Here is a 72,089-nt window from a genome sequence, read left to right on the forward strand (position 1 = left end):
CAGCCGTGCCAATATTCAGTTTAACTGCACTCGAGGACGAACTCACTTAAATATTGACTGGGAATTATTCAGTTAATACAATGAAGCGAGGGCGGCACGGTGGTGTAGTGGTTAGCGCTGTCGCCTCACAGCAAGAAGGTCCGGGTTCGAGCCCCGTGGCCGGCGAGGGCCTTTCTGTGCGGAGTTTGCATGTTCTCCCCGTGTCCGCGTGGGTTTCCTCCGGGTGCTCCGGTTTCCCCCACAGTCCAAAGACATGCAGGTTAGGTTAACTGGTGACTCTAAATTGAGCGTAGGTGTGAATGTGAGTGTGAATGGTTGTCTGTGTCTATGTGTCAGCGCTGTGATGGCCTGGCGACTTGTCCAGGGTGAACCCCGCCTTTCGCCCGTAGTCAGCTGGGATAGGCTCCAGCTCGCCTGTGACCCTGTAGAACAGGATAAAGCAGCTAGAGGAGATGAGGTGAGAGACAATGAAGCGAATAACAGAATGTCAGTATAAAAGTGAAGAAGAAAATAAATCTGGACCTGAGAGCTCCTGTGAACTGAAGAAAAACACTCATCAATTTAATGAAACTTCAGTTCATTCCATACAACCTGCTTCAATTGTTCTTCCGTAAAGTAGCTGCTACATCTACAGAAGCCTTATATAACCATCATCCAGTGAAAGGGTCTACTGGGGAAAAAAAAAAAAACTCATACACACTCTCAGCATGAGCTCACAGCAGTTTAAAACTGTAAGCTTCCAATTCAGCCACATCTCCTGCTCTTTCACAGAGATAAGCCCACACACACGTCTGGTTTTAGCCTTTGAGTTTTTCCTGAGAACGAGCTTTACTGATTCATAGAAAACAGACCTTTTGTCTTTTTTTTTCCAGTTTGAATTTCTGCTTAATTTGGAATGAGCGTTCTTTGTCTGTAAGTTAAAGAGACTGGTCTCCTTAAAGCTAGACGGCCTTTCAGATTTTTCACGTTAAGGTTATAAAAAGAATTTTCCCTGAGATCCAATTTTTTTTTTTTAGTGGACTGAAAGCAACTGAATTTGAATCACAGACTTACAATTTTATTGTTTTTTTTTTAAATAGAACAATTAATGAATTTAGAGCCATGTGGCCCTGAATTCTCCACCATTTTTTCCTGCTTCACCATCATCTCATTCAAGATACTACATCATGCATCACGTGGTGGGCTTTCCCCGTTTGCACAAGGCATTGTGGGATACAAATTTGAAACAGGAGAGAAAAATGGAGGACGTGAGTGTGCGAATGAAACGTGAAAGAGTGACTACAGTAACGGAAAGAAAGCGAGAAGAAAAGACGTTATGTTCTATACGAAGGAAAGGAAACGCAGGACCAAACTAATAAATATGGGCGCTCAGCGAGCACCTCGGTGTGATCAGCTGTTCGTTTAGCGACAGAATGATGGAACTGTCAGTGCACGCTCAAAGGGAAACCTGTAGATGGCAGTACTGCGACACTGTGGATGCCAGCTGCTGTAAAACCCAAAAGAAGAAGAAGAAGGTAAACCTGCGCATGCGCACACGGACTTCCTCTGTCTGCTTGACTGCGCCAAGCGAGCGATTTCATGCACATTATTTGCTTTAATCCCCTCAAATTAAATAACTTCCCAGCCACAGAATGGCCTGATATTTTGTGAGATATTACAGAAATAAACAGATATCACAATCACCACATTTCAGACGGAACTAAATTTCACCGATTTTATGAAATCAAAAGACTGTCTAGCATTTAAAAAAACCTGCACAGTAAGTACACTGAGCATTGCTTTATCCTGGGCTGAATAAATGACAAATGTCTAAAATCCTCAGTTGAAAAAAAGATATTTAAGTATGTTTATTATAAAAAAAAAAGAACTGAATAAATTCCAGGTAGCTAGACAGCAAGCAACAAAGCAGTATAGTTATAGTTCACATACTTAAGTCGTTTTTTCCCATCAGTTACTTGACTTAACTTGAGTTGTTTATTTTTTCCTTTCATTGGACACTTCTTAGTTTATGAAGACGGAAGTTACACCGTCGAAACATGTCAGGTAAAGGAAAAAAACTTTTACATGTCTGTAACAAAAGAAAACTAATGACTTCTTAGTTTAGTTTGGTTTATTGAGTTTGCCACATTTACACAGAATACACACATATAATAATAATAATAATAATAATAATGATGATGATGATGATGATGATAATAATAATAATAATAATAATAATAATAATAATAACTAGATCAATCCTGTGACTAAAGTCACAGTGATTTGCACTAGCTCTTACAAACCGGGACGTCTGGTCACCGTACCCTATAGATCCGGAACGGTAAGAGATAGAGAACGACGCTTAGTTTGGAAAAAAGCCATTTTTTCCTGGATCATTCTGGTTCAGTGATCCGGGTCAGCACCAAAAGTCATAGCAACTTATTTCAGCCCAGAGGTATTCTTCATGTGAAATTTGGTGTTGATTGGCTGAAAACTGATGGAGAAATAGCATCCTAAAAAACGTTAGGCAAATAATAATAATAAAGTGGAAGGATCCTGAGTGAAAACAATAATTTGCACTACCACTGCTAGCGCAAATTAATAATAATAATATGAAGATAACTAATTACGAACAAATTAAATGTGGCAGAGGAAAGGAACATGACTCGCGTCCCAATTGCCACTGAATCCGTACATGCTAAAACATGGTAAAACAAAGACTACACTATAAAAAATTCCACTACAATACTGTATAATTATAATAAACAAGAAACTAATTTGTGCTGATGTGAATTAATGTATGTGTTGATGAATAACTATAAGACATATAAAAATTAAGTCAGACACAGAAACTGTACAATATGAGCACTGGATGACATTTACTGATATTTTCTGACATTTACTCATTAAATTTCAAAAGAAAAGTCTCTACTTCCTACTCACTGCATTCCCAAACATCACTACATTTCTCCATAATCATATACTTACAAAGTCAGAATGTGACACTAAAGCATTAGACAGCATGGAATCAATCGAAATTCCAAACAAGAATAAACTTAAACTGATGTGACGGCTAGAATAATAGTTTACAGTCACAATATCCATCACTGTAATTGTATTTTGCTTCATACACTGTTTATCAAGGCCTTAATCCAGATATTAGGAGTAAAGATGTTGTTACAGTAATTAGCCGAAGCCAACTCCTAATACTGCACGTTAGACAGCACGATAATAACTCTGACAATAAACCAACTGAATGCTAATAGCTAGCTACCACTTCAGAGATTAGGAATAAGGCTGTTGATAGTTAGCCCTAGCTAATCAAACGTTTTGACAAAGGTTTGCCAAAGCAATCCCAAGCCCATGTGGTTCGATCAACTGTGGGTGAATGACGGTTCTTGACACAGTGCCTTCTGAGGGATCGGCAATCACGGGTCATCAACTTAGGCTTGTGCCCTTGCCCTTTATGCACCAAAATTCCTCCAGATTCCTTTGAATCATTTCATATGATATTATGCACCGTAGAGGGTCAAATATCCAAATCCCTTCACATATTTCTTTAAAGAACATTGTTTTTAAACATTTAAATAATTTTCTCATACATTTGCTGAGATCCTCGGCCCAGCTTTGCTTCTCAAAGACTAGTCCTTTCCTGGATACTGCTTCTGTACCAAATCATGACTGCAATCACCTGTTGACGTCACCTGTTTTAAATCACATCGTTATTTTTTATGTACATTTTCCATACCATCCCAACTTTTTCTGATTTGGGGTTGCATTTTTCTGCATGAAATTGAGTCAAGAATTTGAATTCTGAGATCCAAGGCCTGGTGCATACATCTTAACTATACAGTATGTGCAGCAGGCTTGTAGTACTCGAATCTGACTCGTGCCCTAATTTTAAGAATTCATGACTTGACTTGGACTTGAGCACTGATGACTCGTACATTAACTGCATTCGGACTTGTAAATTGGAGACGAGGACTCTGATTTTTTTTTTTTTTGAACATGCCATAATAATTTGGAATAAGATATTTACATCTCCATTCATTTTTATACTAATTTGTGCAAGAGAATGCACATTCACCTGTTCATACGTCATGTTCAGTAACAGACTAACGTTAATGGTGCTAAAATGCCTGGAGAGACACCCCTAGGATTGTCAAGTTTATTTTTATAGCGCTTTTAACAATAGACATTGTCGCAAAGCAGCTTTACAGAATTTACATGACTTTAAACATGAGCTAATTTTATCCCTGATCTTTCCCCGATGAGCAAGCCTGTGGCAACGAAAAACTCCCTCAGACGACACGAGGAAAAAACCTCGAGAGGAACCAGACACCAGATTGTTCGCTTTACTTATGCAAACTTCTCGTGCAGTGGGAAAAATGCACTGCTATGTGTTCCATATGTAGAAGAACTATCGAGGAGACGACGGGGACAACTTCGAACTTCAATCGTCATTTGGCAAGACTCCACCCTGAGAAGGAAGTGACACGCTATGTTCATTGCTCTGTTGATAGTGGGCGTGGCTTGCTTGCTGAGCGATGAACTAGCTAGTGTTAACCCTCTCTCATGTTATTTGCCCTGTTGATAGTGGGCGGGGCTTGCTGAGTGATGAACAAGCTTTTTATCTGTAGCCTGTTAACTAAAATGGGGCAGTCAAGCAGGAACGTTAGTCCAACACAGTAGCAGAGACGCTTTCACATAAAGGCAGCAACAGCCACCGTCAGATGGTGCAGTTGGAATCTTGCTCTCCGACTCAACTCGACTCGAATCAATAGCGGACTCGACTCGAAATGTTCTTTAATGACTCAGACTTGACCACTGGGGACTGGAGACTGCACTCGGACTCGAGGTTTAGTGACTCGACTACAACACTGATGTTCACTGTGAACCTGTGGGAGGGAAAAAAGGAAACGTGTGCCTCCTATTTGCATCTGTATTTGCCGTATTTGTATGCGTTATCTGTTCCGTGTATTAGTATTCGGCTACATCTCTAATATCGGTACATTAAAACCTAATCCATCAACCTTACCCACGGCATTTTTGTAGTTTGTATTTCCTCACATAGTTGAAGATAAGCTCATCGGAATCACACCTGAATCATTTCCCCATTGTCCCATAGTTCTTTGCTGATAACAAATCCCTTATTTGTTCCAAGATGTTCAGTTGGATGCTGTATTTATATCTCATTAACGAACTCTCTTAATGACAGCCGTTGCTCCAGGAAAAAACAAGTTGTTCTTGGCTCTGTGGCATGTCTGTTTGTCAATTACAAACCACTGGACAATACATCCTTCAGGATGAAAAGAAATTGCCTGTGGCAAAATATGCATAGTTTTGTGGTGCATTCTCGGACTAAAACGCAGGATGATGGTTTGGAAAACTCATAACAAAGGCAATCAAAGTCTCTCTTAACTGTGGAAGTAGCAGATGGACTTGTAAGACCCTGCTACCTCCCGTTTCTCATTTCCTCCATTTTCATTAGATTCAGTATGACCTTAATGAAGAAAACATCTGGTGGCTGAAGAACACAAAGCTCACTGAATGTGATGCTAATTTCTTACTAAGGTCCTTCTGTGTCTCATAAACGAAGTGAGAGCAGTAAATATGTTTACACCTATACCATACATCTGGACAGAAATGTAAGACTTAATAAAAGAGATTCTGCTATGTGTGTTAGAGCAGACGGTAGGGGAGGAAATTCTGCATCATTGGAATTCTTATTGCATTGGCGCCTCAGACATAAACCCAAATTTGCAACAGGCAATAGGACACATTAAGAATACAAAACAATAAGAAATAAATATTCAAGGAGATAGAGTCAGTCTAGTTTGCTGTTTTGCAGCAAGGGGAAAAAAAAAAAAAACTACTGTTTAAAGGTCCCATGGCATGAAATTTTCACTTTCTGAGGTTTTTTAACGTTAAAATGAGTTCCTCTGACCTTCTTAAGTCACCCCAGTGGCTAGAAATTTCATAATGTGTAAACCAAACTATGCCCAACATTTGAGAATGGCGTGTCAAAACGGCGCGTTGATAAACTCTTCCCTTTACTACGTCAGCAAAGGAGATGATCCCCACGCCCCCCCTCTGGATTCCCACCCACTGTATGGATTGCCCCGCCCAGTTGTAGTGAGGAGACCATAGAGGACACAACATGGCATCACCTAAGCGAGCGAAACATGGAAATTGCGCTGTACATGGATGTGACAACACAGAAAAGAGTCTGATTTTACTGCCGACGGGAGAGCCCCTGAAGACGCAGTGGCTTAATTTTATTTACTTCAATAATATGCCGTCGAGTCTACCTAAGACGGTGTATGTTTGTCGGAAGCATTTTCCTGATGAATGTTTCCACAACTTGGGACAGTACAGGGCAGGTTTTGCACATCAACTGTCACTGAAGCCTGGGTCCGTACCAAGCATCCCTGCCGCATCAGCAACAAACACCGAACAAGTAAGTGTATAACTGTTAAGTCGTTTTGCCGTGTTTTAAAATCGGTGCCACGTTAGCCTTGCAATGGCTACATTAGCTGTGCAGCTAACCGCTTCCTGCAGTTAGCCAGGTACTCTGCGCTACAAAACCAAAAAGCATGCAGCATGCTCTGTTATAATAGCCAATCAAAACAGTTTTTACAAAGACACCCACATTCTTTTTTTTAAGTCACTCGCTCATTTTATTTGTTTGTTTGTTCAGTAAAAACCCAAACATTTGTTGAATTTATTTTATTTCCTCACGTCGCACCTTAATGATGTCAGCGCGCGGTATTTTTCCCTTCGCGGTTTGTTCCTTCTCTCTCGCCGTAGTAAGACACCCACATCCGCTTGTTCTGACCCACTGGAGGTAGCGTCACAGTGCTGTTAGCCAATCAGAGGTAACACATTTACATGTTATAATAGCCAATCAAAACAGTTTTTACAAAGACACCCACATTCTTTTTTTTAAGTCACTCATTCATTTTATTTGTTTGTTTGTTCAGTAAAAACCCAAACATTTGTTGAATTTATATTATTTCCTCGCGTCGCACCTTAATGACGTCAGCGCGCGGTATTTTTCCCTTCGCGGTTTGTTCCTTCTCTCTTGCCGTAGTAAGACACCCACATCCGCTTGTTCTGACCCACTGGAGGTAGCGGCACAGTGCTGTTAGCCAATCAGAGGTAACACGTTTACATGTCATGAATATCAATGATAAGACCCGCCCCCACCCTCTACCCTTCCCCGCCTCCTGCTTCTCATTAGCAAAACGACGCACTGGGAAAAGCGCTGAAATGGGGCTTTCTCCCAGGAGGCTATATCTACGTGCCGAGGGTTCATTTCGAGAAAGGCTGCGGATATAACATCCGGAAACCTCCACGAGCCCGTTTAAAGCATCAACAAACCACCATGCCATGGGACCTTTAAAGAAGAAGAAGAAGAAAGACGAAAGCCTTTATTTGTTGCAGATATATTACAGTATACTGAAATATTTTCTTCATACGGTATATCCCAGGCTGTTAGAAAGTTGGGGTCAGAGCCCAGGGGCAGTCATGGTGCAGCACTGCTGGGGCAGAGTGGCTTAAGTTTATTCCCTCTGTTAATCTGTGCATTAAGTAAGAAATAAAAGATGATGCTGTTCTTGGAAAATAATCAATGACCAGGCTTGGCAATGTGGCCTGAAGTCAACCTGAAGTTCATTATTTTCAAAAACAGCATGTCATGAAGCACTTTATTTCTCTTATATCACAGCAATTTGGCAAAAAAAAAATTACAATTAAGTAATTTACAAATTATTTATGAAAGAATTATCAATATGTCATAATTTTGTATATTATATGGACACGAGTGTTTTACTGTGAAATACACCACTCGTATTTTTTATACGAGCTCCATCCGGGACATGGAGAACCAAAACCGTGATATAAATCTCTTTATGTCACTTATGAGGAAATCGATGAATTGTTTTGATAAATTTGGGGACTACAGCCTTCCAAGTAGTGTTCGGGAATCAGACACAGTCTCAGTGTTTAAGTCTCGGCTGAAAACATATCTGTTTAGTCAAGCCTTGTGTTAATGGTGTTTATGAGGTAAAGGTGTAGATCTGGAGGGTCCTCAGACAGAGTGTTTTGGTAAACTGGGATGTTTGGATGCTGTCAGTCCCCACTCGCTTGCTCACTCGAGTTTGTTGACGGTGTAGTGGCTGCTGCTTTATGTCCCGGGGCTCCCTCATGCCTGTGTTCCCTTCTGGCTCTCCCCTTTTAGTTATGCTGTCATACAGTAGTTAGTTGCCGGAGTCCCTGCTTGTACTCAGTGCAATATGTATACTGTTCCTACTTATTCAGGTGACATTGGGCATACCTAACAACCTGTGTCCCCCCCCCAATCTGTCCCTCTGAGTTACATGTCGGTCCTGGGATGGAGGTGCTGAACCTCTTCTGCTCCTCGGACCTGCCTGATCCATCCTGGTGCCCTGTGTCTGGTTGGAGTCTCATTGCATCGCTCCTGTGGAGGGCGGCCCCATGTGGACAGTTGGGGGTCGCGCCTGGAGGACGCTCTGGACTCTTGCAGTGGCGCTTTTGTGGCTGGGGACTGCAGTTGACTTGCTGACTTTGGGACTGTGGTTGACTTGCTGACTTTGGGACTGCGGTTGTCATGAGCGGTTTTGCGCTCGAGTTTCCATCGGTGGGGGGTTTATAGCATCAACAAAGCTGACTTTGTTAGGACTGTTAATGTTATATGGCCCTTTTCCACTACCCTTTTTCAGCTCACTTCAGCTCGCTTCAGCCCGACACGGCTCGCGTTTCGACTACCAAAAACCAGCACGACTCAGCTCGCTTCAGCCCTGCTTAGCCCCTAAAACTCGCACGGTTTTGGAGTGGGGCTGAAGCGAGCCAAAGCGAGCCGAGTGGGGCTAGGGGCGTGAGCAGACACTCCCCTGTGCACTGATTGGTGAGGAGGAGTGTCCTCACATGCCCACACACGCCCCGCGAGCACGCTGGGATCTGTCAACACCGCAAACCCGGAAGAAGAAGAATTACGAATTACGAGAATTTCTGAAGCCTTATGCGCCTCGCCTCATCTATACGCTCTTGCCAGTATCTGTTGGCGTTGTCGGTGACAACAAGCCACAGAACCAAGACCAGCAACACTAACGACTCCATGTCCTCCATGTTTATTGTTTACTATCCAGGTTGTAAGACTACCGCTTAAAAGCTCACTGATGTCACTGTTTGCGCCGCCTAACGACATCCCCTGACGTCCACCCACTTTCACTAACTCCACCCAATGTGTCCACCCACTTCCAGCCAGCACGGTTCAGCGCGGTTGTAGTCGAAATGCAACTCCAACAGCCCCGCTCAGCCCGACTCAGCACGGCACGGCTCAGCCCGACTCAGCCGCGTTTGTAGTGGAAAAGCGGCAATAGTCATGTTGTCTGTTGTTGCCCAAATGAGGATGAATTCCCTTTTGAGTCTGGTTCCTCTCGAGGTTTCTTCCTCATGTCGTCTGAGGGAGTTTTTCCTTGCCACCGTCGCCACAGGCTTGCTCATTGGGGATAGATTAGGGATAAAATTAGCTCATATTTTAAGTTGTTCAAATTCTGTAAAGCTGCTTTGCGACAATGTTTATTGTTAAAAGCGCTATACAAACAAACCTGACTTGACTTTTTGTTTGTGAATGTGTCAATATAATAAAGAAACTCACATGTTGGCTTGAAGATATGAAGTTTATCTTCTCATGTTAAAAAACTCACATTTTTCATGTATTTTCACGAAATACATCATGGCTCTGAGCGACATATTTAAATAATATTGACTGGCACTGAGTGGTCTATCAGATATATTCAATTCAGCTACCATGATATTGAACAAGTTGAAGACGAGTAGCTGAATGGAATATATCTAATATACCATGAAAAAAAGCCAGACAATATTATTATTATTATTATTATTATTATTATTATTATTATTATTATCCATACACATTCCTTTTGGGTGTTCAACGCGTCTTTCTCTTTCAAAATTCTCTCAAAATCTTCTGTATTTAACAAAGCAAACCTGGCGGCCATGTTTGTTTACAAATTGTCCCAGTCACTCACTAGCGCGGAAGTTTTACATCTCCGACATGTGACGTCATGTTGTCTTGACAACCATGCAATATCGTAAACCATATTCAACGCTCATTCTCCATTGGGTAGAGTGATGTAATACACATAGGATAAGTGATATGCTAACAATATCACATGCTAACAAACCAAATGAATGAAACTCACTAGAAGGGAATAGAACACGTGTTTTTATTCCAAGGAAAAAATGTCCTGTTTGGAGAATAATTCCTGATATTTCACTCTGATGACGTCACTCCTAGTGTTTTCCCAGTGGTGCAAAGGTTCAAAATTAAAATTCTGTTGATGAACTTGTATTTTTTTGTGTGTGGATGTGTCCATATAATATAAAGAACATTACATGGTGGTGTGAAGATATGAAATTGATCTTCTCGTGTTGAAAATATTGACACTCATTCACTTCACTCACTCGTGAATATGTTCACCACTCGAAGAGAAACGTCATATCTTCACGCAACCATGGAATATCCTCTATATAGTTATCCATTTATACTTATCAGTAATGCTGTATAACGTCCACAAGACATGTAACAGAGAAACAACAAAACCTTCTGTCTTTAAGACTTTCCTGACAATGGAGACTCCTTCCAACAAGAATGCTCTGAGAGCACAATATCCCCCCTGGCAACTGTGCCATAACTCTGGTAAAATGCAACTGAATTGAACGAAATTGCAATATGCGTATTACCGACATATAACAAAGAATTCTGTCAAGTTTTGTGAAATTCCTCCAAAACTTGTGAGAGAAGTTGATTTCAGAATGTGAGTACCCTTCCCGGGATGGAAGGACAGACATTGCCACGACATAATCCCCCTTTGGGCTTTTCAGCCAGCGGGGAATAAAAATTGTGAGGGAAATTGATTTCAGAAAGCAAGCACACCTTGATGAAATTGCCAAAGTACAAGTTTGTTAATAATCAAGGTCATAACTCTGGCAAAATTTGCCCAAATTAAATGAAATTTCAACATGCGTATTACTGTCATATAACAAAGCCTTCTGCCAAGTTTGGTGAAATTCCTCCACAAATTGTGAGAGGAGTCGATTTCAGAAGGCGAGCACACCTTCATGAAATTGTCAAAGTACAAGGTTGTTAATCAAAGGGCAAAACTCTGGTAAAATGTGACCAAATTGAACAAAATAACAATATGTGTACGACCGACATATAACCATGAACAGTGGTGCTTGAAAGTTTGTGAATCCTTTAGAATTTTTGATATTTCTGCATAAACATGACCTAAAACATCATCAGATTTTCACACAAGTCCTAAAAGTAGATAAAGAGAACCCAGTTAAACAAATGAGACAAAAATATTATACTTGATCATTTATTTATTGGGGGGCACGGTGGTGTAGTGGTTAGCGCTGTCGCCTCACAGCAAGAAGGTCTGGGTTTGAGCCCCGTGGCCGGCGAGGGCCTTTCTGTGCGGAGTTTGCATGTTCTCCCCGTGTCCGTGTGGGTTTCCTCCGGGTGCTCCGGTTTCCCCCACAGTCCAAAGACATGCAGGTTAGGTTAACTGGTGACTCTAAATTGAGCGTAGGTGTGAATGTGAGTGTGAATGGTTGTTTGTGTCTATGTGTCAGCCCTGTGATGACCTGGCGACTTGTCCAGGGTGTACCCCGCCTTTCGCCCGTAGTCAGCTGGGATAGGCTCCAGCTCGCCTGTGACCCTGTAGAAGGATAAAGCGGCTAGAGATAATGAGATGAGATTTATTTATTGAGGAAAATGATCCAATATTACATATCTGTGAGTGGCAAAAGTATGTGAACCTCTAGGATTAGCAGTTAATTTGAAGGTGAAATTAGAGTCAGGTGTTTTCATTCAATGGGACGACAATCAGGTGTGAGTGGGCACCCTGTTTTATTTAAAGAACAGGGATCTATCAAAGTCTGATCTTCACATAACGTTTGTGGAAGTGTATCATGGCACGAACAAAGAAGATTTCTGAGGACCTCAGAAAAAGCGTTGTTGATGCTCATCAGGCTGGAAAAGGTTACAAAACCATCTCTAAAGAGTTTGGACTCCACCAATCCACAGTCAGACAGATTGTGTACAAATGGAGGAAATTCAAGACCATTGTTACCCTCCCCAGGAGTGGTCGACCAACAAAGATCACTCCAAGAGCAAGGCGTGTAATAGTCGGCGAGGTCACAAAGGACCCCAGGGTAACTTCTAAGCAACTGAAGGCCTCTCTCACATTGGCTAATGTTAATGTTCATGAGTCCACCATCAGGAGAACACTGAACAACAATGGTGTGCATGGCAGGGTTGCAAGGAGAAAGCCACTGCTCTCCAAAACGAACATTGCTGCTCATCTGCAATTTGCTAAAAATCATATGGACAGCCAGAAGGCTGTTGGAAAAATGTTTTGTGGACAGATGAGACCAAAATAGAACTTTTTGGTTTAAATGAGAAGCGTTATGTTTGGAGAAAGGAAAACACTGCATTCCAGCATAAGAACCTTATCCCATCTGTGAAACATGGTGGTGGTAGTATCATGGTTTGGGCCTGTTTTGCTGCATCTGCGCCAGGACAGCTTGCCATCATTGATCTAACAATGAATTCTGAATTATACCAGCAAATTCTAAAGGAAAATGTCAGGACATCTGTCCATGAACTGAATCTCAAGAGAAGGTGGGTCATGCAGCAAGACAACGACCCTAAGCATACAAGTCGTTCTACCAAAGAATGGTTAAAGAAGAATAAAGTTAATGTTTTGGAATGGCCAAGTCAAAGTCCTGACCTTAATCCAATCGAAATGTTATAGAAGGACCTGAAGCGAGCAGTTCATGTGAGGAAACCCACCAACATCCCAGAGTTGAAGCTGCTCTGTACGGAGGAACGGGCTAAAATTCCTCCAAGCCGGTGTGCAGGACTGATCAACAGTTACCGCAAACGTTTTGTTGCAGTTACTGCTGCACAAGGGGGTCACACCAGATACTGAAAGCAAAGGTTCACATACTTTTGCCACTCACAGATATGTAATATTGGATCATTTTCCTCAATAAATAAATGACCAAGTATAATATTTTTGTCTCATTTGTTTAACTGGGTTCTCTTTATCTACTTTTAGGACTTGTGTGAAAATCTGATGATGTTTTAGGTCATATTTATGCAGAAATATAGAACATTCTAAAGGGTTCACAAACTTTCAAGCACCACTGTATTTTACCAAGTTTGGTGAAATTCCTCCATAAATTGTGAGAGGAGTTGATTTCAGAAGGAAAACATACTCTCATAAAATTTTCAAAGTATAATTTTGTTAATCAAGGGCTGTAACTCTGGTAAAATGTGACCCAATTTAATGAAATTGCAATATGCATATTACCAGCATATAACAAAGAATCCTGCCAAGTTTTGTGAAATTCCTCCAAAAATTGTGAGAGGAGTTGATTTCAGAATGTGAGTACCCTTCCCGGGATGGACGGACGGACGGTAATCGCCACAAAATAATCCTCCTTTGGGCCTTTTGGATAAATCAATGTTAATCCAACATTTCCCAACAGAAACCTTCACTGTATTAAAAGTACATGTTTTCATGATCTCTTTATGTGGAGCATCTGCCATACAAAGCTCTGTCTCAGTTGTCCCGATAGAAGCAACAACAAAAAAATGAATTAATATAAACTCGTGATCCTGGCGACTTGTCCAGGGTGTACCCCGCCTTTCGCCCGTCGTCAGCTGGGATAGGCTCCAGCTTGCCTGCGACCCTGCAGAACAGGATAAAGCGGCTACAGATAATGAGATGAGATGAGATAAACTCGTGATTTGCCTAGATAGATAGATAGATGGATGGATGGATAGATACGGTAGATAGATAGATAGATAGATAGATAGATAGATAGATAGATAGATAGATAGATAGATAGATAGATAGATAGATAGATAGATAGATAGATCGATCGATCGATCGATCACCTTCTGACCAGTCAGGATCTCAAATTTAACAGCACTGTGCTACAATACTGTGGTATATCTCACAGGGCACAACCAGGAGACCACTTTGGGGTTGCCAAAGAAGAATCTGGAATAATAAACTGGGCTTAATATTTGAATTGCATGTAAAATATCACACACTCTAGTCAGTTTGATATTTTAAGGCCCCAAAGGGAAATGGAAGTCAAATATATTCATAATTCATAACAAACAGCAGTGACATTTTATTTTTACCTTTAAGCCTCTTTGATAAAATGTCATTGTAATCATTCACTAGACCCAGGGGGTATTTAATTATTTGCATTGTCAGTTTGAAACTGTTATCTTAAATAACACTGCTATCAGAGGTTCTTGAGTGATTTTCAAACAGGGATTCAACCCCCAGAAAAGCTCTCAGCCATTCAGTATCAGTAAGGGGTACATGGTTTTCTTCAATTACTTCCTAAAGATTCTCCATCCCTGCAACCCTGTAGAACAGGATAAAGCAGCTAGAGATAATGAGATGAGATGAGGTTATTGTGAATATTACATGATTCTATTTCAATTCATTATTCATGCACTTTGAATGTTCATTACATTAGCACATGTTCTGTTCCTTTTATGATCAACAAACTCGTCAAAGCAATTATTTCTTTGAAACGGCTCTAAGTATGACAAACATGACAAAAATGTAAAAGATTATGACTTATTAGGATTTGATCTGCATGTAATCGACAACTGCCATGATAACCTGAGGACTGCATGTTGTCATGAACAGTTTTGCACTGAAGTCTCCATCAATAAACGGTTGATAACTTCAACAAACTAGAATGAATATTGTGGTTACACAGCTGCACTTTGACTATGTCGGACACACTTATAGAAGAGAGATATTTATAATCACAATATCTATTACCATTACAGGCATTTAACAGACGCTCTTATCTAGAGTGACATACAACTGGCTGCACGGGGATCAGTTGTCTTGCTTAAGGGCAGTCCAGCCATTCCTGCTGGTCCAGGGAACCAAACCAGCAACCTTTTATTCCCAAAGCTGCTTCTCTAACCATTAGGCCATGGCTTCCCCTCATTAGCACCCAGATGAGGATGGGTTCCTTTTTGAGTCTGGTTCCTCTCACGGTTTCTTCCTCATGATGTCTCAGGGAGTTTTTCCTTGCCACCGTCACCTCAGGCTTGCTCTTTAGGGATGCATTCATTTATTCTATCGACATTCACTGGATATGAGCAATCGTGTGATCTGATTAGCTACTCAACTACTAGGATATCAGCTCATATACTGTGAGTAGAGAAAAACAAAATGGTGGAGCACATCAAGTCAGATATATCACTTTGTTATCAAGTATTTAAAAGAAACAGAAATAGCTAAAAGAATATAGAGGCGCTAGCCACTATGTCATCGTGCTGTAAGAATGTAGGAGTGTAACAATCGCGCACTGCGCATGCACATACACATGTTCCAATTAAAATGGCCAGTCAGTGTATACAATTCGGTTCACCATTCGAAAAAAATGGACTAGACATGTTTATGCTTATTACCAAGGGAAAGTGTGTTCCCATTTTAAAATATACTCCAGGTTGTCCCCCTTTCCTCGCCTTCTTCAGCCAGTGGTCCCATGTGTGATGTAGATGTGACGCACTTCCGAGTTGTTACAGGAAGTTGTCAAAAAGAGTATTGAGACCACTGAGCTCTAGCGCCGGGCCATTTCCGGGAAATAAGAGTTTCAGTCATGGCGACAGCGTGTGTATGTCAGCGTCAGTTCGGAAGTTTCAGTTTCGAAAACTGTAGAATAAGTACAGATAAGTACAGATACTTGGGATATTTTACTTCTGTGATTTTTAAATTGTTCATTTTTTTGGCTACTGCCTCATAGAGTAAATATATATGCGATATTTACTGTCTGGACATGGTATCAGAAAACAATTTTATTTATAAGCAGCAGCCACATGGACTCATAAGGTACCTATTTTTCCCCAATATCTCCTGTTCTACACTCCAGCCCAGTCAGTGGCAGTAATGCACCTTTACGTTGGTTTGCCAACCACCAAAAAAACCCTAAAGAAGAAAAGAAAATAGCGGAGCGTGTTACTGAACCAACCAAGGACTAAATAAAAACTCTACTTGAAAACAAAACCACAAAAAAGCAACAAAATATGGAATTTTTGGAAGAACATATCTTTTTTATTTTTCAAGAATTATTATTCCAGCATTTTTCACAAATTGCTTCTCTCATTTCGCCGGTTTATTTACATTCTAAGTGGAAATGATTTGGTCAGATGTTTTGTATAAAGTTTTCATTTCTTGAATTTGCAAAAAAACAAAAAATAAAAATACTACGTTTCTCAAAATCCAATGAATGTGGATAGAATCAAACATTTACTTTTAACAATGCCTATTGTTAAGAGTACGACACAAATAAAATTGACTTGACTTGGCATAGGAGCTGTTTGTTGTTTGTTTATTTTCTTTAATCTAAGATTATCATTCTAAATATTTAAGGTTTTTATTTTAGGTTAATATTTTAAGGCTAGTATTTTACTTTTGTCAAGCTGTCAGAGTACTTATTTATTTATATCCATTAAACCTCATTTGGGGTGGCACGGTGGTGTAGTGGTTAGCGCTGTCGCCTCACAGCAAGAAGGTCCGGGTTCGAGCCCTGGGGCCAGCGAGGGCCTTTCTGTGCGGAGTTTGCATGTTCTCCCCGTGTCCGCGTGGGTTTCCTCCGGGTGCTCCGGTTTCCCCCACAGTCCAAAGACATGCAGGTTAGGTTAACTGGTGACTCTAAATTGACCGTAGGTGTGAATGTGAGTGTGAATGGTTGTCTGTGTCTATGTGTCAGCCCTGTGATGACCTGGCGACTTGTCCAGGGTGTACCCCGCCTTTCGCCCGTAGTCAGCTGGGATAGGCTCCAGCTCGCCTGCGACCCTGTAGAACAGGATAAAGCGGCTACAGATAATGAGATGAGAAACCTCATTTGTTAAAGAAGGTCACAGGAGAAAAGAAAATGCTTCGTACTGCTTGTATCGTGGGCGGCATGGTGGTGTAAGTGGTTAGCACAGTCGCCTCACAGCAAGAAGGTTCTGGGTTCGAACCCAGCAGCTGGCAAGGGTCTTTCTGTGTGGAGTTTGCATGTTCTGCATGGGTTTCCTCCGGGTGCTCCGGTTTCCCCCCACAGTTCAAAGACATGCGTTAGGTTAATATGGGACAGCCTTGGGCGAGGCACCTGACTCCTGATTGCTGCCCACGGCTCTGGGTGTGTGTGCTCATTGTGCATGTGTGTGTTCACTGCTTCAGATGGGTTAAATACAGAGAGGAAACTTCACAAGTGTGTGATGAATAAAGTTGTGCTTTCTTTCTTTTCTTTTTCAAAACTTGACAATTTTTGTCATAGTCTTAAGGGACACCTGTAATAAAGTGCAAGCCATTCACTTTGCTAATATCTTTATTTAGTAAAAAGAATCATAGACTATCAGCCCCACCACTGAAACAGCTAAAATATGGAATAAGAGCCCTTCTAGGCATGCTGCCCTGCTACAGTTCACAGACAAAGCACTTCATGCAACAATGATACGCAATAAAAGAATCATGTTTTAAATGGATGAAATGGTTTGAAATAATTCTTCTCTCTGTTCGACGCCAGGGTTTCTCCACCCATGAACAGCGCATGGCTGGAGGCTAATTAACCCTGGGCACACTGCGGTGAGACGTGTCAGATCCCGTCAACTAAAATGGTCAACTGGAATAGGGACAGGAAAAAGCATTTAAAGCAGCACGAAGACCAAGGATATGAAAAATAGGCATTTTTAACACTCCTGATGTATTTTCATTCTTTAAACAAAATCAAATTCTTCACAAGGCACATCAGGTGGTGCCGATCTCTGTTTCAGTATCCCTCGGCCTCTTGCCTGTGACACAGCTCGGGTTACAGTCGGGAGCTGGTCCTCTGGTAACCGCAAGAGTTTGAATCCCAAGTCACATGTGTATTGCAGCATGTCTCACCAGATAGCACCGTTTTTATGATGATTTTTGGTACAACCCCGATTCCAAAAAAGTTGGGACAAAGTACAAATTGTAAATAAAAACGGAATGCAATGGTGTGGAAGTTTCAAAATTCCATATTTTATTCAGAATAGAACATAGATGACATATCAAATGTTTAGACTGAGAAAATGTATCATTTAAAGAGAAAAATTAGGTGATTTTAAATTTCATGACAACAACACATCTCAAAAAAGTTGGGACAAGACCATGTTTCCCACTGTGAGACATCCCCTTTTCTCTTTACAACAGTCTGTAAACGTCTGGGGACTGAGGAGACAAGTTGCTCAAGTTTAGGGATAGGAATGTTAACCCATTCTTGTCTAATGTAGGATTCTAGTTGCTCAACTGTCTTAGGTCTTTTTTGTCGTATCTTCTGTTTTATGATGCGCCAAATGTTTTCTATGGGTGAAAGATCTGGACTGCAGGCTGGCCAGTTCAGTACCCGGACCCTTCTTCTACGCAGCCATGATGCTGTAATTGATGCAGTATGTGGTTTGGCATTGTCATGTTGGAAAATGCAAGGTCTTCCCTGAAAGAGACGTCGTCTGGATGGGAGCATATGTTGCTCTAGAACCTGGATATACCTTTCAGCATTGATGGTGTCTTTCCAGATGTGTAAGCTGCCCATGCCACACGCACTAATGCAACCCCATACCATCAGAGATGCAGGCTTCTGAACTGAGCGCCGATAACAACTTGGGTCGTCCTTCTCCTCTTTAGTCCGAATGACACGGCGTCCCTGATTTCCATAAAGAACTTCAAATTTTGATTCGTCTGACCACAGAACAGTTTTCCACTTTGCCACAGTCCATTTTAAATGAGCCTTGGCCCAGAGAAGACGTCTGCGCTTCTGCATCATGTTTAGATACGGCTTCTTCTTTGAACTATAGAGTTTTAGCTGGCAACAGCAGATGGCACGGTGAATTGTGTTCACAGATAATGTTCTCTGGAAATATTCCTGAGCCCATTTTGTGATTTCCAATACAGAAGCATGCCTGTATGTGATGCAGTGCCGTCTAAGGGCCCGAAGATCACGGGCACCCAGTATGGTTTTCTGGCCTTGACCCTTACGCACAGAGATTCTTCCAGATTCTCTGAATCTTTTGATGATATTATGCACTGTAGATGATGATGTGTTCAAACTCTTTGCAATTTTACACTGTCGAACTCCTTTCTGATATTGCTCCACTATTTGTCGGCGCAGAATTAGGGGGATTGGTGATCCTCTTCCCATCTTTACTTCTGAGAGCCGCTGCCACTCCAAGATGCTCTTTTTATACCCAGTCATGTTAATGACCTATTGCCAATTGACCTAATGAGTTGCAATTTGGTCCTCCAGCTGTTCCTTTTTTGTACCTTTAACTTTTCCAGCCTCTTATTGCCCCTGTCCCAACTTTTTTGAGATGTGTTGCTGTCATGAAATTTCAAATGAGCCAATATTTGGCATGAAATTTCAAAATGTCTCACTTTCGACATTTGATATGTTGTCTATGTTCTATTGTGAATACAATATCAGTTTTTGAGATTTGTAAATTATTGCATTCTATTTTTACTTACAATTTGTACTTTGTCCCAACTTTTCTGCAATCGGGGTTGTATGCCCATTATACCGCAAGTAGAACTCATGAGCTTCCAGTCAAGAGACGGACACACAAACCACTAGGCCAGCTCATGGTTATTCTTTAAGCAGTGATCAATTATTGTTGCAGCTCTGAAAGCTGAAGGCTGCAGTCCAATTACCCATAGGTATAGAAAGTGAAATGGTCAAGACTGCAAGCAGGGTGAGGAATTTAGTTTGTCAGTAAAGTAAGTAGTGATGCAATTGTGCAATGTATTTGCTATCTGTTTGCAGTCTATTTGCACTGACTCTCCTGTTTTTGCAGAAGTCAGAGCAAATGAAAGTAGAATATGTTGGACACCAGCAGTGGTGAACCGTTACTATTAGAGCTGGGATTTGAGCTCAGCCAAAATTTAGCAAGACACCAAAAAAGCAACAGGGCAAAGGATTTTGTTCGGGATTTGCGGCAGCATGCCAGGTAGCTCAGTTGTGTTTGTTTTAAAAGTAACTCAGTAAATTACACAGTGAAATGAATACTCAAGTCTGAGTGAAAAATACTGTGGCGAGCGTGCAGCGTGGAAGAAGAGTCTGGAAACAGAAATCTTAGTTTCTCGGTCGTTAGTCTGTGCTACTTGCTCTCGATAGATAGCACTGGCTTGACCGCTTTATTAGCATTCACTAACACTACTGATGAACGCTACACAGGCTGGAAGGTGACTTCACTGTGTCACTGATGGTGCCGACTCACGGTTAAGCTTGCTCTGGCCTTCGAGTAGGCCTAGGCCGATACATTTTTGGTCCCTCCCACTATCAATCAAAATCTGATTGATTAATCTGTCTTCATCTGTCACTTCCTACATAAACAGACACTGCCATGGCCTTCTGTCCTGGCAATGAAGTCCTAACCAATGAGTGAGCAGCTCTAAACTCTTCTCAGCCTAGAGACAGCAAACAAAACAATCTCATTAGATAACTCGATTTTAATGTTTTCAGGACATTTCATTTCTGAAACACATTTGATAGATAGAAAATGAGGCCGAATTAGAATTAGAAGAGAATAATGATAATGAAATTATGAAAGAATAAAATAAATTAAAGATAACATTTGAAATGCTGATATGTTTGGGCTTCTCTGAAGACCGAGAAGGCCCTGAAGGTTCCTCTCTGGAGGCCGGCCGGGTATGTCTTGGCTGATTGGCGACATCAGGCTTGTGGAAAAATTAAGTAATTATTAGCACAAAGCACAACTTTATTCATCACACACTTGTGAAATTCCTCTCTGCATTTAACCCATCTGAAGCAGTGAACACACACATGCACACACGTGAGCAATGAGCACACCCAGAGCAGTGGGCAGCGATGCTAACAGCGCCTGGGGAGCAGTTGGGAGTTCGGTGCCTCACTCAAGGGCACCTCAGCCAAAGGCCGTCCCATATTAACCTAACCGCATGTCTTTGGACTGTGGGGGAAACCGGAGCACCCGGAGGAAACCCACGCAGACACGGGGAGAACATGCAAACTCTACACAGAAAGGCCCTCGCCGGCTGCTGGGCTCAAACCCAGAACCTTCTTGCTGTGAGGCAACCATGCTAAATTAATTAATTCAGGGGTTTTCAAAGTGTGGGAGAGTGAGCCCCCCCTCAGAGAGCAAATAAACAGCAGCCCCCCCCCCCCCCCCCCCCCCCCCCCCCCAATTTTTGTTGTTGCTATACTTAATGTTCCATTCGTATTTAAAAAAATGGTTGTTGTACACATTTTTATTTTTTTTCTTTTACACATTTTAAACATCTGTGCTTTTTGAAAACATCTTTTTACACATTTAAAACATCTTTTTTTTTTTTACACATTTTAAACATCTGTGCTTTTTTTTTTTAAATCTTGTTTTGCACATTTTAAACATCTCATAGCATCGTTAGCTAGCACCTCTTGGCAGACAACACACTGTGGCAGTGGAGCATCTTCAGATCCAGTCCATGAAAATCCAAACTTTAAATAATCGTGGTTATACTTCCTTCTTTTTCTGCTTGGCCCAGACTCTGTCTCCTCACTCACTGTAGCTTTAGGTACTAAAAATCCATCCATTTTGTCTCTGGCAAAGGCTAGCTGAAGTTCACTAAATGTCCGCAATAGTAACTTATTCTGGTTTATTTTTCCTCACGTTGCGCCCCCCCTGAAGAACTCTGGCGCCCCCTAGGGGAGGCGCGCCCCACACTTTGAAAAGCCCTGAATTAATTCATTCATCTTTCGTAACTGCTTCATGCTGCTCAAGGTCATGGTGGATCCAGAGCCTATCTGGGGAACAGTGGGAGTGAGACGGGAAAATACCCTGAATGGAAAAGTAGTAAACACACATGTCCACATAATCATCCACAATGAGAGCCAATTTAGATCAGACAATTCACCTCTGGGCATGTTCTTTTACAGGTGGGAGGAAACCAGAGAACCCAGAGGAAACCCACATGGACACGAGGAGAACATCAGCAATTTATCCTCAAGATCAAATCAGAGAGCTGTGAGATTTTTCATTTAACTGCGTTTGATTTGATTTCATCTTATTTCAGTGCTTTACCCCAAACCAGTGTCTCGTTTGAGACATTTCTGCAGAATGTAATTTAACGCACATGTTTCTCTCTTTTCAGGAAGTCACGAGGGAGTGAAGAAAAAAAATTTAAACGCGTGCCCAAAATCAACTCCTCTGTGATATCTGATGGGTTTTGACCTCATTTCAGTCCCACATGAGAAACAGTATTTCTGTGACAAATTGCATTTCTCGTCAAAGCCAAAGGAATCTGAGTTATCTGTATTCATACCATAAATAACTGTCTCGCTCATGTAAATTTCCTTAAATGTGAACTGATAAATGGAAGTAGTGTGTTTTATTTCAGTTAAGCTGGCAGATTTTCTGCAGACTCCACATTACAGATAAGCAGCAGTCATAGAGACACCTCATGATGAAGACGTACCGAACAAGCTGAGCCAAGCAAAGAATTTGAAAATCATTTTGGTAATAGCCTATTTGTTTTGCACAATGCAATATTATACAGCAGACAGGTTTGAGCTCATTCCAAGTGTAACAGCGCAGCGTTCTGTCCCTGCTCGCTGCAGATTCATTTAATTAACTCTTTATTAAGCATTTCATGAATTGAATCAGGTGTGTTGTATTACCCTGTAAGTGGATTTGGACAATGTGTGTATGCTGTGTTCCTGAACCTCATGGAAGAATTAATAATCACATTTGAGTTTTTTTGTTGTTGTTGTTGTTGTTGTTATTTTTTCATGCAATCGATTTTAATTCTTGCTTTTTGGACTGTCATGATGCAAAGGGAGTTATTTACAATGGCGTATTAGGGTCATTGTATGTAAAATAAATAAATAAATAAATAAATAAATAAAAAGGAATACAGGGCTGAAGGAGGTGGGGGATAATAAACTCATTCCAAGAGTAAATTCTGAAAGTAAAAATCCACAAATTTATGACACATAAACTCAGAAAAAAATACTGGGGATGATATGAATTATGGAACTGACGGAGGAGAGAATATTCCGAGAAAAAAAAAACACCTCAGATTTTTCAAGATTAAAGTTGCACATTTACAATAAAAACTCAGATATTTGCTGAAATTATAAAGTCACACATTTATGAGAAAATACTCAGAAAAATAGTGAGGGTTTTTTTTCCTGACTTCATTTTGCAAGGCTGGCTCAATGTCATCATACCACAGAGACCACGGCTGAGCTGAGAGTTACAGGAAACGCTGTCTTTCCTTCTGAATTACACAATATAAAAGATTATTATACATACATGACACTATTTCCATGGAATAAAAACATTTATTATATCCATATTCACTGTATATGAGCAATTGTACACTCTGATTGGCCACTCTACTACTAGGATATCAACTCATATACCGTGAGTAAAGAAAAACAAAATGGCGGAGTGTGTTGCTGAACCAACCGAGGACAAAATAAAAACTCTACTCAAAAACAAACCCCCAAAAATACAACAAAAAAAGCAACAAAATATGGAATAAAAGTATTTGACAGTAAGAACATTATTTTTTAAAAATAATTATTATTATCACATTTTTCACAAATTGCGCCTGTCATTTCACCGGTTTGTTTACATTCTAAGCAGAAATTATTTTGTTGGATGTTTTGTATAAAGTTTTATTTATCGAATTTGCAAAAAATGAAAATAAAAGTCCAGTGAATGTGGATAGAATAAAACGGTTATTCCACTCAATCTCATCGTACATGGATTATCAGCTCATGTATGACTCAATTTCGTGGAATAACTGTTATATATTCTATTCCCTTCGAGCAGGTTTCATTCATTTGGTTTGATAGCATGCAATATTGTTCGCATATCACTTATACTACATGTATTACATCAGTCTATCCAATGGAGAATGAGCGTTGAATATGGTTTACGATATTGCACGGTTGTCAAGACAACATGACGTCACACGTCGGAGACGCAAAACTTCTGCACGCGTGAGTGACTGCGACAATTTGTAAACAAACATGGCCGCCAGGTTTGCTTCATTAAATATGGAAGATTTTGAGAGAATTTTGAAATAGAAAGACGCATTGAACACCTGAAAGGAGTGTGTATGTATAATAATAATAATAATAATAATAATAATAATAATAATATTGGCTGGCTTTTTTTGTGGTCTATCAGATATATTCCATTCAGCTACTCATCTTTGACTCGTTCAGTATCATGCTAGCTGAATGGAATATATCTGATAGACCACTCAATGCCAGCCAATATTACAACCTCGATTCCAAAAAAGTTGGGAGAAAGTACAAATTGTAAATAAAAACGGAATGCAATGATGTGGAAGTTTCAAAATTCCATATTTTATTCAGAATAGAACATAGATGACATATCAAATGTTTAAACTGAGAAAATGTATCATTTAAAGAGAAAAATTAGGTGATTTTAAATTTCATGACAACAACACATCTCAAAAAAGTTGGGACAAGGCCATGTTTCCCACTGTGAGACATCCCCTTTTCTCTTTACAACAGTCTGTAAACGTCTGGGGACTGAGGAGACAAGTTGCTCAAGTTTAGGGATAGGAATGTTAACCCATTCTTGTCTAATGTAGGATTCTAGTTACTCAACTGTCTTAGGTCTTTTTTGTCGTATCTTCCGTTTTATGATGCGCCAAATGTTTTCTATGGGTGAAAGATCTGGACTGCAGGCTGGCCAGTTCAGTACCCGGACCCTTCTTCTACGCAGCCATGATGCTGTAATTGATGCAGTTTGTGGTTTGGCATTGTCATGTTGGAAAATGCAAGGTCTTCCCTGAAAGAGACGTCGTCTGGATGGGAGCATATGTTGTTCTAGAACCTGGATATACCTTTCAGCATTGATGGTGTCTTTCCAGATGTGTAAGCTGCCCATGCCACACGCACTAATGCAACCCCATACCATCAGAGATGCAGGCTTCTGAACTGAGCGCCGATAACAACTTGGGTCGTCCTTCTCCTCTTTAGTTCGAATGACACGGTGTCCCTGATTTCCATAAAGAACTTCAAATGAGACAATATTTGGCATGAAATTTCAAAATGTCTCACTTTCGACATTTGATATGTTGTCTATGTTCTATTGTGAATACAATATCAGTTTTTGAGATTTGTAAATTATTGCATTCCGTTTTTATTTACAATTTGTACTTTGTCCCAACTTTTTTGGAATCAGGGTTGTATTTAAATAAATCACTAAGAGAATTTTAACAACATTTTTCAGAACGCACTGCAGCCAGGAAGCATGCGATTGTTGCTCAGAGAATATCTGAGTTTTTTGCTTTGGAAATTTGTGAATTTTTAATCTTGGAATTACTGAGACTTTTTTTTTTAAACATCAGATTTATGCCTTTATAATTTTAGAGTGTTTTTTTCTCAGAAAATGTTTATTTATTTATTTATTTAGTTAGTTAGTTAGGGCGGCACGGTGGTGTAGTGGTTAGCGCTGTCACCTCACAGCAAGAAGGTCCAGGTTCGAGCCCCGTGGCCGGCGAGGGCCTTTCTGTGCGGAGTTTGCATGTTCTCCCCGTGTCCGCGTGGGTTTCCTCCGGGTGCTCCGGTTTCCCCCACAGTCCAAAGACATGCAGGTTAGGTTAACTGGTGACTCTAAATTGAGCGTAGGTGTGAATGTGAGTGTGAATGGTTGTCTGTGTCTATGTGTCAGCCCTGTGATGACCTGGCGACTTGTCCAGGGTGTACCCCGCCTTTCGCCCGTAGTCAGCTGGGATAGGCTCCAGCTCGCCTGCGACCCCGTAGAACAGGATAAAGCGGCTACAGATGGATTATTGGATTAATGGATGGATTATTATACATGAACTGCTGTATTTTCAAAGGCGTCTATAATGAAGACATCTTTCAAAATGGTCAAGAAATATGCATGTGCAAAGTAATACAGTACTTACTAATCATAGGATAATCCTGCTACTTGCTGCATGTAGATGTGCTTTGGATTGTTGTCCATTCTTTATTAATGTGCTCAAGCTGACCAGTGTTAAGCTAATGTAAAATCAGTACTATTTCATCAAGTCTGACTTAAACCACACTATACATGTGATGCTCTTACACACAATACACAAGTAACATAAACCACTTTACCTGATATAGTGAATGGGTTCAATTTGGCATTACGATTTAATTAACTTAACATTATTTATTGGGTGAATTAAAACTGTGCTCAAAAGTTGTTGATTTAATTTCTACAACAGTAGCTCTGAGAGTCATTCTGGCTGCAAGATACATTGCAAACATGTTATTGTTTCCAGAGGAACAAAACACACAAGGACTTTAGGCAGATGCGCCACATAAAATGATTAAAAATGTGGATAATTATTGATATGATAAAGTTTTCTGTGTGGAGGCAATTATTTCACATTTTTGGAAGGAGTCTCCAGCGTCAGTGCTTTGTACAAGATCGAGGAATTTTTTTTTTTTTTTTGGTCTTTTTAAGGTCAAAACAGACAGAAAGGACCTTGGTGAAAAAATAACTGTTTCCAGCTACTATACCATAAGTGATAAGAGGAACAAACTTTTTTCACACAATATTAAATATAACTGTAAACATAAAAATCAAGCAAAAACAAGATATTCTTTCATAAATAAAACTACTGTTAACAAGGCTGGAACACTGCTATGCTCTAAGAAATGTTTTATTCCTCTTATATGTATCATAACGATTTCCCAGTGCTGTACAACAGCACATCTAGTTGTGTTTTGTAGCAAACACTCAACTTCCACATTAATACATCACAAGCCATGCTAATAAAGCAAAAACAGTTCATTCCGGATTGTTGCTGCTGTTGCATTTAAACAATCTGTTAAATTTAAAGCGAGACGGCCTTTCAATTTCATAAAATTGTTGAAATTGAGTTCCGTCTGAAATGTGGTCATTGTGATATCTGTTTATTTCTGTAATATCTAAAAAAATATCAGGCCATTCTGTGTCTGGGAAGTTATTTAATTTGAGGGGATTAAAGCAAATAATGTGCATGAAATCGCTCACTTGGCGCAGTCAAGCAGACAGAGGAAGTCCGTGTGCGCATGCGCAGGTTTACCTTCTTCTTCTTCTTCTTCTGGGTTTTACAGCAGCTGGCATCCACAGTGTTGCATTACTGCCATCTACAGGTTTCCCTTTGAGCGTGCACTGACAGTTCCATCATTCTGTCGCTAAACGAACAGCTGGTCACACTGAGGTGCTCGCTGAGCGCTCATATTTATTAGTTTGGTCCTGCGTTTCCTTTCCTTCGTATATAACATAATGTCTTTTCTTCTCGCTTTCTTTCCGTTACTCTAGTCGCTCTTTCACGTTTCATTCTCACACTCACGTCCTCCATTTTTCTCTCCTGTTTCAAATTTGTGTCCCACAATGCCTTGCGTGAACAGGGAAAGCCCACCACGTGATGCATGACGTAGTATCTTTAACTGGGTCATGGTGAAGCAGGAAAAAATAGCGGAGAATTTAGGGCCACGTGGAGATAAATTCATTAACTGTTCTATTTAAAAAAAAAACTAATAAAATTGGAAGTCTGTGATTCGAATTCAGTAGCTTTCAGTCACTAAACAAAAATAATTGTGTGTCGGGGAAAATTATTTTTCTGACCTACACTTGAAAAATCTGAAAGGCAGTCTAGCTTTAAGCAAAATGAAATGCTTGAACTGTGAGGAACTGTCCTTTTTGGACATGCTGGCACGTGTTACTGATATTACAGCGCTGTGTTAACTGATGTTTATTCCATCCATGACGACAATAAATCCACATCAATTCTCACAAATTCAGTTGCAGCATGTTTTTTTCATGATGGCAACATGACACATTTTGGACTTTCTCATAAATATTGGAACTCTATTCAGTCTTACACTCAGAAAATAAAGTACATTATTGTCCCTTTAGGGGTACAACGGCTTGTTACTGGGACAGTACCCTCTCAGGTACTTATTTGTACCCTTTATATACTGTTTAGGAACATATATGTTCCATTTTGGCCCTAAAAAGGTACACATAGTTACTTTGAAATCCAATCATGAGCCCTACGGGGTACATTAGTGTAGACTGTTCCTTGGGGAACAGAAATGGACTCCTACTGTACCCCCATTTCTGCCAGTGCACTGATGCAATTTTAAAACTTCAGCACTGTAAATATACAAATTAAAGAATTAGCATGTAAGCGTATTAGTTGTCTTTTTACTCATGGATGGAGTAAAACTGAATCAGCCAGATGTTCATTATGCAGCTAATTTAGTTCATTATATAATTAAATACCAGTTAATACAAGAGTTAGTGACTATGTTAGAATTTAGTATGAATTCTGACAATCATGGTTTGTTGATCTAATTCAGTAAATAACATTCCTGATAGGGGCGGCACGGTGTTGTAGTGGTTAGCGCTGTCACCTTACTGCAAGAAGGTCCGGGTTCGAGCCCCGTGGCCGGCGATGGCCTTTCTGTGCGGAGTTTGCATGTTCTCCCCGTGTCCGCGTGGGTTTCCTCCGGGTGCTCCGGTTTCCCCCACAGTCCAAAGACATGCAGGTTAGGTTAACTGGTGACTCTAAATTGAGCGTAGGTGTGAATGTGAGTGTGAATGGTTGTCTGTGTCTATGTGTCAGCCCTGTGATGACCTGGCGACTTGTCCAGGGTGAACCCCGCCTCTCACCCATAGTCAGCTGGGATAGGCTCCAGCTTGCCTGCGACCCTGTAGAACAGGATAAAGCGATGAGATAAAGATAATGAGATGAGATGAGACATTCCTGATAGGGTTAGAGTACATCACCTCACCATGATTACATCAGCAAAGAATCACAGCAACACACAATTCAGTGTTTCATTTATGGGCTCACGGTCATCAATAAATCAGGGCAGAAAAGCCCATTTGTGATGCAGGGTTCAAAAAGAAAACGCTATCCCTGCAAATGAATGAAAAGGTACAATCCTGTTTCTATGAATTATAAAGAAGTTGAAAAGAGAGCATGAAAAAATGGAGGGATGGGAGTGCAGCACAATCTAATTCAAATCCTTGACCTACTCCAAGCGGAAAGATCTGAAATAAATAAAAGTAAATTGCCTATTTCACTTACTGAGTGTTTCCTGATGAAAAACTGGAGTTTTGAGTTTCGATGTTTTTGGATCGGATTTCCTTTATTGGTTTAAGCATGAGGGATCTAATCTTGTATGTAGTAGATGCCATATGGTAGGTTCCAATATTTATTCAAAGATATAAAAATGTGGTCCTTATCATCATTTTAAACATGCTTTAATTGGATTCATGATTATTTATATGCATAAATGTATAACATAATGCAGATACAGGTCAAGAGCTTCAGTTAATTCTCACATGAAACAACAGAATGGGGAAAAAATCTGATCTTGGTGACTTTTGGCACATCTGTGCCACATGTGCTGGTTTGAGTATTTCAGAAATAGTGTAGCAGATTAGTGGCAAAATACTTCACTTAATGATACAAGCACCAAATTTTGCACAGACAGATAACATCAAGATGTTTCAAAAAAGCCCAGTAGCTACACCAAAATTCAAAATGGCGGCCATTTTTCAAGATGGCCAACTTAAAAATGCATTTTGTACTGATAAAGCACTTCACTTCATGATATTGTCATCAAATTTTGAAGAAACATAGCTAAAGCCAAATCGCCTCTAGTAAGGTTAGTATCCTCACAAAATTTCAAAATGGCGGCCATTTTTAAAGATGGCTGGCTTAAAACACATATAAATTACTGACAGAGCACTTCATCGAGAGATAGTCATAAAATGAGCTAAATATATAGTTTAGACCAAAGTGCTTAAGGAATTCCTGATAACCACACATACAGTAAAGATGGCAGCCATTTTCCAAGATGGCCGACTCAAAAATACATACCTTATTGACTGTGACAGAGTACAACTTAATAAATCATCAAATTTGACAGAGCTCAAGAAAACAGCCAATTTTTCATAATATTTGAAACAAAACCATATCATTTAAAACACTTAACTACATGATGCAACAACCAAAATTATAAGAAACATAGCTTAGGCCAGTTCATATTATCTTTTGCATATAAAGATAATAAAACAAGGTGGCACGGTGGTGTAGTGGTTAGCGCTGTCGCCTCACAGCAAGAAGGTCCTGGGTTCGAGCCCCGTGGCCGGCGAGGGCCTTTCTGTGTGGAGTTTGCATGTTCTCCCCGTGTCTGCGTGGGTTTCCTCCGGGTGCTCCGGTTTCCCCCACAGTCCAAAGACATGCAGGTTAGGTTAACTGGTGACTCTAAATTGACCGTAGGTGTGAATGTGAGTGTGAATGGTTGTCTGTGTCTATGTGTCAGCCCTGTGATGACCTGGTGACTTGTCCAGGGTGTACCCCGCCTTTCGCCCGTAGTCAGCTGGGATAGGATCCAGCTTGCCTGCGACCCTGTAGAACAGGATAAAGCGGCTAGAGATAATGAGATGAGATGAGATAATAAAACAGCCTCATTCACATATATACAGATAAATTCTCATTTCAATATTACTGCTAACAAAACATATGTAAACAATATAACAAACCTCTGGTGATTTAAAACGCAACTAATCATAGGTATGAAAATATACAAACTAATGCCATTAGGGCAAAACAACCTTGTGGTTACATTGTAATAGAAAAAGAAAAGTTGGGGCTAATTAGATAGCATTTGGGAAACTAAATTGTATAACTACATTTGAGTACTAAGCAATATAGTTTATAAATACATGTATGAAAACTACATTTGTTTGTTAGTGTTATTTTTTAGTCACACATTTAGCTGACACTAAACACCATGCTGAGTTTCACAGCAATGATGTCACCAGTGTGCCCTGGTTGTGCTCTGACATCATTCTTCTATATAATAATGACATATATAAATAGATGATCATGAACACTATTTGTCTTGCAGTCATGAACTTAAAAAAGTCCTAAAATAAAATATACACTGATCAAATGTGTGAATTTGGTGAAGAATAAACAAAATCATGTGAAATGCATCATTTAATTATGTGTATATGATGTAATAAACTGTAAAATGTTAATTGCAGGTCAAAATATAGATATTGTGCTTTCCCGCTTTTTCGGCCGCCATTTTGGCCGCCATCTTGAATTTTTCAGGTGGGTACCAGGCTTTTCTGAAGGAGGGGTATCTAAACTAAGTCTGTGCAAATTTTGGTGCTTGTATCATTAAGTGAAGTATTCCTGTAAAATTTGGACCTAATCTGCTACACTAAAACTCCTGATCTCCTGGGTGTCTGGAGTTGGCGTGGAAAAATGGTGCAAAAATGCCTTGTTGACGATAGAGGTCAAAGGAGAATGGCCAGACTGGTTTGAGATGACAGGAAGTCATCACCTGGTCTTTTTCCAATCTTCAACAGTCCAGTTTGGGTGAAGTGGACAGGCGTGTGGCCTCAGGTTCTTGATCTTGGCTGACAGGAGTGGAACCTGATGTGATCCACCTCAAGGCTGGCAGGTTGTGCACTCAGAAATGCTTTTCTATTCACTACAGTTGTACAGAGTGGTTATTCAAGTTATCATAGCTTTCCTGTGTGAATCAGTGTGTTTAGATGTGTGTGTGTGTGTGTGTGTGTGTGTGTGTGTGTGTGTGTGTGTATAGTACCAGTCAAAAGTTTGGACACCCCTACTTTACTCATTCATAGGTTTTTCTGTATTTTTAATATTTTCTACATTGTGGGACAATACTGAAGACATCAGGAATATGAAATAACATCTGGAATATATACGGAATTATACAGTAAACAAAAAAGTGTAAAAGAAAACTTTCATAAAGTACCTTGATGACGCTTTGCAACACTATCAGCATTATCTTAACCAGCTTCATGAGGGAGTCACCTGGAATGCTTTTCAATTAACAGGCGTGCCTCGTCAGAAGTTAATTAGTGGACAATTTTCTTGCCTTCTTAATGCATTTGAGATCAAACAATAAATAATAAAACTACAGTAATTATCCCTATTCAACACCACAACTGTAGTAACCCATACAGTATTATGTCAAGAACTGAACAACTACAGTGGTGCTTGAAAGTTTGTGAACCCTTCAGAATTTTCTATATTTCTGCATAAATATGACCTAAAATATCATCAGATTTTCACACAAGTCCTAAAAGTAGATAAAGAGAACCCAGTTAAACAGATGAGACAAAAATATTATACTTGGTCATTTATTTATTCAGGAAAATGATCCAATATTACATAACTGTGAGTGGCAAAAGTATGTGAACCTCTGCTTTCGGTATCTGGTGTGACCCCCTTGTGCAGCAATGACTGCAGCTAAATATTTCCGGTAACTGTTGATCAGTCCTGCACACCGGCTTGGAGGAATTTTAGCCCGTTCCTCCGTACAGAACAGCTTCAACTCTGGGATGTTGGTGGGTTTCCTCACATGAACTGCTCGCTTCAGGTCCTTCCACAACATTTTGATTGGATTAAGGTCAGGACTTTGACTTGGCCATTCCAAAACATTAACTTTATTCTTCTTTAACCATTCTTTGGTAGAACAACTTGTGTGCTTAGGGTCGTTGTCTTGCTGCATGACCCACCTTCTCTTGAGATTCAGTTCATGGACAGATGTCCTGATGTTTTCCTTTCGAATTTGCTGGTATAATTCAGAATTCATTGTTCCATCAATGATGGCAAGCCGTCCTGGCCCAGACGCAGCAAAACAGGCCCAAACCATGATACTACCACCACCATGTTTCACAGATGGGATAAGGTTCTTATGCTGGAATGCAGTGTTTTCCTTTCTCCAAACATAACACTTCTCATTTAAACCAAATAGTTCTATTTTGGTCTCATCCATCCACAAAATATTTTTCCAATAGCCTTCTGGCTTGTCCGCATGATCTTTATCAAACTGCAGACGAGCAGCAATGTTCTTTTTGGAGAGCAGTGGCTTTCTCCTTGCAGCCCTGCCATGCACACCATTGTTGTTCAGTGTTCTTCTGATGGTGGACTCATGAACATTAACATTAGCCAATGTGAGCGAGGCCTTCAGTTGCTTAGAAGTTACCCTGGGGTCCTTTGTGATCTCGCCGACTATTACACGCCTTGCTCTTGGAGTGATCTTTGTTGGTCGACCACTCCTGGGGAGGGTAACAATGGTCTTGAATTTCCTCCATTTGTACACAATCTGTCTGACTGTGGATTGGTGGAGTCCAAACTCTTTAGATACGGTTTTGTAACCTTTTCCAGCCTGATGAGCATCAACAACGCTTTTTCTGAGGTCCTCAGAAATCTCCTTTGTTCATGCCATGATACACTTCCACAAACATGTGTTGTGAAGATCAGACTTTGATAGATCCCTGTTCTTTAAATAAAACAGGGTGCCCACTCACACCTGATTGTCATCCCATTGATTGAAAACATCTGACTCTAATTTCACCTTCAAACTAACTGCTAATCCTAGAGGTTCACATACTTTTGCCAATCACAGATATGTAATATTGGATCATTTTCCTCAATAAATAAATGACCAAGTATAATATTTTTATCTCATTTGTTTAACTGGGTTCTCTTTATCTACTTTTAGGACTTGTGTGAAAATCTGATGATGTTTTAGGTCATATTTATGCAGAAATACAGAAAATTCTAAAGGGTTCACAAACTTTCAAGCACCACTGTAAGTAAAGAGAAACAACATCCGTCATTACTGTAAGACATGAAGTGACTTTTAATTAATAAATTTTTTTAAAAAAGCATTGAATTAGAAGGTGCGTCCAAACTTTTTCACTCATACTGTATATAGTGCCCCGAGATGGACCCTGTCTCACACCCAGGGTTCCCAAGTATTATCAAGCGACCTAAATTCATCAGTGAATTACTGACTATTGTGAAAATCAACAAGTCTAATGACAAATAAACGAGCTAATATCACAATGCAAATTTCCATTAGACAAGCATTCCACTATGCATTTAAAAATGGAAGCGTACACTCACTGGCCACTTTATTAGGAACACCCATCCACCTGCTGTTCTGTTTGATGCAGTCCTCTAATCAGCCGATCCCTCGACAGCAGCACGATGCATCAAATCATGCAGATACAAATCAAGAGCTTCAGTTGATTAATGTTCACAATGTTCATACATCAGAATGGGAAAAATTGTGATCTCACAGTAAAGTGTGACTTTCTTTCACTGTGGCATCATGGGTGTTGGTTTGAGCCAGATGCATTCAGAAATGGTTTGAGTATTTTAGAAACTGCTGATCTCCTTCCTGGGGTTTTCACACACAACGAACAGTCTCTAGAGTTTACACAGAATGGTGCGAAAAACAAAAAACATCGAGTGAGTGAGTGAGCGACAGTTTTGTGGGTGGAAACAAACGCCTTGTTGATAAGAGAGGGTCAGAGATCAGAAAACTGACAGATTTGTGGTTTGAGATTTATTGCCACGAAGGATATAGTAACTCGTATAATCACTCTACAACCGTGGTGAGCAGAAAAGCATCTCAGCATGCGACTGCAGAAAGAAGAACACATTGGGTTCCAGTCCTGCAGCCAAGAACAGGGATCTTTAGAATCAAGAACAAGTTCCTCATAAAGTGGACGTCAGTGTATGTCACGTATCTCACTTGGAAGTTCAACATGGCGTGTACTGGGTGTACTATTCATGTCCATATTGATATCCTAGAACAACGACTGCAAGTAGCTGGATATTCTTTAAAATGCATCACCATTTTCACCACCCACCTGTCTTTAAAGTAATATTTCATGACAAGATGCACTCTTTAGACTAAAATATCGGAAACATTCAGCACAACAGTTATCATCTCTCCAACTTCACCTTAAATTTGCCAAGTGGACAACGTGCAGGCATGAACGAATAGTGGTGTTTCAAATGAGACCACAAAAAAAGTAAATGAGGAAACCACAGCGGTGCTCTCATGTTCCTTTGACAGAGGAGGAGGAGGAATGAAATGGATCCCAACACCATTTAAAAATTTATCACTCTCGAAGAGCAATATCCCACTCGATTGCTATTTCATGAGGTCGGGGATCATTTTTAGGATAATTTCAAATGATGGGAGTTTGATATATAGTCTATATTTCAGGAAATAATTCAGTTAAAATTTCAATTTCTCATAATACATTCTGTCGAATAAATTATGCATTGTGTATCACAACCTGTGCAGAAAAACACAGGATAATTCAATGTTGAATGATCTTGTGTATTTACTAAGACAAAAGCAAAGCTAAGAAAATGATGACACATTCCATACAGCTTAACTATTAACTATTAGCGCTCTTGATATTTTTGATACAGTGCATATAAACTGTGTTCTATGAAGACAGACAGGTCAATAATCTGTTCAGTTTAAGTGCGAGACGTATCAGTTCATATTAAATCAGTGAGCCTTATATCACATATACCATGTAAAAGCATGCGTGAAAACAGACCATTAACACATCATTATTCTGAGATTTGATCATCTGCTGCATAGCTGTGGATCTGTAAATAATAATTACCCTTGCCAATAGAGCTATGATGCACAAGTACTGGATGAATATTGATATCCTTATTAAAGAAAATGAAAAATTTTGGTTGCAGAAGAAATTCTAATTTGTTCAGGGTTGATTAATGAAAAATGAAACATGCTAGGTTTAATCGCTCGCCATTTTCCGGATATATAATGCAATCGGTGATTAAAGAATCATTCTAAAACTTTATTAAGTTTGATGAATTGGTTATTGGTAATGGTTTGTACACTTTATATAATCACGTTTGTAAGGGATATAAAATGACAGCGATAATCAAGGCCACACACTTCCTACAACAGCTATATACCATCTTTTTACTGTTTACCGTAAATCCTCTAATATAGGCCGGGGCCTTTATTTCACTCAAGTGCATCTTGGTCCAGGCCATTATTGGAAGGAGGCCAGAATTAGAGGCAGGCCTCTATTTCGATTTGAGCAAAACAGACTACCAGTGGAATGAATAAAAACGAGATTTTGTGTCTATTTGAATCTATAAAATAGGTTCATTTATTGAAAAAGTACAGTTACCATAACGGTATACAGAACATTATCAACAAATACCGGTAATTCAGACATCCTTTCCAGCAGCTGCAATTTTTCTGCACGGCAATACGAAAAAAAAAAAGACAACACAGGCTGCAATCTTGGCCAAACCGACTTGCAAAACAAAGTTTTGAAAAAATGGGATAAAAAGTTAACGGAAACTGTTCTGCCTGTGCCTGAACTGTAAGGTACGCACTAGCGGTGTAATCCCCCCCCCCCCCCCCCCCCCAAAAAAAAAAAAAAAAACGCTTGCGTGCTGCAGTTTCTATGAAGAGTCGATCTATAGGCTTATACACAAAACAACGATAGAACTTTAACTTGAAATTGAACAATAGCCTTCCATGAACACAGGCTGATATTTGAACAACATATGTGAACTACACACGACAATAAACAATAAACTCTTTATAGCCTCGATTAGAATCTAGTGAACTTGCTCAGCACTACCGCACGCACGACTCTGACACACACTGTAGCGCAACGTGGGGTACAGAGACTCGCTGAAAAACTCCTCGGGTATTTTTCTGAGTTTACCGAAAATCAGAGTAGAAGGAGCCACCCACCCTCTGTCTGGTTTGAAGCGGTTCTGTAGGACATTGAGCTTTACAGAGTCCGGTGCACATTTTAAGGCATCTGGTTGAAGTTTACCTATGTCTGATAAATCTGATGTCAGTGATAGCGGGCTGACTCGTGGCTCATTAGTAAAGCTATCTGATGGCTCATTTGTCAGCAAGGTGGAGCAGCCATCTACTTCTGATCGTAAGGGACATGGGGAGATGTAGGTGTTCTTATATGAAATTCACTGGATGTATGGCTAGTTTCAAACTCAGAGGTAGATGAAGGCAATTCCCTCACAGGAACTGAGCTCGCATCCAGCTGCAGCGTACTGCTGCTGGGTTGCGGAGGAGTGGAAGCTGCCGGTGCCGTGTTACTAGCTGATACTGGAGAGGACCGGCAAGCAGATGACACCCCTGGATCACTGCTTTTGGACTTTTTCGTAAAAGTCTGAAACAAGCTCGTTTGTTTCAGGGTTCGTTTACTCATTTTTGACTCGCTTCTCAATAAATTCTCGCACAAGCTCTGACTACTGACGATTGTCTGTCTCCGTTTCTCAAAACTGGAGAGAATCTCAGTGGTGCAAGAAAAGTATATCTGCATTGACCAATGAGCTTTCTTGGTCACGCACACCCCGCCCACTCCTGAAGCACACAAATGCGCCGGCACACACACGTCTCTCTCTCTCTCTCTCTCTCTCTCTCTCTCTCTCTCTTTCTCAAATTATGTTGCATTGCCAAAGCATTCAGGTAACAATTATAATTTAAAAAAAATATCTCTCTCCCCAAGGTACGCCTAGTGCGTACGGCCATACGCTTGGCGGCGCCACTGATCACAATTGTCTTTCAGATCGGAACGATTGTGTAAGGCCACTATGATCTCAGAAACATCGTTGGTTATAGCCCCGGCCTGTATTAGAGTCCGGCCATTATTTACCTCCTCCGACAGCGAGACCGGCCAATATTAGAGTCCCGGCCAGTAATGGAATACATTCCAGTATTAGAGGATTTACTGTATATTACGTTTAATATTGCGCAGTTGCTTTGAAATTACTTCCTGATTTCAGTTATAGTTTAGTCTGTGTAAACAGTCTTTCTCTCACAAGCTACACTTTTTTCTGTCTTGATTATAATAAATCAAATATGCAGCTCGTCATGTTACAGAGAAACCCCAAAGCCACACCATGCTAAAGACTGTCTTGTGTTTGAAAACTTAAAGCTGACATGCTGTACCCCTTTTCTATAAGTTCCCTGTGGTTTTAATGACATGTCTGTGACATCTTTTGGTCAAAATACTACGAGGATTTTGAAATCACCAAGTAGGAATATCAGACGCTCGCTGGCCGTGCTGTGAAAATTGTCCATGCAGACGCTCATCTAAGTTTCCAAATCTGTCATTCCTTCACTCTTGAATATTTTCTATCGTGAATGCTATCATTAAAAAGCTTATAATTTCTGCTTTCCAAAGAAATGTATCTGGTTAAGATCTGTTCAGTACTTTGGGAGTAACGTCAGGTTGAAGTCGGTACAACAGAGTAAAAACTCCGCTCGCGTGATGTCGGGAAACTGCCGGTGGTTTTCTTTTTGAGTCATAGGAAAGTGGTCAGGCTCTCTGTCTCTCTCTCTCTCTCTCTCTCTCTCTCTCTCCTGATTGGTTTCCGATTGGATTACTCGTGAATATCAATCGGATCACGTTTATAGGGATGTTCTCTCGCTCTCACTGTTTCTGATGAAGGATTCAACAAAATTTTCCCTCTGCTAGTTTTGATGTTCTGATTCACGGGAGACTCTGAAGTGAGTTTTCATAGCTTTACCCACTTATTTATTTATTATTTTTTAAATCAAACTGATTCCTGTAAATAAATAAATTATTTTAGAATATAATTAGAGTTGTTTTGATGAAAATATTGAAAATATCTTAGTGGTCGGAATAAGATTTAAAAAAACTGGAAGTCAGAAACGTGAGTGTCAATTTCAGTTCAGTTAATGTGAATTGTTTACTGGATGTGGATCAGACAGGTTTTTTTTCGAGTTTCGCCTTGAAAGCTGTGAATATTAATGAAAATAATCATTTATATTCTTTCATATAAACACTAGTCAGCCCTACTGAGAAATACAAAGGCCTACAGAGCGCAAAGAGGGGATTAGAAATAATCTTTTATTACTTCTTTTTATTTTGATAGAGAATGGTAAATGTGAGACATTCAGTGCTTATTTATGCAGATTTTATAATCAACACTGATTTCTCCTTCTTTGTGATGTATAAATGAGAGTTAAGGTCAGCTTTATATTGCACAAATAAAGCCATTTGGTGAAACTTGAAAGAAGAGAGTGTACAGATTTAACATTTATACCTAATTAGCATAATTAATACTAATTAAATACTAATTTTCATAATTAGTATTGAACCAAAACTTTGTATTCAGTATAAAACCATCTACGTCCCTGCCGATTTCCATGTAAATATCTTGAAAAATTAAAAAAAAAAAGTTATTAAGAAAAAACATTTGATCTCATTGGTTAATGAGGCCCATTTTGGACCATGTGATCCTCATACAGAATATTACAGCCATTTTCTAAAAATTAAGCCGTTTTTTCAACCTTTGACTTGTAATATCTGAAGAATGGATAGACATATTTTAATTCTGTACAAAGCTTGTGTTCTGAATTCAATTTTGAATTCAATGAGACCAATTTCAAGCAATTTGGACTGAATTTAAATTTTCACCGGAGATGCCGAACCACAGCTCCCTTCTCACCCTGAACAGCAGTGTTCAAAACAACCGATTTGTGTGCCTGTTTCTTTAAATGATAACGAGTCACTGCTCACCCCACCCCTTTATTTGAATGTCCAATCAGGTATCACTTTCCTCATTCGCTTCAGAGGAAGTTCTCAAGCCAGGAGTGGAGATATTCAGATGAGGGGCGGTATTATTCTAATGAGCTCCACTTGTGACATCGAAAGAGGAGCTAAATCTGAACGGCTTGTTGAAGCTCATGATTTCTGAAATCGGCAGAACAAAAGAAATCAACTGAGTATCTAATTTCAGAGTTTGTGGGTTGGTAGGCACTCCAGCATACATGTCAACCTTTGGTCAATCAAACCTGTATAACCAACCTCCAAAATCCGTATTTCCCTTATAAAATCCGTATAAGATGCAAATTAAAATAATTTACCTAAAATTTGAATGATAATTAACAATGATATATCCAAGTTACTTTTTATTCAATATTAATAACAATAAACCTTCAGAATGAATACAAAGCTCCAATGTTCGACAAAAACACAAAGTGTCACTCTAATGTTCTGAATGACAGCTTTTTTTTAGCACTCTGCACCAATACCTCACGAGGCTGCATGTCACAGCAAGTGTCTGTGTTGATCTTGCCGGAGTGCCCATTCAGAATCTTTTCAGTCACTAGTGAAAGTCGCTCAGGTGGAAATACGCTTTTCAAACAAAATGTTACTTCCCGGTTGGCGGGATTCTCGCAATGCGGCGTGCGCATGATCAGAAGTGGAACGAAGTCTCGCTACCACAAGATAACGCGCGATTTCATAAGACTCTTTACTGGCTGTTTGTGCTTTCTGTGGTGTACAATACATTTGTAAATGTTATGCGCTCTTTTATCATCGTGGGAATTGATTATAGCTCTAAATAAATATTGAAGTTTTTTTAAAGAATCCGTATAACTTTATTTGTACGCCCGTATACTACGTTTATTGAATCAAATCCGTATAAAATACGGACATTCCGTATAGGTTGACATGTATGCTCCAGATACCCAAATGTCTGCGCACAGGAACTGAAAAATTAGTTTTTCATAATATGTCCCCTTTAAAGTTTCAAACAAAGGGTTTTTTTTTTCAAAGCTTTACCTCTGACTATTACAAAAGCACTGACACTGAAGATTCCTTCCATAAATCCTAAATAAACATTTCTTCACAGAAAATATCACCACAGCAACAAAAACATGGGTTTTTTTTGTGTTTTTTGTGTTTCATTTACTGTATGTGGAACATCAACATATACAAGGACTTGTATGATGATTAATAAAGAAATGATAACGTATTAGTTCAAGTGAATTAATATAAACAGTGCAGCCAGAACTACTACTAGAAAATTAATCAACACCTTCTGACCAATCACGACTGAGCATTCAACATCTCCGTCACAGAATAATATTTAAGTATAGAGTATCGGGTTACACATTGTTAACAAACTATTATTACACAAGTAATATGTCTACTAACCATTATCAGCAATTAATAAAGGTTAATTAAAGATTATATAGATAGATGATTGATTTTTTTTTTACATTAATAGTTATCAGGATAAAGATACAACATCATCATGACAAACATTATTGACTTTTTTTTTAAAGTTAATTGTGAAATGACTGGTCGTGCAGTGGTTAGTACTGTCACCTCACAGAAAGAAGGTTCTGGGTTTGAACGTCATGGCTGACGAGCGGCCTTTCCGTGTGGAATTTGATGTTCTCCCCGTGTCTGTGTGAGTCTCCTCCACAGTCCAAAGACATGCAGTTAGGCTGACTGGCTACTCTAAATTGTCCATTGATCAAGCTTGGAGAGGGATGGACTCTGCCAAGTTTAAATGCCCTATACGCACCAGTGATGGACTGTTAAAATGTCATCAGTGGTGCCCTTACAGCCTTTGCTGGCTATGGGAAGAAGACGATCAGTGGATATCCACAGCAGTACCAGGGCTTAGTGCCCTGCATGGTTTCATTGTCCCTCTGCCTCAAACACTCCTCAGCTCCTCATGGTGATAATGTGCTGAGGAGACTTTCATGACCTGGATCAGGTGTGCTGAGAGCTCAAACTGGATTTCTGCAAGACACCGATTCCCCAGGAGTAGACTTAATAGTCTCAGACAACCTTTCAAATATTTGTTTTCAAAAGGTTTAATTAAAGTATTTACTGATATATTTAGATTTAGAAGATTTAGATTTTGAACTGGTGCTCATCCAAAGAAATCACATGTAACATTTTGTTTAACTTGAGTATGTGGCAGTTAATAGCAGTTTAAAGCTAGACTGCCTTTCAGATTTTTCAAGTGTAGGTCATGAAAAGAATTTTCCCCGACACCCAATTATTTTTGTTTCGTGGCCCTAAATTCTCCGCTAGTTTTTCCTGCTTCACCATGACCCAATTCAAGATACTACGTCATGCATCACGTGGTGCCGCTCGTCAGCCATGATGTTCAAACCCAGAACCTTCTTTCTGTGAGGTGACAGTACTAACCACTGCACGACCAGTCATTTCACAATTAACTTTAAAAAAAAAGTCAATAATGTTTGTCATGATGATGTTGTATCTTTATCCTGATAACTATTAATGTAAAAAAAAAATCAATCATCTATCTATGTAATCTTTAATTAACCTTTATTAATTGTTGATAATGGTTAGTAGACATATTACTTGTGACGTTATGTTATATACGAAGGAAAGGAAACGCAGGACCAAACTAATAAATATGGGCGCTCAGCGAGCACCTCGGTGTGATCAGCTGTTCGTTTAGCGACAGAATGATGGAACTGTCAGTGCACGCTCAAAGGGAAACCTGTAGATGGCAGTAATGCGACACTGTGGATGCCAGCTGCCGTAAAACCCAAAAGAAGAAGAAGAAGAAGGTAAACCTGCGCATGCGCACACGGACTTCCTCTGTCTGCTTGACTGCGCCAAGCGAGTGATTTCATGCACATTATTTGCTTTAATCCCCTCAAATTAAATAACTTCCCAGCCACAGAATGGCCTGATATTTTGTGAGATATTACAGAAATAAACATACATCACAATGACCACATTTCAGACGGAACTAAATTTCACCGATTTTATGAAATCGAAAGGCCGTCTAGCCTTAACTATTAAAAATTCACATTCATGACACCAATCAATCCTAACATACAGTGAGATCGAACACAGACTTGAAATTACATTTTCTTTATCAGTAGGATCTGATGGATCCACTTATGTTTGCTTTGAAAAATAATTTATTTGCTTATCCCTCCCAGCAGGTCCTCTAATCGATTCTGAGTGACTTCTATGATAATAAAGGAACTTATTATTATTATTATTACAAAATATTCTTCTTATAATTATTATATGGTGCATGGTGTGCAGTGGTTCACATTGCTACATCACTGCTGCAGGGTCCCCAGTTCAATCTACAGCTTGTGTTGCTCCCAAAAACTGATGATGCTAAATTTCCCCTCGGTGTGAATATGAACAGCGTTCAGCTGATTGGTATCTCGTCCAGGGAGTAACTCACACCCAGTATTCATGATCAAGACAAAATTTATCAGAGACAGCTAACCCTTTTGTGTGATTTGTACCAAATATATGCATCATGTTTTAGATCAGGGTTCTTCAACTATTTATTGAAGCCATAGTGCTTTCATTAACATGCTAAGTCAACACTAACATTGTTTATCAGCCTGCTTGTTTTTACGTCTTGTACTTCGACTTGTAACGAATGGCGGCTTGTGAAATCAGACTCCTTGTGAAAGTTTCAAGGCCCCCATGTTAAGAATCACTCTCTGAGATGCTTATATTTTGTATTGTTAAGAAAAGTTAATATTTATTAGGGATTATTACGGATGGGCGGCACGGTGGTGTAGTGGTTAGCGCTGTCGCCTCACAGCAAGAAGGTCCTGGGTTCGAGCCCCGGGGCCGGCGAGGGCCTTTCTGTGCGGAGTTTGCATGTTCTCCCCGTGTCCGCGTGGGTTTCCTCCGGGTGCTCCGGTTTCCCCCACAGTCCAAAGACATGCAGGTTAGGATAACTGGTGACTCTAAATTGACCGTAGGTGTGACTGTGAGTGTGAATGGTTGTCTGTGTCTATGTGTCAGCCCTGTGATGACCTGGCGACTTGTCCAGGGTGTACTCCGCCTTTCGCCCGTAGTCAGCTGGGATAGGCTCCAGCTTGCCTGCGACCCTGTAGAAGGATAAAGCGGCTAGAGATAATGAGATGAGATGAGATTATTACGGATCATATGGAAATTTACCAGATGTATGGCACTTGGTAATATTTGCCGAGCTATTTATGCATGGTCCGTTTGGTCTAAAGAACTTTTCGTGGGATTATACAGAACTGTGCAAAAGTCTGAGGCACGTGGAAAGAAATGCTGTAGACCAAAAATGGCTTAAAATATAATGAAATGAAATGGTTCAATGTTTAAAAAATACTATAAACTATTTGGTGTGAGACGGCCCTTTGCTTTAAACAAAAGTGCTCTGAGAGCACAGTATCCCTCGCTGGCAACTGTGCCATAACTCTGGTAAAATGCAACTGAATCGAACAAAATTGCAATATGCTTATTACCGATATATAACAAAGAATCCTGTCAAGTTTCGTGAAATTCCTCCACAAATTGTGAGAGGAATTGATTTCAGAAGGTGAGTACCCTTCCCAGGACGGACGGACAGACATTGCCACGACATAATCCTCATTTGGGCCTTTCAGCCAGCGGGGAATAAAAATTGTGAGGTAAGTTGATTTCAGAAAGCAAGCACATCTTGATGAAATTGCCAAAGAGCAAGATTGTTAATAATCAAGGGCATAACTCTGGCAAAATTTGCCCAAATTAAATGAAATTTCAACATGCGTATTACTGTCATATAACAAAGCCTTCAGCCAAGTTTGGTGAAATTCCTCCACAAATTGTGAGAGGAGTCGATTTCAGAAGAGCGTACACCCTTATGAAATTGTCAAAGTACAAGTTATTTAATCAAGGGTCAAAACTCTGGCAAAATTTTCACAAACAAAATTAAATGGCAATCTGCGTATTACTGTCATATAACAAAGCCTTCTGCCAAGTTTGGTGAAATTCCTCCAAAAAGTGTGAGAGGAGTTGATTTCAGAAGGAAAACACATCATGAAATTGTCAAATTATAATTTTGTTAATCAAAGGCTGTAACTCTGGTAAAATGTGACTGAATTTAACGAAATTGCAATATGCGTATTATGGACATATAACAAAGAATCCTGCCAAGTTTCACGAAATTCCTCCAAAAACTGTCAGAGGAGTTGATTTCAGAAGGTGAGTACCCTTCCCGGGATGGGCAGATGGATAGACGGATATCGCCACGACATAATCCCTCTTCGGGCCTTTCGGCCAGCAGGGGATAAAAAAATATCCGTCTCAGGTCCAGTGAATGCAGTTTCATGCGGAAATGATCTGTAGGTTTTACTGAGCATCTTCCAGAACCAGCCACAGTTCTTCTTGACGCTTTGACTGTCACACTCATGTCTTCATTTTGCACCAAAACCCAGTAGCCTTCATTATGTTTTCTTTTTTCATCTGAAAAGTGCTCTCTTATGGAATATGCTGCTCAAAGGTTGTTTTTTTTTTTTTCTGTAGCATTTAATTTTGCGCTGGAAAAAAAAAACCCTAGCCCTGTGATGACCTGGCGACTTGTCCAGGGTGTACCCCGCCTTTCGCCCATAGTCAGCTGGGATAGGCTCCAGCTTGCCTGCGACCCTGTAGAAGGATAAAGCGGCTAGAGATAATGAGATGAGATGAAAAAAAACCCTAACGTTTGGCACTCTAAAATGTTTTTGTAATGTTTTGACTTGATAATGTATTAGTCATAAAATAGAAATCTAGAACAAAGTCTGTATGAAAAAAAAAACCAGGGTGCCTAAGACTTTTGCACAGTACTGTATTATGCACGTCATCCAGGTGACACCCCAATCAACATATCCATCCCTTTCCTTATCTGAGAGTGGTCCGTTGAATAGTGGTATTATTTATAAACCTAATTTATGGGAGTCAGAGATTATTCCTCAAAGTAAATGAAATAAATGTTTACTCCTAAGTTCCAAATCCTGTACAAATATTCATCAGTGGCTGAAACAGAAAAAAAAAAAACATAAATAAAAATCTTTTTTGTGGATTTAGGGCTGTTTGCCCGCCGTGTCTTGGTCTGGATGACCAGACTGACCTGTCCGGAACAGTCCGTCTCATGCCTGAGAAAAACTCCAGCAGTCTCGAGCAGTATATTTCAGGTTTCGATGCATTTAGTTGTATCTGAGCTGTTGCTTTGCTTTCAACATCATTTTGCTGAAGTTTAAAGAAGTAATAGACTTCTACAGACACCCCCTCACAAACTGCTTCACTGAAATCAGATTGCACACAACAAATATAAAAGCAACCATGGATTAGCCTTTGCTTAAAAATGTAAGCATCAATATTAGGTTGATATTCCATGCAAATATCTTGAATCTCTGATATTACTGTTGAGTAGATCATCTTTTCGAGGTCATGCCTGACCTTCGTTCATATTTTCATTGTGTTCTGTACCACATCATTACTGCATTCACACCCAGCAGAGTGATGAGGGATTTTCTGGTTGACAGTTGAAGAGGTATTATTATGTCCTGTTTGATACACAATGACTCATTCTTGACTAAAATAAGTGGAAAAATAGGCGAGTGAAAATCATTTTTATATGAAACCTAGCACACTGCAACCACTCCAATGCAACAGTTTATATTACCTTGTTGGCAGAGGTCATATTGACAGTGTCTTGCAAAAGTATTCATCCCCCTTGGTGTTCGTCCTGTTTAGTCGCATTACAAGCTGGAATTAAAATGGATTTTTGGAGGGTTAGCACCATTAGATTCAGACAACATGCCGACCACTTTAAAGGTGAAAATTGTTGTTTTATTGTGACACAAACAATAATTAAGATGAAAAAAAACAGAACTCTGGAGTGTGCATAAGTATTCACCCCCTTTCATACGAAACCCCTAAATAAGAGCTGCTCCAAACAATTCACTTCATCAGTCACATCATTAGTTGATTAAGATCCACCTGTGTGCAATCAAAGTGTCACATGATCTGTCACATGATGTCTGTAGAAATCCACCTGTTCTGGAAGGACCATGACTCTGCAACACTACTAAGTAAGCAACATGAAAACCAAGGAGCCTCCAAACAGGTCAGAGACAAAGTTGTGGAGAAGTATAGATCAGGGTTGGGTTATTAAAAAATATCCCAAACTTTGAATATCCCACAGAGCTCCATTAAATCCATTATAGCAAAATGGAAGGGATATGGCACCACTACAAACCTGACAAGAGAAGGCTCCGCCCACCAAAACTCACAGACCAGGCAAGGAGGTCATTAATCAGAGATGCAACAAAGACACCAACAATAACGCTGAGGGAGCTGCAAAGATCCAGAGCAGAGATGGGAGTATCTGTCCATAGGATCATTTTAAGCTGTACACTCCACATGGAAGAGTGGCCAGAAAAAAGCCATTACTGAAGAAAACACATTTGGAGTTTGCCCAACAGCATGTGGCAGACTCCCCAAACACATGGAAGAAGATTCTCTGGTTAAATGAGACTAAAATTGATCTTCTTGGCCATCATGGGAAATGCCATGTGTGGCGCAAACCCAACACCCTGAGAACACCATTCCTACAGTGAATCATGGTGGTGGCAGCATCGTGCTGTGGGGATATTTTCATCTGCAGGGACAGGAAAGCTGGTCAGGACTGAAGGAAATATGGATGGCACAAAATGCAGGACAATTCTGGAGGAAAACCTGTTTGAGTCAGCCAGAGGTTTGAGACTGAGACAAAGGTTCACGTTCCAGCAGGACAATGACCCTAAACATACCACTAAAGCTACACTGGAGTGGTTTAAAGGGAAACATTTAAATGTCTTGGAGTGGCCTAATCAAAGCCCAGACCTCAATCCAATTGAGAATCTGTGGCATAACTAGAAGATTGCTGTACACCGATGCAACCCAAAAACCCCAGTGGCTAGATGTGCTCAGCTAATAGAGATATACCCCAAGATACTTGCAGCTGTAATTGCAGCAAAAGGTGGCTCTACAAAGTATTGACTTAGGGGGTGAATACCTATGCACACCCCAGATTTCTGATTTTTCATCTTAATTATTGTTTGGCGGCACGGTGGTGTAGTGGTTAGCGCTGTCGCCTCACAGCAAGAAGGTCCTGGGTTCAAGCCCCGGGGCCGGCGAGGGCCTTTCTGTGCGGAGTTTGCATGTTCTCCCCGTGTCCGCGTGGGTTTCCTCCGGGTGCTCCGGTTTCCCCCACAGTCCAAAGACATGCAGGTTAGGTTAACTGGTGACTCTAAATTGAGCGTAGGTGTGAATGTGAGTGTGAATGGTTGTCTGTGTCTATGTGTCAGCCCTGTGATGACCTGGCGACTAGGTCCAGGGTGTCCAGGGTGTACCCTGCCTTTCGCCCGTAGTCAGCTGGGATAGGCTCCAGCTTGCCTGCGACCCTGTAGAAGGATAAAGCGGCTAGAGATAATGAGATGAGATGAGATGAATTATTGTTTGCGTCACAGTGAAACAACAATCTTCACCTTTACAGTTCAAATCAAATCAAGTTTATTTGTACAGCGCTTTTAACAATAAACATTGTCGCAAAGCAGCTTTACAGAATTTGAACGACTTAAAACATGAGCTAATTTTATCCCTAATCTATCCCCAATGAGCAAGCCTGTGGCGACGGTGGCAAGGAAAAACTCCCTCAGACGACATGAGGAAGAAACCTCGAGAGGAACCAGACTCAAAAGGGAACCCATCCTCATTTGGGCAACAACAGACAGCCTGACTATAATATTAACAGTTTTAACAGGTATAACCCTCAACTGTCCTCATGGAGCCGTCCTTCACAGGAGTGGGGCGATAAAACTCCGACCAGACACAGGGCACCAGGATGGACCAAGCAGGTCCGAGGGGCAGAAGAGGCCAGCATTTCAATCCCAGGATCAACATGTAACTGCTCTGGCTGGATGCTTGATTGGGTGATGGGAGCACACTCCTCAGCAATGATGAGATGCAGATGGGACCCTTAGGCCTGGCCAAGACAATTCAGTTACATTTCACCGGGTCTGGGACATGCGACAGAATGTCTGACGGCCGATTCCCTGCAGGCTATGATAGCCAGTCGAGGTCCCCACCGTCTCCACCAAAAGATTTCCTGTTGACTCCATGTAACTCAGAGGGACAGATTTGGGGTGGGGGGGGGAGAGAAAGAAAACACAGGTGGTTAGGTATGCCCAATGTCACCTGAATAAGTAGGAACAGTATACATATTGCACCGAGTACAAGCAGGGACTCCGGAAACTAACTATGACAGCATAACTAAAAGGAGAGAGCCAGAAGGTAACACAGGCATGAGGGAGCCCCGGGACATAAAGCAGCAGCCACTACACCGTCAACAAACTCGAGTGAGCAAGCGAGTGGGGACTGACAGCATCCATACATCCCAGTTTACCAAAACACTCTATGTCTGAGGACCCTCCAGATCTACTCCTTTACCTCATAAACACCATTAACAAAAGGCTTGACTAAACAGATATGTTTTCAGCCTAGACTTAAATGCTGAGACTGTGTTGTAGGCATGTTGTGTAAATCAAATGGTGCTAACCCTCCAAAAATCCATTTTAATTCCAGCTTGTAATGCGACAAAACAGGACAAACACCAAGGGGGATGAATACTTTTGCAAGACACTGTACCTTCAATTTTTAGCATGCAAAAGGTGTTTTATTTTTTATTATTTGTTTGCATAAGTAGTGCCAAATTTATTGCTAATTATTAAAATGAAGAGGATATATAGAGTATTTGGACATTGAAATAAAATCTGCAATTATACTGTTGTTCTAAAATCAACAGTGGGCCGTGTTTATGTAGTGAACAGAACATAAAGTCTAATGATCACAGAATAAAGTGTGTGATTAGATGGCCTGTGTGTGTATGTGTGTGTGTGTGTGTGTGTGCATGCGTGTGTGCGCGTGTTTGGATGCTGTAATGCCGGCTTGCTTAAACAAATATAAAATACAATTTAATTATTGCAGCTGTAAACTCTGTGGAATTAAATGGGAGCCCATGCTGCTTTTTCTTCATGCCTGACAGAAAGGCAAAGTCAAGTGGACAAGCTTAATGATCCGAGTTTATGACCTTTTAGCTCTGAGACCCTTGTTCTCTTCAACAGGTAATTTATGTAATTTATGTCACACATGGTGGAGCAGCAATGTGTTTTTCACCCTATAATATTCTATAAAGCTTGACTTGGGGCATATAGCATTCTGCACATGATCATTAGCCCATCGACGTTTGGGATGTGAAATGGTACTGTGGCAGACGGGGTGATTGGTATCATTAGGAAATCCTAGCAGGAGTTGCTTAATTAAGGTGTTTATAGACAGTATGGTTGTCGAAGGCTGTGAACACGGCGACACAAATTTCAACTTCTCGACATGGTGTGAAAACAAACAGCTCACTGCTCCCTGCTTTACAATCCTTTTCGGTGATGTGCTGGTTGTTTAAAAGAAAAAGAAAGAAACTATGCCTATGAATTAATATACAGAAGCAATAGGAGAGCTACATGTTGACCGTGAAGTAATTAATACAGACTTAAGCCACTGTGACCAAATGAATCTGAGCATGAAGATGACTCATGATGATTAATTAATGTTTAATGTTAATTTTATATAATTCTGTATAAATATGACCAAAAATGTCATCAGATTTTCACACAAGTCCTAAAAGTAGATACCAATTAAAGATATGAGACAAAAATATCACTAGTCTGCACTGCCGAGGTTCAGCACGCCCAGGCTCCCGCCTTTGCCTGCCACTTGGCTCACATTGCACCCGACCCCAGTGCCTGTCCTTGCGGGTGGTGAAGGGGGTACTGGCCTGGGAGGGAGTTCAGCATCCTGACGGCTTGGTGGATGAAGCTGTCTCTCAGTCTGCTGGTTCTCGCCCGGAGGCTTCTCATTCTCCTCCCAGAAGGCAGGAGGCTGAAGAAGTAGTGGTTGGGATGGGTGGAGTCACCCGCAATGCTGAGTGCTCTGCGGGCCAGGTGTGTGTTGTAAATATCCTGAAGGGAGGGTAGGGGGACACCGATGATCTTCTCAGCTGCTCTCACTATGCGCTGCAGGATCTTCCGGCAGGATGCAGCACAGCCGCCGTACCACACAGTGATGCAGCTGGTTAGGATGCTCTCGATGGTTCTGCAGTAGAAGGTCTGCATGATAGGGGCTGGTGCTCTAGCTCTTTTCAGTCTGCGGAGGAAGTAGAGGCGCTGCTGAGCTTTCCTGGCCAGCGATGCAGTGTTGCTGCTCCAGGAGAGATCCTCGGTGAGGTACACACCCAGGAATTGGTGCTGCTCACTCTCTCCACAGCGGCACCATTGATGGTCAGTGGAGGATGCTGGGTGGAGGCTCTCCGGAAGTCGACAACCATCTCCTTCGTCTTCTCCACATGAAGAGATTGTTGTCTCTGCACCACGCGGCCAGTTGGCTCACCTCGTCCCTGTAGTATGACTCATCATTGTTGTTAATGAGTCCCACCACAGTCGTGTCATCCGCAAACTTGATGAAGAGGTTGCTGTTGTGTGTTGGTGTGCAGTCGTGGGTCAGCAGGGTGAAGAGAAGGGGGCTGAGGACACATCCTTGGGGGGGCCCTGTGTTCAGAATGATGGTGCTGGATGTGTTGCTGCCGACCCGGACTGCCTGTGGTCTTCCGGTCAGGAAGTCCAGCAACCAGTTGCAGAGGGAGGTGTTTAGTCCTAGACCGTCCAGTTTCTGTATCAGCTGCTGAGGGATGATTGTGTTAAATGCTGAACTAAAGTCTAAGAACAGCATCCGCATGTAAGAGTCCTTGGTGTCCAGGTGAGTGAGAGCTGAGTGGAGAGCAGTGGAGATTGCATCATCAGTGGACCAATTGGCCTGATACGCAAATTGGTACGGGTCCATGGAGGGCGGGAGGATGGATCTGATGTGCTGCATGACTAACCGCTCAAAGCACTTCATAATGATGGGGGTCAGTGCCACAGGGCGGTAGTCGTTGAAGCAGGATGGAGAGGCCTTCTTTGGAATAGGGATGGTGGTGGTGCTCTTGAAGCAGGTGGGAACAACAGCTTGGCTCAGGGAGGTGTTGAAGATGTCTGTGAGCACTTCTGTGAGCTCCTTTGCACAGTCCTTTAGCACACGACCTGGAATGTCGTCAGGTCCTACAGCTTTGCGGGTGTTGATCCTGGAGAGGGATCTCCTCACACTGGCTGGAGACAGGGACAGCACCTGGTCATCCGGAAGGGGTGGTGTTTTCTGTGCAGGCATGCTGTTGTTGGCTTCAAACCATCCAAAGAAGTTATTTAGACTGTTCGGCAGAGTGATATCCTTGTCACAGGTCTGTGGTTGAGGTTTATAGTCCATGATGGTCTGTATCCCCTGCCACAGGCTCCTTGTGTCTCTGCTGTCAGTGAAATGATGGGCTATCCTGCTACTGTACTGCTTCTTTGCTAGTCTGATGCCACGGGACAAGTTGGCTCTTGCTGATCTCAGACCAGCCTCATCACCTGCTCTGAAAGCAGTGTTCCGGGCTTTCAGTAACCGATAGACTTCCCCCGTCAGCCATGATTTCTGGTTGGCCCGTACTGTGATGGTCTTAACGTCTGTGACATCATCAGCGCATTTACTAATGTAGGCTGTAACAGTGTCTGAATACTCCTGGATGTTGATCTGGTGGTTGTAAGTGGCTGCCTGCTTAAACATGTCCCAGTATGTGATGTTAAAGCAGTCCTGAAGTGCTGAGGAAGCACCCTCTGGCCACACCCGTACCTGCTTCTGGACCAGTCTGGTGACTTTGACCTTCGGCCTGCATGCTGGCATTAGCATAACAGTGATGTGGTCTGAAGCACCAATATGGGGGAGGGGTGAGGCCTTGGATGCTCTTCTCAGTGTCACGTAAACCTGGTCCAGTGTGTTGTTTCCCCGTGTTGCAAAGTCAATGTGTTGATGTAACTGAGGAAACACTGTTTTGAGATTTGCGTGGTTGAAATCCCCAGCTACGATCAGAAGTCCCTCTGGATGGGCTGTCTGTTGGTCGCTGATGGCGCAGTACAGTTCACTCAGTGCCTTGTCCCTATCATTGTTATTGCAGCTGGGAGGAATGTAAACTGCAACAAGCAGGATGGCAGAAAACTCCATCGGTAGATAGAAGGGCCGACATTTGATGATCATAAACTCCACAAGGAGTGAACAATGTCTGCAAACTACCACAGCGTCCTGACACCAAGCATCCCTGATGTAAACACAGACCCCGTCACCGCGGGCCTTACCTTCTTCAATGAGGGCTCTGTCTGCTCGATAGCATGTTAGCCGGTCGAGCTGGATGGCGGAGTCCGGTATGCTGTCGTTGAGCCATGTTTCCGTGAACACACAAACACAGCACTCTCTCACAGCCTGCTGGGTCACTCTCAAAAGGTGAATATAATCCAGTTTGTTATCCAAGGAGCGTACATTGGCGAGTACGATGGACGGTATAGCCGGCTTGTGTGGATTAGCCATTAGCCTGGCTCGGATACCCTCGCGCTTTCCCCGCTTCTGCTTCCTCTCGCACCGCCTACGGCGCTTCCTCTGCGGGTGTGCAGCAGTAGTGGGGGTCGATGTCAAAGCAGGCCGCCCGAGTAGGCTGAGGTCATGTAGCTCCTTAGCGTGTGCTGGGTTTAACTTACAGAAAAAAGTGTTGCTAATGTCAAAAAGAGTCCCACGTCTGTATGTGCGCCTCGGGACGGACAAACACGACGAAAACATACCATCACTCGAGCACACCGATGAAGACAAACATGTAAACACCAGATTATTGGGACAGAGAGGAGCCGCTGCGTCTGCACGCGCCGCCATTTTTCACCAACAACCACCTTTTTAAGGCCAATTTATGCTGACAACCCAGTCCTCGCAGATAGCGTCGCAGACAGTGTCTGCGTAGCCCCCCCACCTTCGCAGACGCTCTGCGCGCACCTCCCAAAAATTGTGACCACCGCAGAAGCCTCGCAGACAGCGTCGCAGACAAGAGGGCTCTGATTGGTCCATTCTACAGCCGCTGTACACGCACTTCCGCTTCCCTACTTTCCCGGTTTGGTTTGTTTTCACGACCGGCATTTTTAAAAACACGAGCGAAGATGGAGCAGCACGAAGAGCGGTTGATTGAGGAAGTACGTACATCTATACGACTCCAGTTCTAGTCATTATATAAAAAAAAAAGTTCTAGTCATTATAAGTAACCGGAGGATAAACACCCCACTAACCACACCCACCAACTACTCCTAGCAACTTCGCGCCCCCTTGCGTTGTGCCGGTGAATAACATCGCGCACGCCTATTATCCCCGCTCAACAATAAATTACAACTGTCTGCGAAAAGCTATCTGCGAAAGCCTTGTCGCAAGAGCATGCAGAGGCCTTTAGAAGGCTTAAAAGTAATATATCAGTGAAATTGGTCCATTCTTTGTGTTTCAACATAAAAGCCAGAATTTAGCAGGTATGTTCATTTTAAATTGTGGACACCAAGCGTGACTAATGACGGTGGTGCTCAAATGTGCTGTGTATAAGAGCGTCAAACTTTTGTTAATTCTCTTCAAAACAGTATTACTGATATTTATACACCTTCTCATTTTCATCTCATCTCATTATCTGTAGCTGCTTTATCCTGTTCTACAGGGTCGCAGGCAAGCTGGAGCCTATCCCAGCTGACTACGGGCGAAAGGCGGGGTTCACCCTGGACAAGTCGCCAGGTCATCACAGGGCTGACACATAGACACAGACAACCATTCACACTCACATTCACACCTACGCTCAATTTAGAGTCACCAGTTAACCTAACCTGCATGTCTTTGGACTGTGGGGGAAACCGGAGCACCCGGAGGAAACCCACGCGGACACGGGGAGAACATGCAAACTCCGCACAGAAAGGCCCTCGCCGGCCACGGGGCTCGAACCCGGACCTTCTTGCTGTGAGGCGACAGCGCTAAGCACTACACCACCGTGCCGCCCACCTTCTCATTTTTTCCATGAAAAAAAAATTAGGAAAACCATTAATTTTTTGGAATGATACAAAATTTTCCTCAGTGATCTGATCTTTTGCATGCCCTAGACAGCAAAGTGTTCAGCCGATTTTATTGAAAAAACAAGTCAACATGAGAGATTCAACCACTAGGTGGGAATCATGAGTTTCAAGCTGATTGAACCAACAGTTAGCGAGCTGGAAGCAGCAACAAAACACACGGAACGGTGACGAATATCACTAAAAAACTCAAGATGGCGGCGCCCGTGAGTTTGGGGTATTGCATCACGCAATATTAAAAAACGCTAAAAGTAAAAGCTCATCACAATGCCACACAAAATTAACAATATATTCCGTATACATGTTATTTATTCTTGAATCAACACTAGTTTTATGTAAACACTTTTAAATGTGTTTAAAGGCCAAACGAAAACATGCTGTTCCCCCAGACAAACGTATGGGAGGTTCATCAGTGCAGCGGCGTGCTGTCAAGCCTACTTTTAGGCCTTGTGTGAAGCTCTGATGATAGATGTAGAAAACTCTAAAGGGGTCACAAACATTCAAGAACCACTGTATGTACCATTAGCCTGCACCACTTTCAGCATATTCTCAAAGCTTAAATTACAGACAAAAACATCCACATCCTGGTCTTCACATCCAGGGATGGAGACAAGATGTCTTTAATAACAATAACAGGAGGGTAAAATTGGAACGTAAATAGCGTCAAATAAAATTGGTAGTGTTCAAATTAGCGTGGAAGGAGAGCTTCCTGAAATATAGAAAAGCTCTTAGTGCTGCAAGATCAACACATCTCTCCTCCCTAATAGAAGATAACAAAAATAATCCTAGATTCCTATTTAATACTGTAGCAAAATTAACCAGCAATAAGTCCACTATAGACACATGCACACCTGCAGTATGTAGTAGCAACGACTTCATGAATTTTTTTAATGACAAAATTGAGAATATCCGACAAAAAATTCAAACTACTAATTTAAGGTCAGACAATGTAAGTGACCCTGTAGTTAACAATATAACTATCAGATCAGCAATTAGAATGTTTCACTCCCCGAAAAGAAACTCAATTACTTTCATTAATCTCAGCATCAAAAGCCTCAACTTGTGTACTAGATCCCTTACCTACATGTCTATTCAAACAGATAAAACCTGAAGTAATTGAACCGCTTCTAAAAATAATAAATTATTCTCTTACAATCGGCTATGTACCCAAATCTTTTAAACTAGCAGTTATCAAACCCCTGATTAAAAAACCTGACCTTGATCCCTATCAGCTGTCCAATTATCGTCCAATATCAAACCTCCCCTTTATCTCCAAGATCCTTGAAAAAGCTGTGGCACAGCAGTTATGCTCATATTTACATAAGAATAACATCCATGAAATGTATCAGTCAGGATTTAGACCCCATCATAGCACAGAGACAGCACTGGTTAAAGTTGTAAATGACCTACTGTTGGCGTCTGATCAGGGGTGTGTCTCGCTACTTGTGTTGCTTGACCTTAGTGCAGCATTTGATACCATTGATCATTCCATTCTTCACGATAGACTAGAAAATGTTGTGGAAGTTAACGGAATGGCCCTCTCCTGGCTCAGCTCTTATTTAACTGATCGCTATCAGTATGTTGATATAAATGGTGATTTTTCTGGACATACTGAGGTAAAGTTTGGTGTTCCACAAGGTTCTGTCTTGGGTCCACTGCTTTTTTCTTTATATATGTTCCCTCTGGGTGATATTATTTGTAAACATTGCATTAGTTTCCACTGTTATGCTGATGACACAGTTGTATGTTTCTGCAAAACCTGATGAGAGACACCAGCTTAATAGAATTGAGGAATGTGTAAAGGACATTAGACACTGGATGCTTATTAATTTCCTTCTGCTTAACTCTGACAAGACTGAAGTACTTGTACTCGGACCACATGCAGCTAGAAGTAAGTTTTCTGATTCCACAGTAACTCTGGATGGCCTTTCTGTTTCTTCACGTGCAGCAGTAAAAGACCTCGGAGTGATTATTGAACCCAGTTTTTCATTCAAAACTCACATTGATAGCATTACCTGGATAGCTTTCTTTCATCTCAGAAGTATTGCTAAGATAAGAAATTTAATGTCACTACATGACGTGGAAAAACTAGTTCATGCGTTCGTTACCTCCAGATTGGATTATTCCAATGCCTTACTGTCTGGATGTTCCAGTAAGTGCATAAACAAGCTCCAGTTAGTTCAAAATGCAGCAGCAAGAGTCCTTACTAGAACTAGAAAATCTGACCACATCACCCCTGTCTTATCCACACTGCATTGGCTCCCAATCAAATTTTGTATTGATTATAAAATACTACTATTGACCTTTAAAGCACTGAATGGTCTCGCACCACAGTACCTGAGTGAACTTCTGCTCCTCTATGACCCACCACGCCTACTTAGATCAAAAGGTGCAGGTTATCTGCTGGTACCTCGTATAGTGAAGGCTACATCAGGGGGCGGAGCCTTTTCTTACAAAGCCCCACAGTTATGGAACAGCCTTCCAAGTAATATTCGGGAATCAGACACAGTCTCAGTGTTTAAGTCTCGGCTGAAAACATATCTGATTAGTCAAGCCTTTTGTTAATGGTGTTTATGAGGTAAAGGTGTAGATCTGGAGGATCCTCAGACAGAGTGTTTTGGTTAACTGGGATGTATGGATGCTGTCAGTCCCCCACTCACTTGCTCACTCGAGTTTGTTGACGGTGTAGTGGCTGCTGCTTTATGTCCCGGGGCTCCCTCATGCCTGTGTTCCCTTCTGGCTCTCTCCTTTTAGCTATGCTGTCATAGTTAGTTTTGCCAGAGTCCCTGCTTGTACTCAATGCACTATATATACTGTTCCTACTTATTCAGGTGACATTTGCCATACCTAACAACCTGTGTGCCCCCCCCCCCCAATCTGTCCCTTTGAGTTACATGTCGGTCCTGGGATCGAGATGCTGACCTCTTCTGCTCCTTGGACCTGCCTGATCCATCCTGGTGCCCTGTGTCTGGTTGGAGTCTCATCACATTGCTCCTGTGGAGGACGACCCCATGTGGACAGTTGAAAGTCACACCTGGAGGATGTTCTGGACTCTTACAGTAATGCTTTTATGGCTGAGGACTACAGTTGACTTGCTAACTTTAGGACTGCAGTTGTCATGAACAGTTTTGCACTCAAGTTTCCATCAATGAAGAGTTTATAACATCAATGAAACTGACTTCATGTTAAAACTGTTAATGTTATCGTCATGTTGTCTGTTGTTGCCCAAATGAGGATGGGTTCCCTTTTGAGTCTGGTTCCTCTCGAGGTTTCTTCCTCATGCCGTCTGAGGGAGTGTTTCCTTGCCACCGTTGCCACAGGCTTGCTCATTGGGGATAGATTAGGGATAAAATTAGCTCATGTTTTAAGTCATTCAAATTCTGTAAAGCTCCTTTGCGACAATGTTTATTGTTAAAAGCACTATACAAATAAACTTGACTTGAATTGACTTGGTTGATCAACAAAGATCACTCCAAGACCAAGGCGTGTAATAGTTGGTGAGGTCACAAAGGACCCCAGGGTAACTTCTAAGTAACTGAAGGCCTCTCTCACAGTGGCTAATGTTAATGTTCATGAGTCCACCATCAGAACACTGAACAACAATGATGTGCATGGCAGGGTTGCAAAGAGAAAGCCACTGCTCTCCAAGAAGAACATTGCTGCTAAGATCACATGAACAAGCCAGAAGGCTATTGGAAAAATGTTTTGTGGACTGATGAGACCAAAATAGAACTTTTTGGTTAAAATGAGAAGCGTTATGTTTAGAGAAAGGAAAACACTGCATTCCAGCATAAGAACCTTATACCATATGTGAAACATGGTGGTGGTAGTATCATGGTTTGGGCCTGTTTTGCTGCATCTGGGCCAGGACGGCTTGCCATCACTGATGGAACAATGAATTCTGAATTATACCAGCAAATTCTAAAGGAAAATGTCAGGACATCTGTCCATGAACTGAATCTCAAGAGAAGGTGGGTCATGCAGCAAGACAACGACCCTAAGCACACAAGTCATTCTACCAAAGAATGGTTAAAGAAGAATAAAGTTAATGTTTTGGAATGGCCAAGTCAAAGTCCTGACCTTAATCCAATCGAAATGTTGTGGAAGGACCTGAAGCGAGCAGTTCATGTGAGGAAACCCACCAACATCCCAGAGTTGAAGCTGTTCTGTACAGAGGAACGGGCTAAAATTCCTCCAAGCCGGTGTGCAGGACTGATCAACAGTCATGGGAAATGTTTAGTTGCAGTTATTGCTGCACAAGGGGGTCACACCAGATACTGAAAGCAAAGGTTCACATACCGGTACTTTTGCCACTCACAGATATGTAATATTGGATCATTTTCCTCAATAAATAAATGACCAAGTATAATATTTTTGTCTCATTTCCTTAACTGGGTTCTTTTTATCTACTTTTAGGACTTATGTGAAAGTCTGATGATGTTTTAGGTCATATTTATGCAGAAATATAGAAAATTCTAAAGGGTTCACAAACTTTCAAGCACCACTGTAGACGTCAAAAATTCTAAAGGGGTCACAAACGTTCAAGTATCATTGTAAAGACCTACTGGAGTCACTGAAGTTAAGACATGTACGGTCTGTACCATTAGCCTGCACCACTTTCAGCGTATTCTCAAAGCTTAAATTACAGATAAAAACGCCCACGTCCTGGTCTTCACATCCAGGAATGGAGACAAGATGTCTTTAATAACAAAACTACTCTGATCCAGGCGACCACATTTGGGAACAGAGCAATGACAAGGCAGGGCAAAGACAGACACACTGGTATCGATTGCTGAGCGTGGAATTTGTAACACTAGTGGCCTCAGCATATCATGTCAGGGCATCTATATTCATTTGTTGAACTGTTTATTAAGTTTTTAGATTCTGCTCCCCCAAAAATGTTGACTTTATTTTTTTTTCCTTTTTTTTTTTTTGTTGTAATGACTCGGAGTAAATCCATGACAGCTTGCGTCATAGAAAAATAGAGTCTTATACAGGATTCTACACAGAGGTGAAGCAATGATGAAGAAAATTAAGCAAATCAAAGGCACTTTAAATCATCCCGAGAACCAAAATGTGTTTTTCTGCCAGTCGTTTTTCCCTCGTGCATTGTCAAATGTGCCGTACTGATTGAGCTAGTTGGCTGCCCATGGGATATGGAAGTCATTACTCCAATAAAAGACAAGCTAAATTACACTTTGAGTAGAATTTACATAGAAAGGATTTGACAAAGGAATTAGTTACAATGAGGAACTACAATAAGCTTTATGGTGACCACCACAGGGCTTGAGAACTCATTACATGGCCAGTTGTTTCCTCTAATTTCAAGAGCATAAATTTGCAAACCATATGGAAATTGGTGGTGATGGATGAGGGAGCCCTTTCAGGAAAATACAGCTGTATGAACTCCACAGAAGAAACTTCAGAGGCAGATGACTAAATGAAGGAATGGAAGAAAGAATCTTCATTATGTGTGGCTGTATAACCTGGTTTTATCACTACCAGTGGGCCACGGGTACATTATCCAGTGAGGTATCGCCACAACCCGAAGGCAGATGAGTCAGTCTGAATCTTTGCATTTGCTGGGCAAGCTATTGATATTGACGAGCTCAGAGCAGAGCAGCATACAAGACAAGAATTGGGTATATTAATAGCCTGCATGCTTCGCGTTCTATTGACAAGGTCATACAAGGTCGTTCAGAATGCTTTGTCTTGCAAACTTTATTTAAAAGGGCCGCAAACCAAACACGTCAACTGGTATCTTACCATATATCTTCATAAAAATAGTTTAAAAATACAATAATTTATAGAATTAAAATTGGTTAACAATAACATCAGGGAGACTAGGTAGATGGTTTGTTTTTATTTGTTGTTTTTGCTTTCATTTTTGCACGTCATACGTCCCATTCAACAGTCAAGTCAAGCCAATTTATTTGTATAGCACTTTTAACAATTGCTGGGTTTCACGTGACGTCACATCCGCCTCATTAGTTATTCAAAATTTTAGCTGGTGGTCGAGCAAAGCTCAGTTGACAAAGCGTTTGTACGGAGAAGGTGCATCGCTCACATGAAAAATGCCTTACGCTTGTGTTGTTTTAAGTTGTTCGAATCGATCAAACCGTGAAACTGATAAAAGTTTCTTCAGGGTTCCCCGTGAACTAATAAAAAAGGGTGAACAAACACAGGATTTCACAAAAAGATGTCGAGAAAAGTGGCTTTTGAACCTCTCATTGAAATCGAAGGGAGCCGAGTCAAAGCATGCTCGAGTTCGTATTTCCCTCTCAGCTCTGTCCTTAGTGTTTTCCAAGGACTTTTCTTGCTATGTGTCGTTATTTTACGGTACTTTTTTAGTCACGAAGCGCTAAAGTCCTCAGCTGTTTCTTTGTTTACTCCTCACTCCTCACAAAGTCCATAGGCATGAAGGTTGCGACAAAATTCTTCCCCAGCCGTACAGTTACAATGCGCCGTGATCACTTCTCCGTCTTGTTTAACTAAGATCCAGGTCTTTAAAGGGGTTTCTGATGATCTTTGTGAATGATTTACCTGAGAGATGAGAGCCAACACAAGTGAGAATCAAGCCAACTGTTGTTTATTTACACTTTAACTTGCAGCGCTTTGTTGTCAAGACGCAAACGAAAAGCTTTCATTCGGCAGCGACTTGATAGCGAGGTCCTTTACCCAGCCACATACAAAAAAATGTTTTAAGCCTCCATACTCTTCCATGCTTTCATCTGTTTTGCGGTGTAGAAGGACGTCTGCAACACCAGATAGTTCGAGATGTCGGGGAACTCGACTGAAGGGTAGTTTTCGAGATCGTATGACAAATCCTTCTTTCCCAGACTGTAGGGGTTGATTCCATTGCACATAGCAATCTTCTGAATATATCGAAAGTGAGCAGTGGCTTCTAGATTACGAGTATACTCTGATAAGTTATCGCTAGTTGTTTGCATTACAGCAGCCGTTGAGACCACCAGCTATTTCACTTCCGGTAAAACCGCTAAGAAAAGTCACGTGACTGAAACCCAGCAATAGACAGTGATGCAAAGCAGCTTTCCAGAAAAATAAAGATTTTAAACATATGAACTACATTACAGGCATCGAGCAGACACTCTTATCCAAAACTGCATCCAACATACCCAGAGCCGCCTGGGGATCAGGTGCCTTGCTCAAGTGCATTTCAGCTGGTCCAAGGAATCAAACCGGTGACCCTTTGGTCCCAAAGCTGCTTCTCTAACCATTAGGCCATGACTTCCTCTAGTAAGCTAAAAAATTTATCTCAAATGAGCAAGCCTGAGATGACATTGGCAAGGAAAATCTCCCTGAGAGACCATGAGGAAGAAACTTGAGATGAACAAGATTCAAAAGGGAACCCATCCTCATCTGGGTGATAACAGATAGCATGATTGTAAATAACTCACTTCTATAAGTGTGTCCTATATGGTCAAAAAGTGCAACTGTGTAACCAGGAAATTCATTATAGTTTTAGCATGATGTCTATTTTGTTGAAGTTATCAACTGTTCACTGATGGAGATTTGAGTATAAGACTGTTCATGACAACTGCAGTCTAAAGGTTATCATGGTGATTGTAGTCCTCAGCCATCATCGCAAAACTGTCAGTGAGCCAACTTCTAAGTGTGTCTTTCGAATGTACATATGGTGCCAATCTCAACAGGAATGAAGTGATAAGAACCCTCAGCCAGAAGTAGAGTACCAGAATGGCTCAGGGGCTGTCCATATGCGGTCATCCTCGCAGGAGCAAAGTGATGAGATCTCCAGCCAGAAGTAGGGCATCAGGACAGCGTCGTTCTAGTCCCATGTAAGTAATAAATAGCCAACATTCTTTTTCATGCTATGGTGCTCGTTAGCATGCAGTCCATTCCTATTTTCACAAAATATATCATGCACTTCACCAACTCACTTGAAACACTGACAGTTTCTGACATCTTGATCCATGCTTTGGTATTTTATTTCCCTGTATGGAAACAGTAATACAGCATAAATAATGGGGAAACCCACCACCGCAATTATCAATTTCCCCTCCATGGTAGGCTCCTTGGGAACGGTTTGAATGGAACCAAAATTTAAACTCCCCGTGTTCTCTCGGATTCTTTAGAGTGGAGCATTTCTAAATTCCGATTGGTTCCTGCCAAACTTCGCCATAGATCATGACCATAAAATTGCCTGAACTTCAACTTTATTCTGACACTCCCACCGCCCAAGACATGGCACCAACCATTTTGGCGCCAAGAGATGCTGGCTCACATAGAAAATGAATGAGTTCTGGTCATTTTGATGCTCTCGCTGCATTTTGTGTGAACGTAAATTACACAGGGAAATGAATACGTAAGTACGAGTAAAAAATACTGTGGCAAGCGTGCAAGAAGAGCCTGGAGACAGAAATCTTAGTTTCTCGGTAGTTAGCCTGTGCTACTGACTCTGGATAGCACTGGCTTGACCGCTTTATTAGCATTCGCTAACACTACTGATGAACACTACACCAGCTGAAGGTGACTTCACTGCTGCGTTGACGGTGTCGACTTGCGGTTAAGCTCGCATTGGCCTTCGAGTAGGCCTAGGGTGATAAATTTTTGGTCCCTCCCACTATAAATCAAAATCTGATTGGTTAATTCATCTGTCACTTCCTATATAAACATACACTGCCATGGCCTTCTGTCCCGGCAAAGAAGTCCTAACCAATGAGTGAGCAGCTCTAAACTCTTCTCCGCAAAACAATCTCATTGATGAACTCGATTTTAATGTTTTCAGGATGGTAACCCTTTCATTTCTGAAGTAAATTTGATAGAAAATGATGCCAAGTTAGAATCAGAAAAGAGTAATGATAATTAAAGAATGAAAGAAATTAAATATAACATTTTAAATGCTGATATGTTTGGACTTCTCTGAACGCCTAGAAGGTCCTGATGGTTCGCCTCTGTTGGAAAGAGTGATTGCTTGAGGTACTGTAGACATGTCGAATCTAAACAGTCTGGCCATTCTCATCGAACCTTTCTCTTCAACAAGCTCCTTCGGCTTGCCGAATTGCTGCTTACCAGATGTTTTCGTTGTTGTTTTTCACACCATTCTGTCCAAACCCGAGAGACTGTTGTGCATAAAGATCCCATAAGATCAGCAGTTTCTGAAATATTCAAACCAGCCCATCTGTCACCAACAACCAAGCCATGGTCACTAATCACATTCCTTTCTCTGCATTTTGATGTTTGATGTGAACTGAAGACTTTGGCCTGTACCTGCATGCTTTTATGAACTGTTCTGCTGCTACCACACAATTGGCCAGCATTGATCGGTGTTCCTAGAAAAGTGGATGGGAAGTGTACGTGCATTTCTAAATTTGTTAGGAAAATGAAAATGTGCTTTTAATGAGAGTCCTCTGGGGGAAAAAAAAAGCCTGAAAGACTAGAAAGGGGTCTATTGATTCAGACCTGTTCACTCAGGTCTTTCAGATCTCTCGAGCCAGTTAGCTTCCATTAAAATGTTAAAAGTTGTCTGGAAAACTCAGGATAGACTGTGTGTCCTGATCGAGCAGCTAGTGCCCTTTCTCACTGTCTCCCTTCACTGACTGTAGTTCTCATTCATTCCGTGTGCTTCCTTTCTCTTTTCAGCTGTCAGTCATTCTTAATACTAATCATTAGTCTTGTTCATGTACAGATGGCCTTTAGGAGTCCTGACCCTGCTCATCTCCCTCTAGAGACATTGACCCACTATGGCATGTGTCTACAAAGCAAATCATTACCATTTATTTAAATAAGCCTAGTCAGTCAGAAGGTTGACTGCGGATCGATGTGCGAATCCTGCCGGGTCCCTCTGAGCCGCTTGTGTGGTATGTCCACTCACTAGTCTCAGGCATCTATCATCAGCCATGGCAGCTTGAATAAATCCACAGGGCATTGATGATCGAAAGCTTATCATCACATCAAACACACTGACAGCGATTCTATAAGAGGTCAGGGACTCACATAGAAAGGAGTGTCCATCTTTAGTCGATATCACAATCCAAGGAGAATGAAATGGGAGACAAAATAGGATTAACGTATGTATTGTCGAAAACTGGGACTATGTACAGTATGTATTAAATTATTGATTTATAAATAATTAGAAAAAAGAACAAAATCTATTAAATCAATCAGGTGCTTGTTAGTTCAGATATTATTGTCTTGCATGTACATGAATTCTGCATCCCTGATCGATTTTCAAATATATACAGCACATTATATCAGAGGGCAGCACTGTGGTGGGGCGGCACGGTGGTGTAGTGGTTAGCGCTGTCGCCTCACAGCAAGAAGGTCCTGGGTTCGAGCCCCGGGGCCGGCGAGGGCCCTTCTGTGTGGAGTTTGCATGTTCTCCCCGTGTCCGCGTGGGTTTCCTCCGGGTGCTCCGGTTTCCCCCACAGTCCAAAGACATGCAGGTTAGGTTAACTGGTGACTCTAAATTGAGCGTAGGTGTGAATGTGAGTGTGAATGGTTGTCTGTGTCTATGTGTCAGCCCTGTGATGACCTGGCGACTTGTCCAGGGTGTACCCCGCCTTTCGCCCGTAGTCATCTGGGATAGGCTCTAGCTCGCCTGCGACCCTGTAGAAGGATAAAGCGGCTACAGATAATGAGATGAGATGAGCACTGTGGTGTAGCGGTTAGCACTGTCGCCTCACAGCAAGAAGGTTCTGGGTTCGAGCCCAGTGGCTGACGGGGGCCTTTCTGTGTGGAGTTTGCATGTTCTCTTGTTCTCACAGTCCAAAGACATGCAGGTTAGGATAATTGGTGGCTCTAAATTGACCGTGAGTGTGAATGGTTGTCTGTCTCTGTGTGTCAGCCCTGCGATGACCTGGCGACTTGACTTGTCCAGGGTGAACCCCGCCTCTCACCCACAGTCAGCTGGGATAGGCTCCAGCTTGCACAGGATAAGTGGTTATGGATAGATGGGTGTATGGACGTTATATCAGTTTGTCAAAATGCCCTAACCTTATTGTCTTTAGTACTGTCTTCTGGAAAACAAGAATCACTTCATCTTTTACAGAATGAGCTTCTGAATCTCTTTCAAATTACACTACTGCCCTTTGTTTTGAGTACAACCATCCAGTGATGTGCCAGAGCATTAAAAGAAATGATTTATTTCATTACAATTTTAATTGCCCCTTAACCTCGAAATAATTTCTACTCTCGACTAGCCATGTACCACTGTGTTCTCGACTGTCAATCATTCAGGTCATTTTCAGTGTCATGTGCTTTAACCTCCTAAGGCCCAAGCTGTTATTTTTACATGCATTTTTTATTTCTCTTTGCTATTTGGTCTTATTAGAACCTGATTAGAATAAAAACTAAGCATCATCTTTTGATAAGATGTACTTTTAGAGAAAAAGTATGTCCACATATGTGGATTCTTGTTCCGAATTTCCATAAAGTGCTGTCCACGCATGTGACCGCTAAGGCCTAGGAGGTTAAATAATCACAAGTAATCCCTTGCAGTTCAACTGATGAACTCTTTTGAAAGAGGAACAACAGGTCTAAAAATGTCTTATAATGGAGTTGAAATTTTAAACCATTAAAATCAGAAGTAGAGCAGAAAATGTGTTAATGTATTTTTCACATTAATGTGTTTCATAAGAAACCACTACAATGGACTCAGAACTTTTCTATACTTTTGCCTTTATTAGAAATTATAGGATCTGTAAATATGCCTATCTGGCCTAGTCTGGCTAACGCGACTGCAAAGCTCTATGAGCTATTGGTCTGGCCAAGATATTCAGCCCAACCGTTTCCCAGAGCCCGTGGTTGACCCGCCTCCCTGAAATGCCTCAGTTTGCTACTGGTCGAAGCCAGAAAAGGCTGTGACGAATCTTAAACCAATCACATCACTCTTTCCTCTGACGTATGCAACGCAACGGGGCTAACTGGTAGATTAAACTCTTACCGAAGCTGGTCGGGAGCAAGGCGAAAACGTCCTTCCTTTCAATAAATACCTCCAGGGCTGCTCTTTGCTCCGTTTTCAATGAGAACTTGCTCCATGTTCGTAATGTTTCTAGTGAATGAAGCGCTTCTGGCATACATTCTGTAAACAATCTATGGCTTCCGGTTGCAGTTCTACTACGTCACTGTCTTGAACACGCCTCTACCCAGGGCCGTTGGAGATGCTCAAAGTTGATTGGTTCCTGATTTTTCGGGAGCTTGGAAGAGCTGGAGATAGCTTGCCTGGCCAGACTAAGCTCGCAACAGGCCCTCATGTTGCGTCACGCTTAGGATGGGCGGGCCCAGGCTATATCTGGCCAATACTATCTACAATTCTACAATTACAATTACTATCTGGCCAATACTATCTACAATTCTATCTACATTCACTGGATATGAGCAATCACGCACTCTGATTGGCTACTCTACTACTAGGCTATCAGCTCAAAAACCGTGAGTAGAGAAAAACAAAATGGCGGAGCGTGTTGCTGAACCAACCGAGGACGAAATAAAAACTCTACTCGAAAACAAAACCCCAAAAAATACAAAACAAAGCAACAAAATATGGAATAAAAGTATTTGATGGCAAGAATGTATCTTTTTTTATTTTTCAAGAATTATTATTATTGCATTTTTCACAAATTGCTCCTGCCATTTCGCCGGTTTGTTTACATTCTAAGTGGAAATGATTTTGTCGGACATTTTGTATAAAGTTTTATTTTTCGAATTTGGAAAAAAATTAAAATAAAAATGCTCCGTTTCTCAAAATCCAGTGAATGTGGATAGAATAAAACAGTTATTCCACTCAATCTCCGAGCTATGCGCCTCGTCAGCTATCAGCTCATGTACGACTCGATTTTGTGGAATAACTGTTAAATATACAATACAAGTGTTTCTCAACTATTGGGCTGTGGCCCATTAGTGGGCCACAAAGCGCCATCTAGTGGGCTGCGAATTTTTCTCAAGTTTGAAGCCAAATACTTAACAGTTCAGGATGTCATCGGGTCCCAAATCCAGTAGCTGATTTGCTGAAAAATTTTCAAGTGGAATAAATAAATTTGTGGGTAAATTAATAAGAACAAGCCTTAATTTTGTCACTTTCCTCCTCTACATTTAGCCCCCACCCACCCACACACACACACAGAAAGAGAGAGAGAGCAGCGGGCTGAATAAATAAATATGTTTGTGGGTAAATTATACAGATCTGTGATGCCTGCTGGAAGAAAAGAGCAGGGAGGATTGAGAATTGAGCAACTGTGGTTTGTTTACACCCGATATTAAAACTTGTAACGTCCTAGCAACCATCACAGAGACATGTACAAAACAGCCCAGAAATTCCTCCTTACCCGGGCAAAAATGATACAGGATTTATCTTGAAGTGCCCTGATCCTCAGATATTTAACCCAGACACATAAAAAAGTTGTACTCCTCCAGGTTTTCATCTGTGTGTCCGTGTAGAACGATGTCTGCAGCACCAGGGAGTTTGAGATGTCGGGGAACTCAGTGGATGGATAATTTTCCAACTCATAATGAATGAATGAATAACTTTATTTAAAGACAATAAGTTGATCAGCAGAGTTGGTGGGGTCGTGCATGTACAGATACAAATAATTACAAACACAAAAGACTAAAAATATCTACAATCTTTGAAAGAAAAACAACTTAAAATCTACTGCTGATAAATAAACTGTTGATTATCTGTTAATTATATTCATATTAAGTTAATTAATAGTATGCATAACTGTTGTCTTTGTATTTAGTTACGGCTACAATAGGATCAAAATTTAGTCTACTAATGTCAAATTTAGCTCGTAATTTTTTTCTTTCATTGGAAAAATCCTTCTTTGTTAGCGTGTAAGGATCGAATCCCATTGAGTGGTTTCTATATCCAATTCTTTTGAGTGTCCTTCTTGGTGTTAATAACTTGCTTGTTCGCTGAACACAAACATGGCAATAAGTTCTTGTGTTAATGGACCAGACTCCACTTTTGGATCATTAATCCCTTTTGACTGAGAATGACCTGCATGCACAGGTTCGGCTTCTGGCACATCCATACAGTTTTAATACAACCCCGATTCCAAAAAAGTTGGGACAAAGTGCAAATTGTAAATAAAAACAGAATGCAATGATGTGGAAGTTTCAAAATTCCATATTTTATTCAGAATTGAACATAGATGACATATCAAATGTTTAAACTGAGAAAATGTACCATTTAAAGAGAAAAATTAGGTGATTTTAAATTTCATGACAACAACACATCTCAAAAAAGTTGGGACAAGGCCATGTTTACCACTGTGAGACATCCCCTTTTCTCTTTACAACAGTCTGTAAACGTCTGGGGACTGAGGAGACAAGTTGCTCAAGTTTAGGGATAGGAATGTTAACCCATTCTTGTCTAATGTAGGATTCTAGTTGCTCAACTGTCTTAAGTCTTTTTTGTCGTATCTTCCGTTTTATGATGCGCCAAATGTTTTCTATGGGTGAAAGATCTGGACTGCAGGCTGGCCAGTTCAGTACTCGGACCCTTCTTCTACGCAGCCATGATGCTGTAATTGATGCAGTTTGTGGTTTGGCATTGTCATGTTGGAAAATGCAAGGTCTTCCCTGAAAGAGACGTCGTCTGGATGGGAGCATATGTTGCTCTAGAACCTGGATATACCTTTCAGCATTGATGGTGTCTTTCCAGATGTGTAAGCTGCCCATGCCACATGCACTAATGCAACCCCATACCATCAGAGATGCAGGCTTCTGAACTGAGCGCCGATAACAACTTGGGTCGTCCTTCTCCTCTTTAGTCCGAATGACACGGCGTCCCTGATTTCCATAAAGAACTTCAAATTTTGATTCGTCTGACCACAGAACAGTTTTCCACTTTGCCACAGTCCATTTTAAATGAGCCTTGGCCCAGAGAAGACGTCTGCGTTTCTGGATCATGTTTAGATACGGCTTCTTCTTTGAACTATAGAGTTTTAGCTGGCAACGGCGGATGGCACGGTGAATTGTGTTCACAGATAATGTTGTCTGGAAATATTCCTGAGCCAATTTTGTGATTTCCAATACAGAAGCATGCCTGTATGTGATGCAGTGCCGTCTAAGGGCCCGAAGATCACGGACACCCAGTATGGTTTTCCGGCCTTGACCCTTACGCACAGAGATTCTTCCAGATTCTCTGAATCTTTTGATGATATTATGCACTGGAGATGATGATATGTTCAAACTCTTTGCAATTTTACACTGTCGAACTCCTTTCTGATATTGCTCCACTATTTGTCGGCGCAGAATTAGAGGGATTGGTGATCCTCTTCCCATCTTTACTTCTGAGAGCCGCTGCCACTCCAAGATGCTCTTTTTATACCCAGTCATGTTAATGACCTATTGCCAATTGACCTAATGAGTTGCAGTTTGGTCCTCCAGCTGTTCCTTTTTTGTACCTTTAACTTTTCCAGCCTCTTATTGCCCCTGTCCCAACTTTTTTGAGATGTGTTGCTGTCATGAAATTTCAAATGAGCCAATATTTGGCATGAAATTTCAAAATGTCTCACTTTCGACATTTGATATGTTGTCTATGTTCTATTGTGAATACAATATCAGTTTTTGAGATTTGTAAATTATTGCATTCCGTTTTTATTTACAATTTGTACTTTGTCACAACTTTTTTGGAATCGGGGTTGTATAATACTTACAATTATTTTTTTTTATGGCATTTATTTAATTCCTGGGTTCCCATCTGTAACAGGGAGTGATGTCACATCCCATTAATACACTTTACAATAGATTATTAGATTCTAATAGAATAGATGAGCCAAAATAATTGGGGATCTTTTTTAATGGGCCCCGACTCGTTACAAGTATGAATAGGTGGGCCTCAAAGTAGAAAAGGTTGAAAACCCCTGCAATGCAATATATAAAAAGTTTTGCGCTCCCTTTTATCTTGCTATTTTAATCACTGATATGTTTTTTTCAAGTTAAAAAGCAGGGATGGACAAATCCTAAAAGCATCAGTCAGTAAGTGTACTTGATCAGTCTCTTGTGGTTGCCTAGAAACCTCACTGAGTCGACTAAAAACTTGTAATTTAAAAGTAATGTAATAGCTTATGTACCTTATCTAGTTAAATGCATTAATCAAGACTAAATGAACATCTGTTTGCTGCTATTTGTGGGGAAAAATGTCAACAAGTCTTTGATGTCACAAATTCCTCCTCAGCTCATGGCACAGTCCAAGCACAGTGATCACTGCTTGTCATGCATTAGTCCTTAAAGGAGGGCTCATCCTTCCCAGAATCCTCTCCACCAAGGAGTGTGTCGCCATTTTCAAAGCTAGCAATTATTCCAAAAACAATCCGCAACAACGCGGCGAGATCCGAGACCAGAGGTCTTATTGTAACATGAAATTGAGGATAATTTGTTAAAATATTTATACAATTTAAATTATTTTGACCAGTGTTGTAGTCAAGTCACTAAACCTTGAGTCCGAGTCCAGTCTCGAGTCCCCAGTGTTCAAGTCCGAGTCAAGTCCAAGTCATTAAAAAAAAATTTGCGGCGAGTCCGAGTCCACAATCTGATGCATGTGCCAAGGCGCACAGGTGTGACACTCTTGCACAAAATTAGTACAAAAATTAACATGGATATAAATATCTTATGCCAAATTATTATGGCATGTTACAAAAGATCAAGAAAAAATCAGAGTCCTCGTCTCCAATTTACGAGTCCAAACACAGTTAATGCACGAGTTCAAGTCCGAGTCATTGGTACTCAAGTTCAAGTCGAGTCACGAGTCCTTAAAATTAGGGCACGAGTCAGACTCAGGTCTGAATCCTGGACTCGAGTACTACCAGCCTGCTTTTGACTGAACCATGGTTTCATATGGTTATTCTGTTGTAATGGACCCGAACCGGGCTCAACTGTCTTACGGGTGGCCACGAAGGAAAGAAAAGATTAGGCGTATTTTGTTCAAAGCTTCCACGTGCAACACCTAGATGAAGAAAAAGTGTGAGATGGATTTCCATGAATGTGTGGAGGTTTTGCTGCTCAGAGAGCGAGCATGTCGTAGTCACGTGCTTCCAAAACGAAAACGATCAACTGTATTCTAGAAAGGATGAGCTGGCGCCTTTAATTCTTTTTTTTCTTTTTATATCCTTCAACTCTGTGCATTATTGTATCATTAAGTTCCAAGCCTTAATTTCGTCTTTCTAAAAAAAGTCCAGTTTTTGACTCCTGCATGATTTTTGACTTTGATTATATGTTATCTCATTTTATTCTTGCCTATCCGTTCTTTGAGCTACACTATGGACTACAACTATGATTTTTTTTCCCTAATAAAACATGCTAAGCACCAGTATATGCATCCTGCCTCTCAATTTCACACATTACAACTGGTCATTATTTCACTATGAGATTCTGTGTTCTCATAAAAGATATCTGAGTCTGGACTGCATCATTATTTCCTTCAGATATGTTCAACTTCGGGGGCAGCACGGTGG

This window comes from Neoarius graeffei, chromosome 11 (genome assembly GCF_027579695.1).
Source record: "Neoarius graeffei isolate fNeoGra1 chromosome 11, fNeoGra1.pri, whole genome shotgun sequence".
Classification (NCBI taxonomy): Eukaryota; Metazoa; Chordata; class Actinopteri; order Siluriformes; family Ariidae; genus Neoarius; species Neoarius graeffei.